Source organism: Lucilia sericata, unplaced genomic scaffold (assembly GCF_015586225.1).
Source record: "Lucilia sericata isolate MDLA Ls3-8-SP2 unplaced genomic scaffold, ASM1558622v1 Contig001175F_arrow, whole genome shotgun sequence".
Classification (NCBI taxonomy): Eukaryota; Metazoa; Arthropoda; class Insecta; order Diptera; family Calliphoridae; genus Lucilia; species Lucilia sericata.
Window position 1 is genome coordinate 67,545 of NW_023995144.1, and position 69,956 is coordinate 137,500.

Sequence of the window (69,956 nt, forward strand, 5' to 3'; positions counted from 1 at the left end):
TGCTGGTTCGCTTTTCTTTAGTATTAGTTTGTTTTTGGGAATTTTGTATTTATTTAATTTTTGTAGCGTGCTATTTTACTTCACCAACACCTAGAGTGCCATCAACAGTACGAACGGTGATTTGCAAGTCTTCATGTTTTTAAATTTCTGACCTTGAAAATATGGCTAAATGTTTTGTTCCTCTTATTGTTTTTTAGCGGATTATAATATTTTCCTCTGTGGTGGGCAATCTTGAGTCCATATCAAAAATAATAAAACGTACTAAATAACTATGGAGAATTTCAATCATGCATTTTATATTTTGGTTGATCAACTTTCCGAGACCCTATGTTTACGATGGATCTTAAAATCATTTTTTTTATCAATAAAAACCTTAAGTAGGTCTTGATTAAAGTCTACTCTACCTACAGCATTGACTTTAGATTATTACTGACTGTAGACTTTTGTCTTGACTATAGACTTTTTTATAGTCTTGACTATCATGTATTCGATAGTCCTGACTATAGTCTTGAATATAGAGAAAATATATTCTTGACAATAGAAAATTCTATAGTTTTGACTATAACGAATTCTATAGTCTTGACTATAGATAATACTATAGTCTTGACTATAGATGACACTATATTATATAGACTATATAATGCTAGACTATAGACTATATAATGCTAGACTAAATATAATGCTCTTATTCTATAGTCTTGATCATAGAATTATCTATAGTCTTGACTATAGAGAATTCTATAGTCTTGAATATAGAGCATTCTATAGTCTTGGCCATAAAGCATTCTGTAGTCTACACTAACGAGCATTCTATGCTCTTGACTAAAATCCATATTCTCTATATATTTTTAGTCTTGACTATAGTCAAGTCTATAGTCTTCACTATAGTCTAGTCTGTAGTCTTCACTAAAGTCTAGTCTATAGTTTTCACTATAGTCTAGTCTATAGTCTAGTCTATAGTCTAGTCTATAGTCTAGTCTATAGTCTAGTCTATAGTCTAGTCTATAGTCTAGTCTATAGTCTAGTCTATAGTCTAGTCTATAGTCTAGTCTATAGTCTAGTCTATAGTCTAGTCTATAGTCTAGTCTATAGTCTAGTCTAGTCTATAGTCTAGTCTATAGTCTAGTCTATAGTCTAGTCTATAGTCTAGTCTATAGTCTAGTCTATAGTCTAGTCTATAGTCTAGTCTATAGTCTAGTCTATAGTCTAGTCTATAGTCTAGTCTATAGTCTAGTCTATAGTCTAGTCTATAGTCTAGTCTATAGTCTAGTCTATAGTCTAGTCTATAGTCTAGTCTATAGTCTAGTCTATAGTCTAGTCTATAGTCTAGTCTATAGTCTAGTCTATAGTCTAGTCTATAGTCTAGTCTATAGTCTAGTCTATAGTCTAGTCTATAGTCTAGTCTATAGTCTAGTCTATAGTCTAGTCTATAGTCTAGTCTATAGTCTAGTCTATAGTCTAGTCTATAGTCTAGTCTATAGTCTAGTCTGTAGTCTAGTCTATAGTCTAGTCTATAGTCTAGTCTATAGTCTAGTCTATAGTCTAGTCTATAGTCTAGTCTATAGTCTAGTCTATATCTAGTCTATAGTCTAGTCTATAGTCTAGTCTATAGTCTAGTCTATAGTCTAGTCTATAGTCTAGTCTATAGTCTAGTCTATAGTCTAGTCTATAGTCTAGTCTATAGTCTAGTCTATAGTCTAGTCTAGTCTATATCTAGTCTATAGTCTAGTCTATAGTCTAGTCTATAGTCTAGTCTATAGTCTAGTCTATAGTCTAGTCTATAGTCTAGTCTATAGTCTAGTCTATAGTCTAGTCTATAGTCTAGTCTATAGTCTAGTCTATAGTCTAGTCTATAGTCTAGTCTATAGTCTAGTCTATAGTCTAGTCTATAGTCTAGTCTATAGTTTCTATAGTCTAGTCTATAGTCTAGTCTATAGTCTAGTCTATAGCCTAGTCCTATAGTCAGTCTATAGTCTAGTCTATAGTCTAGTCTATAGTCTAGTCTATAGTCTATAGTCTAGTCTATAGTCTAGTCTATAGTCTAGTCTATAGTCTAGTCTATAGTCTAGCTATAGTCTAGTCTATAGTCTAGTCTATAGTCTAGTCTATAGTCTAGTCTATAGGTCTAGGTCTATAGTCTAGTCTATAGTCTAGTCGATAGTCTAGTCTATAGTCTAGTCTATAGTCTAGTCTATAGTCTAGTCTATAGTCAGTCTATAGTCTAGTCTATAGTCTAGTCTATAGTCTAGTCTATAGTCTAGTCTATAGTCTAGTCTATAGTCTAGTCTATAGTCTAGTCTATAGTCTAGTCTATAGTCTAGTCTATAGTCTAGTCTATAGTCTAGTCTATAGTCTATTCTATAGTCTAGTCTATAGTCTAGTCTATAGTCTAGTCTATAGTCTAGTCTATAGTCTAGTCTATAGTCTAGTCTATAGTCTAGTCTATAGTCTAGTCTATAGTCTAGTCTATAGTCTAGTCTATAGTCTAGTCTATAGTCTAGTCTATAGTCTAGTCTATAGTCTAGTCTATAGTCTAGTCTATAGTTTAGTCTATAGTCTAGTCTATAGTTTAGTCTGTAATCTTGTAATACACTTCCCACTATAGTAATCCATGTTTCTTTGAACAAATTTCTTCAGGGTTTTGAGTATCAAAAAGTTGGTTGAATTCTCTTTTTGTAAAAGTTCTTAAAAGCGATAAAATTTAAAAAGTCAAACATTTCGTAATTTAAAATTAACAAGAATTATAGAATTATATATAATAGAAAATTGTCATCGTCTGGAGGAGGCTCTCTTCTGAATATTTACATATTTTAAATAAGTTTTCCATAATAAACAATTTATTTCACTTTAAGTTTTAAATTTACAAACAAAATACCCTTTTCAATTTTTTATACAGTTAAACGACTCACATTATTTTATTTAGATCGTTCAAATACGAAACAAATTTGTAAAATCACCACACCAATTTTAATCCTTTTATCTTTATTATTACAACTTAAAATTGTGTTTTTACAACAATTATAACCGTTACAAATATCTAGTGTATGCGAATTAAATACATTAAAATAACCGTTAGTTTATTGTTTATATTTTATTATTATTTGGCGTTTTAAGCGCTAAATGAAGTTTAAACAAACACGATTTGAAAACAACTGAATTTAATAGTTTTTGCTTGAAAATTATAAACCCTCAATAGTAAAAATCTCTGGCTTTTAATAGTTGTGGCAAGTAGGGAAGTTAACAGCAGCTGAAAAAAAAACTGAAATATTTTGTTGTTTAATTGTTGTTGGCTTTTAACTTTATTGGCTAAAACAAAAAACTAACAAGTTTAAGCTTGGAAAAAAATTGTGTTAAAAAAGAAACAAGTTGTTGGAATGAATAGAGAAAGCTTAAAATAATGAAACTAGGCTTAAGTGGGGACAACAACCATTTATTTAAAATAGTTGGCAATGCTGAAAGGTGCGAGAATTGGCAATGATTATGAGAGATCATTAGGTGGTATAAAGAATTACTTTAAGATCGATATGTTTTAAAAAAGTTTTCTTTAAAATAAGTTTTTTTTTTTTAAATTCGATCAATCCATCTGAATGTTTAAACAGTTTTGACATTATTTTTTACTAAATGGTTGAGTTATATAAATGATCATTGATAAAACTATTTCAATGATCATTTATATATTACATTTTTCACTCATAGATATCTCAGTTTATATTTATAAGTTTATCTGAACTTAAAAAAACATTGAAAGCATAAATTTGCTCATAAACTAATGATAATAATGCTGGCAAAGTTAAAACACATGTTTAAGTTTAAAAATAGTCGAAAAAAGAATATTTATGATCAAAAGCGATAAAAACAGAAGCGAAATTATATTTTTATCCAAAACAGAAAAAAAAAAAAAAAAAAAAAAAATTAAAAGCAAACAAATAAATAAGATGTGTGAGAAATCGTAAACTGATGAAATCTGTGACGATCAATGTCTCTTATCTCCAAAATAAATTCTTAAGTTTAAATATTTGCTTAAGTTTATCTTGGCTTTTTGTCAAAATATTGTTTTAAAAATAAGACAAAAAGGAAAACTCCGTGAGCTTAAGAAATTTTGTGAATGGAGGGGTATTTCTTGTGAAAAATTAAGATACTCTTTCATTTAGATGAAAGTGTTAGGAGTGATCATCACTTCTACTATGGCTGACTCTGGGAAAAGAAGCGTCAAAATGCTAATTTAATTATTTTACAATTTAAGATATTAGCGCTGTAAATTAAAAGCAGAAAAAGGCAAATAGAAGGCAACAGATTTAGATTATAGAGCGAGCTGTGTGAAAAAAACAACAACTTTTTAGCGAAAATTTAAAAATAAAGATAAAATGATCTTAGACTATAAAACACATTATGTTTTAGGCAGTTAAACTAAAAAGTCATACCACTTGCGGATAATTAATTAACTCTAAAACAATTATTAAATTAAACTTGCAACAATGGCTACTGTCATAGAATTATCCGCAAATGATGTTCAGGGTTTGTGTCGCCGCTATTTTAAGGATTATGCCGCCAACGATAAGGAACAACCACAAGCGGCAATTGTCAATAACTTTGAGGTGAACTATTATAAACTAAAGCCCATATCGGATGATCCTGCTGGTTTTTTGGGCAATCATCGTTATTTGATAGTGGAAATCTCCAAGAAAAATGTTGACAATCAAGATTCCGTGGAGAAGTTGAGATTCTTTACTAAATCTGCTCCTATGGAAATTGCCTCACGCATGGAGTATATGGAAGAATTTGGTGTCTTCAAAAAGGAAATAGCTGTCTATCGTGATGTCTTGCCCAGACTACAGGAGATTTTTGAGGGCATTGCACCCAAGTGCTATTATGCTGACAACAATTGGTTGGTATTTGAGGATTTGCATCAGCAAGGCTATAAGATGGGTTCTGGCCGGGATGGTCTTTATGACTCCATACATTTAAAATGTGCTGTTAAGAACTTAGCCGCCTTACATGCTGCCTCCTTGGTGTTTGAGGTAAAACACAAGAAAACATTCGATGAACTACATCCTTTGGCTGTTTTCGAAAATGCTTATCCCAAGGATTGTTCTTCAGAGCATGTTCGCTATCAAAATTTCAGTAATGCTGTAGGTGTATTTAAGGAATTGATTAAACTCATGCCTAAATATCAAGATAATCTGGACTATATACTCAACAATATACACGATAAAATGTCGGTTATTTTTAAACTAGTTCAAACTTCCCAAAAATATAAGAATGTCTTTTCCCATGGTGATCTGTGGGCTAATAACATTATGTTCCAGTATAGTAAATATGGCGATATACCCATACACTGCCGTTTTGTGGACTTCCAATTGGCACGTTATGCTCCTCCTATGATCGATTTAATTACCGTTCTAACCATACCCACTACCCGGGAATTCCGCTCGAAATATCTTATGGAACTTGTAGCCGACTATTATCGTTTTATGAGTGAATTCTTAAAACGTGAACAGCTAAACATAAAAGATTTCCTTACCGAAGAAGAACTTTATGCTTCACTGGAGGAGTTTCGTATTTCTGGCATTATTGAATCTTGTCTATTTTCTCATTTAACCATATTGCCTTCGGACCTAACCCAGAGTCTAACCACCTCTACAGATGGTTTTAGTGATTTCTTCGATCGTAAGCGTATTGAGATATGTTTGAAGGCCTTCCATACGGATGAAATCTATAGGACCAGATTAACCGATATGTTGGAAGATTTAGTTGATAATTTTATTTTAGTTAAGTAACTATTTAAGATAATAATAAAAGTATATGTATATATTATAACTAAATATAAATACAATAAATTAACAGTATTTGAATCTTAAATTATTTTATTGATAGATATTAAGAGATTGTTGTGAGTAAATATTTGAAAAGTTTAAGACGCGAGTAGCAGATTGTAAATGTTATGGTGTTAATAATAATAATATTTTACGTTTTTAAAAAAATATACCAAATAAAAACTATAGGGTGTTTGAAAAAGATGTCTTGAATCTTAGTAATATAATAGCATATCTTTCGATTAATGCCAGAGACCGTCAGTTTTACTTTCAGTTTTCAGTTCAGTTCTAGTTCAGTTCTAGTTCAGTTCTAGTTCAGTTCTAGTTCAGTTCTAGTTCAGTTCTAGTTCAGTTCTAGTTCAGTTCTAGTTCGGTTCTAGTTCGGTTCTAGTTCAGTTCTAGTTCAGTTCTAGTTCAGTTCTAGTTCAGTTCTAGTTCAGTTCTAGTTCAGTTCTAGTCAGTTCTAGTTCAGTTCTAGTTCAGTTCTAGTTCAGTTCTAGTTCAGTTCTAGTTCAGTTCTAGTTCAGTTCTAGTTCAGTTCTAGTTCAGTTCTAGTTCAGTTCTAGTTCAGTTCTAGTTCAGTTCTAGTTCAGTTCTAGTTCAGTTCTAGTTCAGTTCTAGTTCAGTTCTAGTTCAGTTCTAGTTCAGTTCTAGTTCAGTTCTAGTTCAGTTCTAGTTCAGTTCTAGTTCAGTTCTAGTTCAGTTCTAGTTCAGTTCTAGTTCAGTTCTAGTTCAGTTCTAGTTCAGTTCTAGTTCAGTTCTAGTTCAGTTCTAGTTCAGTTCTAGTTCAGTTCTAGTTCAGTTCTAGTTCAGTTCTAGTTCAGTTCTAGTTCAGTTCTAGTTCAGTTCTAGTCAGTTCTAGTTCAGTTCTAGTTCAGTTCTAGTTCAGTTCTAGTTCAGTTCTAGTTCAGTTCTAGTTCAGTTCTAGTTCAGTTCTAGTTCAGTTCTAGTTCAGTTCTAGTTCAGTTCTAGTTCAGTTCTAGTTCAGTTCTAGTTCAGTTCTAGTTCAGTTCTAGTTCAGTTCTAGTTCAGTTCTAGTTCAGTTCTAGTTCAGTTCTAGTTCAGTTCTAGTTCAGTTCTAGTTCAGTTCTAGTTCAGTTCTAGTTCAGTTCAGTCAGTTCTAGTTCAGTTCTAGTTCAGTTCTAGTTCAGTTCTAGTTCAGTTCTAGTTCAGTTCTAGTTCAGTTCTAGTTCAGTTCTAGTTCAGTTCTAGTTCAGTTCTAGTTCAGTTCTAGTTCAGTTCTAGTTCAGTTCTAGTTCAGTTCTAGTTCAGTTCTAGTTCAGTTTCTAGTTCAGTTCTAGTTCAGTTCTAGTTTCAGTTCTAGTTCAGCTCTAGTTCTGTACTAGTTCAGTTCTAGTTCAGTTCTAGTTCAGTTCTAGTACAGTTCTAGTTAAGTTCTAGTTAAGTTCTAGTTCAGTTTCTAGTTCAGCTCTAGTTCAGTTCTAGTTCAGTTCTAGTTCAGTTCTAGTTCAGTTCTAGTTCAGTTCTAGTTCAGTTCTAGTTCAGTTCTAGTTCAGCTCTAGTTCTGTACTAGTTCAGTTCTAGTTCAGTTCTAGTTCAGTTCTAGTACAGTTCTAGTTAAGTTCTAGTTAAGTTCTAGTTCAGTTCTAGTTCAGCTCTAGTTCAGTTCTAGTTCAGTTCTAGTTCAGTTCTAGTTCAGTTCTAGTTCAGTTCTAGTTCAGTTCTAGTTCAGTTCTAGTTCAGTTCTAGTTCAGTTCTAGTTCAGTTCTAGTTCAATTCTAGTTCAGTTCTAGTTCAGTTCTAGTTCAGTTCTAGTTCAGTTCTAGGTCAGTTCTAGTTCAGTTCTAGTTCAGTTCTAGTTCAGTTCTAGTTCGGTTCTAGTTCAGTTCTAGTTCAGTTCTAGTTAAGTTCTAGTTCAGTTCTAGTTCAGTTCTAGTTCAGTTCTAGTTCAGTTCTAGTTCAGTTCTAGTTCAGTTCTAGTTCAGTTCTAGTCCAGTTCTAGTTCAGTTCTAGTTCAGTTCTAGTTCAGTTCTAGTTCAGTTCTAGTTCAGTTCTAGTTCAGTTCTAGTTCTAGTTCTAGTTCGGTTCTAGTTCAGTTCTAGTTCAGTTCTAGTTCAGTTCTAGTTCAGTTCTAGTTCAGTTCTAGTTCAGTTCTAGTTCAGTTCTAGTTCAGTTCTAGTTCAGTTCTAGTTCTAGTTCAGTTCTAGTTCAGTTCTAGTTCAGTTCTAGTTCTAGTTCAGCTCTAGTTCTGTACTAGTTCAGTTCTAGTTCAGTTCTAGTTCAGTTCTAGTACAGTTCTAGTTAAGTTCTAGTTAAGTTCTAGTTCAGTTCTAGTTCAGCTCTAGTTCAGTTCTAGTTCAGTTCTAGTTCAGTTCTAGTTCAGTTCTAGTTCAGTTCTAGTTAAGTTCTAGTTCAGTTCTAGTTCAGTTCTATTTCAGTTCTAGTTCAGTTCTAGTTCAGTTCTAGTTCAGTTCTAGTTCAGTTCTAGTTCAGTTCTAGTTCAGTTCTAGTTCAGTTCTAGTTCAGTTCTAGTTCAGTTCTAGTCAGTTCTAGTTCAGTTCTAGTTCAGTTCTAGTTCAGTTCTAGTTCAGTTCTAGTTCAGTTCTAGTTCAGTTCTTGTTCAGTTCTAGTTCAGTTCTAGTTCAGTTCTAGTTCAGTTCTAGTTCAGTTCTAGTTCAGTTCTAGTTCAGTTCTAATTCAGTTCTAATTCATGAAATCTTAAAAGTCCTTTTTCTGATGAAAATAGAGGTGCTGATCACATTTATTTACATCCAAAATTATTAATATATTTCTTCGGGCAAAAGTGTAAATGAAAGTACAAAACTTGTGATTGTAGAGTGTCTTAAAGTAACTGCCAAATATAGTACTTATTTATGCTACCATCCATAAACTTTTATGATTTTAAAATGAAATAACTCAAATAAAAAGAAAATTATCTCTACAAAGTAAATAAGATTTAAAGTGTCAACTAAAAATACATTTCGTTAACTAAATCTAGATAAATTGCAGCAGCTAGAGAACATTAGCTCTAAAGTTAGTTAAGCACAACAAACTGACTGCTTAAGTCGTTAAAAAAGATCTTGAATAAATATCAAAGACCTCAACTTTGAAGGAAACATGACTGCAATATAGCATTAAATCCCAACGATATAGAGAATCTATGTTATCGTTACTTAAAGGATCATGGAGAGGAGGAAGAAGTAAATATTGAAGTTATTGATTATAATTTAAAGCCTGTGTCTGAAGATCTTTCTGGATTTTTTGGTTATCATCGTTTCTTAACAGTTAATATCTCCAAACATAAAGATAAAGACAATGAAAAGGCATTACAAACCATAAGATTTTTTACCAAAACAGCCCCCATAGAAATAGAATCACGTATGGAGTACTTGGAACAATTTGGGGTTTACAAAAAGGAAATGTCAGTTTTTAGTGAAGTTTTGCCTAAATTGGAGGAAATTTTTTCGGGAATTTCACCCAAATGTTATTATGCTGATAATACTTTGTTGGTTTTGGAGGATTTAAATTTGCTGCAGTATAAAATGGCAGCCGGGCGAGATGGTTTGTTAGATTATCCACATTTAAAATGTACCGTTAAAACTTTGGCTGCCATGCATGCGGCCTCGATAGTTTATGAGGTCAAGGAAAAGCAGAAGTTCAATGTATTACATGCAGAAGCTTGTGTGGAGAATGCTTATCCCTTAAATTATCCAAAGGAACACATGCGCTATCAGAACTTCCGTAATGCTTTAAAAGTTTTCAAGGAATTTATTAAACTTATGCCTAAATATAAAAATAATTTAGAGGAAATTTTAAATAACTTGCAAACTAAAATGGCTGTTATATATCCCATGGCTCAGACTTCTACAAAATATCAAAATGTTTTTTCTCATGGTGACATGTGGGCCAATAACGTCATGTTCCAGTATGCTGAAGATGGCAAAACACCCATACAAGCACGTTTTGTGGACTTCCAATTGGCTCGCTATGCTCCTCCTATGTTGGATTTAATTACCATTTTAACTATACCTACTTCTCGAGAATTTCGGTCCAAATATCTAATGGATTTGTTAATGGATTATTACACTTTTATGAAGGAATTTCTACAGCAGCAAAATCTTTCTATAGACGATTTTATACCGCCAGAACAATTTTATGAATCTTTCAAAGAATTTCGCGGTTGTGGTTTAATAGAGTCCTGCTTCTTTTCCCACTTGACTATTTTGCCTCCCGAGTGCACCGAAAATTTGGCAGGTTCTACGGATGGTTTCACCGATTTCTTTGAACGAAAGAGAGTGGAAATTTGTTTGAAAGCTTTTAATACGGATCGAGTATATCGTGAGAGGTTAACGGATATGTTGGAGGATTTAGTGGATAATTATGTCTTAGGAATGTAGATTCTAAAAATTGCGCTTAAAAGAAAATAAATGTGAATTATTTTCCTTATTATTGATATTTTGTTTCTAGTTCAGTTCTAGTTCAGTTCTAGTTCAGTTCTAGTTCAGTTCTAGTTCAGTTCTAGTTCAGTTCTAGTTCAGTTCTAGTTCTAGTTCCGTTCTAGTTCAGTTCTAGTTCAGTTCTAGTTCAGTTCATGTTCTAGTTCAGTTCTAGTTCAGTTCTAGTTCAGTTCTAGTTCAGTTAGTTCATTTATAGTTCAGTTCTAGTTCAGTTCTAGTTCAGTTCTAGTTCAGTTCTAGTTCAGTTCTAGTTCAGTTCTAGTTCAGTTCTAGTTCAGTTCTAGTTCAGTTCTAGTTCAGTTCTAGTTCAGTTCTAGTTCAGTTCTAGTTCAGTTCTAGTTCAGTTCTAGTTCAGTTCTAGTTCAGTTCTAGTTCAGTTCTAGTTCAGTTCTAGTTCAGTTCTAGTTCAGTTCTAGTTCAGTTCTAGTTCAGTTCTAAGTTATCAGTTCTAGTTCAGTTCTAGTTCAGTTCTAGTTCAGTTCTAGTTCAGTTCTAGTTCAGTTCTAGTTCAGTGTCTAGTTCAGTTCTAGTATCAGTTCTAGTTCAGTTCTAGTTCAGTTCTAGTTCAGTTCTAGTTCAGTTCTAGTTCAGTTCTAGTTCAGTTCTAGTTCAGTTCTAGTTCAGTTCTAGTTCAGTTCTAGTTCAGTTCTAGTTCAGTTCTAGTTCAGTTCTAGTTCAGTTCTAGTTCAGTTCTAGTTCAGTTCTAGTTCAGTTCTAGTTCAGTTCTAGTTCAGTTCTAGTTCAGTTCTAGTTCAGTTCTAGTTCAGTTCTAGTTCAGTTCTAGTTCAGTTCTAGTTCAGTTCTAGTTCAGTTCTAGTTCAGTTCTAGTTCAGTTCTAGTTCAGTTCTAGTTCAGTTCTAGTTCAGTTCTAGTTCAGTTCTAGTTCAGTTCTAATTCAGTTCTAGTTCAGTTCTAGTTCAATTCTAGTTCAGTTCTAGTTCTGTTCTAGTTCAGTTCTAGTTCAGTTCTAGTTCAGTTCTAGTTCAGTTCTAGTTCAGTTCTAGTTCAGTTCTAGTTCAGTTCTAGTTCAGTTCTAGTTCAGTTCTAGTTCAGTTCCAGTTCAGTTCTAGTTCAGTTCTAGTTCAGTTCTAGTTCAGTTCTAGTTCAGTTCTAGTTCAGTTCTAGTTCAGTTCTAGTTCAGTTCTAGTTCAGTTCTAGTTCAGTTCTAGTTCAGTTCTAGTTCAGTTCTAGTTCAGTTCTAGTTCAGTTCTAGTTCAGTTCTAGTTCAGTTCTAGTTCAGTTCTAGTTCAGTTCTAGTTCAGTTCTAGTTCAGTTCTAGTTCAGTTCTAGTTCAGTTCTAGTTCAGTTCTAGTTCAGTTCTAGTTCAGTTCTAGTTCAGTTCTAGTTCAGTTCTAGTTCAGTTCTAGTTCAGTTCTAGTTCAGTTCTAGTTCAGTTCTAGTTCAGTTCTAGTTCAGTTCTAGTTCAGTTCTAGTTCAGTTCTAGTTCAGTTCTAGTTCAGTTCTAGTTCAGTTCTAGTTCAGTTTAGTTCAGTTCTAGTTCAGTTCTAGTTCAGTTCTAGTTCAGTTCTAGTTCAGTTCTAGTTCAGTTCTAGTTCAGTTCTAGTTCAGTTCTAGTTCAGTTCTAGTTCAGTTCTAGTTCAGTTCTAGTTCAGTTCTAGTTCAGTTCTAGTTCAGTTCTAGTTCAGTTCTAGTTCAGTTCTAGTTCAATTCTAGTTCAGTTCTAGTTCAGTTCTAGTTCAGTTCTAGTTTAGTTCTAGTTCAGTTCTAGTTCAGTTCTAGTTCTAGTTCAGTTCTAGTTCTAGTTCAGTTCTAGTTCAGTTCTAGTTCTAGTTCAGTTCTAGTTCAGTTCTAGTTCTAGTTCAGTTCTAGTTCAGTTCTAGTTCAGTTCTAGTTCAGTTCTAGTTCAGTTCTAGTTCAGTTCTAGTTCAGTTCTAGTTCAGTTCTAGTTCAGTTCTAGTTCAGTTCTAGTTCAGTTCTAGTTCAGTTCTAGTTCAGTTCTAGTTCAGTTCTAGTTCAGTTCTAGTTCAGTTCTAGTTCTAGTTCAGTTCTAGTTCAGTTCTAGTTCAGTTCTAGTTCAGTTCTAGTTCAGTTCTAGTTCAGTTCTAGTTCAGTTCTAGTTCAGTTCTAGTTCTAGTTCAGTTCTAGTTCAGTTCTTTCAGTTCTAGTTCTAGTTCAGTTCTAGTTCAGTTCTAGTTCAGTTCTAGTTCAGTTCTAGTTCAGTTCTAGTTCTTCTAGTTCAGTTCTAGTTCAGTTCTAGTTCAGTTCTAGTTCAGTTCTAGTTCAGTTCTAGTTCAGTTCTAGTTCAGTTCTAGTTCAGTTCTAGTTCAGTTCTAGTTCAGTTCTAGTTCAGTTCTAGTTCAGTTCTAGTTCAGTTCTAGTTCAGTTCTAGTTCAGTTCTAGTTCAGTTCTAGTTCAGTTCTAGTTCAGTTCTAGTTCATTTCTAGTTCATTTCTAGTTCAGTTCTAGTTCAGTTCTAGTTCAGTTCTAGTTCAGTTCTAGTTCAGTTCTAGTTCAGTTCTAGTTCAGTTCTAGTTCAGTTCTAGTTCAGTTCAGTTCTAGTTCAGTTCTAGTTCAGTTCTAGTTCAGTTCTAGTTCAGTTCTATTTCAGTTCTAGTTCAGTTCTAGTTCAGTTCTTGTTCAGTTCTAGTTCAGTTCTAGTTCAGTTCTAGTTCAGTTCTAGTTCAGTTCTAGTTCAGTTCTAGTTCAGTTCTAGTTCAGTTCTAGTTCAGTTCTAGTTCAGTTCTAGTTCAGTTCTAGTTCAGGTCTAGTTCAGTTCTAGTTCAGTTCTAGTTCAGTTCTAGTTCAGTTCTAGTTCAGTTCTAGTTCAGTTCTAGTTCAGTTCTAGTTCAGTTCTAGTTCAGTTCTAGTTCAGTTCTAGTTCAGTTCTAGTTCAGTTCTAGTTCAGTTCTAGTTCAGTTCTAGTTCAGTTCTAGTTCAGTTCTAGTTCAGTTCTAGTTCAGTTCTAGATCAGTTCTAGTTCAGTTCTAGTTCAGTTCTAGTTCAGTTCTAGTTCAGTTCTAGTTCAGTTCTAGTTCAGTTCTAGTTCAGTTCTAGTTCAGTTCTAGTTCAGTTTTAGTTCTAGTTCTAAATTAATGTGTAGTTTCCAGATAACGTGCGAGTACTTTGAGTAAAATTTTTAAATGTATTTTGTTTTTGTTACAATAACAAAATACAAATGAAATTTTAACTCAAAATGCTCGCATGCTATCTAGAAACAGCACCTAAGACTTTTTCTCTCGGCTATATTCCATATTAATCGAAACTACAAGTGTTTGCCTATTATAGCGATTGCCTTAATTCACTGAAATTAACAAATTGTCTTGAAATACAAATGAAACACCCAAAAGTGTAATAGCTAATAATGGGAATTACAACACTTGTGCACTTTGACAATTAAGATAAACCATCTAAAGAATAATTAAAATACAAAACTATGGTAACAGAAAACATTTATAAACGTTTAGACTAAGCGACATAAACTACAGTCAAAAGAGAACCATTTAGAGGAACTAAACCAGAGCTAAGTACCGGTGAAAGTGTTTTAAAAAAGGAAACGGAAAATGATGCGTGTACGTGATGTGGTTGAGGAATATTTACAAAATTCCACATTACATGGAGCACGCTTTATAGTGGATAAAGAGTTAACCTGGTTGGAAAAGACATTTTGGGGTTTATGTCTGTTGGCTTCCTGGTTTGCATCGTGGAATTTAATTAAAGTGTCATTGGGTAAAGAAATGAGTATTTTTACAATTTAGCAGCCTTTCATAATAATTATTTTTGCCTAGCTGCTTTTGAAAATAATGCAATTAGCTTCGGTGTAGAATCCAGCTATCGCGATTGGGAGACAAATTTCCCGGCCATAGTAGTGTGTGAATCCAAAAATATGGATAGAATACAAGAGGTGGCGGAGCAGTAAGTTTTCGGAATATTACACTCATTATTAAAACTTATCTTCTTTATTACAATATTTAAGACTTTGGGGTGCTGACCACGATTTCACTTTAGAAGAAGTTCTAAGTGAAATTGCTTTCTTTCGTGGCGAATCGTATCACACAGTGCACGAATGTGGTGGTGAGGAACCATCGGAAAATTGTTTCTATTCGAATTTCTCCTACTATGCTCAATTGGTTCGTAGCAGTTGCGAGAATACTATTAAGAATTGTTTGTGGAATAATAAACCTTTTGAGTGCTGTAAATATTTTCAACGTATGGAAACCGAATTGGGTCTCTGTTATGCCATAAATTCTTTGCAGGCAGGGTTAGTTGATGGAACGATTTTATAAAGTGCAACTGTATATATATATCTTATTTATTTTGTAGAAAGAATAATGGTCCCAAGTTGAGTATGTGGTCGAATAGGTATACGGGACCAGGTGCACTGCGAATGGATATTTATACGGAGGCTGTGGTAAGTTAGATACAAATGTACATTTGTATCTAAGTTCAGTTTTAGTTCAGTTCTAGTTCTAGTTCAGTTCTAGTTCAGTTCTAGTTCAGTTCTAGTTCAGTTCTAGTTCAGTTCTAGTTCAGTTCTAGTTCAGTTCTAATTCAGTTCTAGTTCAGTTCTAGTTCAGTTCTAGTTCAGTTCTAGTTCAGTTCTAGTTCAGTTCTAGTTCAGTTCTAGTTCAGTTCTAGTTCAGTTCTTGTTCAGTTCTAGTTTAATTCTAGTTCAGATCATCGCGATATATCATGAATCTTTCTACTCCTCTTTCAAGGTTTTTATTTTGGGCGAAGAGGAAGTACCCACTTTGGTTACACCCAAAACAGATTATTTAGTAGTGGGTCCCTACATCTCTTTTGTGTAAGTAAATCTCACATAAATTTTGGGAACTTATTTCTCCTTCTGAAAAGAACTTTTCTCTGATTTTCCACATCAAGACGTCACATTTCCAAAAGGGACATTCAAAATGATGAACAAATTCGTGAGACCAGTGTAGCACAGCGGAATTGTCGTTTTAACGATGAAAATAATTTAGATGTACATCGCTATTATAGCTATAGTGCCTGTACCGTTCAATGTCGCAAGGATAAACAATTAGAATTGTGTAATTGTTCCAGTCATCTATCACCGAATACACCCAGTTGGCAGAAATGCAATATGGATGGTTTGGAGTGCCTCAATCGTAACTATGAAGATTTATCGGTTATTATAGCGAAATGGTCTAAGGGTCGTAAAGGTTTGGTGTGTGATTGTTTGCCTTCATGTACTGAGGTGGATATTACTACAGTGGTGGATAGTAAAGAGAAGTAAGGATGTGTTGTACAGTCTTAAGGAAGAGTAGTAATATACTAACAATTTCAGCATCTATAATCAAAATCCTGTATCAAAAGTAGAAATTGCTTTGGTGGAATTACCTACCGAACGTTATAAACGTAATGTGGTTAGAGGCAAATTGGATTTAGTGGGTGAGTCTTTTAGTAATTTTGTTCTGAAGCAGCAAAATCTTAATTATATTTCCCTGTTCTAAGTATCCATTGGTGGTACTACGGGTTTATTTGTGGGCGCTAGCCTCTTAAGTTTTGTGGAAATCTTCTACTACATTACCATACGTCCCTATGGTAGCATGTTGTACGAGAAACGTTTAGTGCGTCAACAATTACAACAAACTGCTTCCTAATTGTGTCGGGGAAGGTGTGTATGTGTGTTTGTGTTGTAAACTTATCTCTATGATCTTGACTTTGTTTCTATGTGTCGTTAACTTAGAGTGATCTAGATAAAAAGATGTTTATTTGCTTTATGTGTTGATAAAATTCTGTAATTGCAATTATCGTTGCGCAAAGATAGCGATAATTGCATTTACATTTACTAATTAATCTAATTATCTAATTAATATTTTTATTCTTTTTCTTAAGAATTACTATATTTTTAGATTTTATGTTATCTAAATAATAAATAATTTCTTTTTTGTTGTTGTAAAGTTGTAAATAAATAAAACAAATAAAATACCTACTAATTTTCCTACTTACTGGCAAGAGATAACCTATTAGGTTCAATCAACCTCAATAATAAACCAAGAAAAGTGATAGGAAGTGTCCACTGAAAAAACTAGACTAGACTATAGACTAGACTATAGACTAGACTATAGACTAGACTATAGACTAGACTAGAGACTAACTATAGACTAGACTATAGACTAGACTATAGACTAGACTAGACTAGACTAGACTAGACTAGACTATAGACTAGACTATAGACTAGACTATAGACTAGACTATAGACTAGACTATAGACTAGACTATAGACTAGACTATAGACTAGACTATAGACTAGACTATAGACTAGACTATAGACTAGACTATAGACTAGACTATAGACTAGACTATAGACTAGACTATAGACTAGACTATTGACTAGACTATAGACTAGACTATAGACTAGACTATGACTAGACTATAGACTAGACTATAGACTAGACTATAGACTAGACTATAGACTAGACTATAGACTAGACTATAGACTAGACTATAGACTAGACTATAGACTAGACTATAGACTAGACTATAGACTAGACTATAGACTAGACTATAGACTAGACTATAGACTAGACTATAGACTAGACTATAGACTAGACTATAGACTAGACTATAGACTAAGACTAGACTAGACTAGACTATAGACTAGACTAGACTAGACTAGACTATAGACTAGACTATAGACTAGACTATAGACTAGACTATAGACTAGACTATAGACTAGACTAGACTAGACTAGACTAGACTAGACTATAGACTAGACTATAGACTAGACTATAGACTAGACTATAGACTAGACTATAGACTAGACTATAGACTAGACTATAGACTAGACTATAGACTAGACTATAGACTAGACTATAGACTAGACTATAGACTAGACTATAGACTAGACTATAGACTAGACTATAGACTAGACTATAGACTAAACTAAAGACTAGACTATAGACTAGACTATAGACTAAACTGAAGACTAGACTATAGACTGGTCTATTAACTATTATGTGGTATATTTATCAAAAGTTGGAAGAAGTACCGAAATGACCTAGGGGTACTGCGGTACTTTTCGATATTAAAAAGTACTATATTACTAATTTCATACAATATTTGCTCAATAAACCTTTGATAAATGATTATGAATAAGATTCTAATTATTTGTCAATAAATTATCTTCACTTGTACTTCTATTTGTCATTCCTTATTATAAATAAACAAAATAATCTTGCCTCCCATAATAAATAAATATTATAAATTTATGAGTAATATTTCAAGAAATATGAGATAAAACTTAAGCGATTTGAATTTGTGGCCGTTGATACTTAAACGTCATAAAGAAGTAGATTGTAAGCAAAACAATTATCAAAATTTTATACTCAAAATATGTATGACAAAAAATAAAATATGATATCAGTTCATGTAACTTTTGTAACTTTTGATGTTTAACAATCTACTTATTGTTTACTTGAAAATTGGTGCAAATATTTATAATAAACAAAATTATAAAACAAAAAATTCATAAGCCAACTGTTTGCTTAAGGAATTCTCACACTGTTTTTGAAGATCTTTTCTCACTTGACACTTTACTATTCAAATACGCCCTCCTAATTATTCTCAAACACTAAAATGTATTTTGTTTATCATAATTGATAATGCAATTCGATAAACAAATTCTATACGCTATTGAAATAATAAAATTTGTCTCAATACATAATCGGCTAAATGGTGAAACAAAACGTACAAAAATAAGCAGTTAATTAAATTAGACATTTTGGTAGCTGAAAAAAGTGGCAAGTGGGAACACTTGTACAAATGATTAGATTAAATAGCAAACAAATTTAGAACCATAAAATAGAAAACAAAATGTGTAAGAAATTTCTAAACTAAAACGGGCGATCAGTGAATTCTAAAGTTTCGAAAAGAGTAGAACGCGAACAAAACTACCTTTTGTTAAGAGAATTTGAGAAAAATCGAAAAACAAATATATATAGTGCAATTTTGGATATAAGCCAAAAAAAAAAATAAAAAAAGTTCTAAAATTAAAAAAAAAAAACAAAAAATAAATAAACAAACATGTCTGCAGAAAATCTGGCATCTTTATTAAGCTTAGACGAATGTAAAGTAATTGTCGATAAATTAAATCAAGAAACCGGCCAACAGTTACAAATCAAAACGTTTAACATTATTTCGGCTACAGAAGCTAAAGGATTTTTGGGTGAATATTTTCATTTAACAATTGAGTGTTTTAGGCCAGACAATGATAAAGAGGTGGGTAAGCATTTTAATTATTTCAAGTCAATTAGTTGAAAATTAAAGCATATTTATAGGCTTCAAATTAAAATTATTTACAGTTAATTGATCAAGATGCCGATAATGGTGATGCCATATTATTGAGATTTTTTATTAAAAATCTACCACCTGTCGATGAAGAACATGAAAAAGTTAAGATTTTTCGTAAAGAAAGTGCTTTGTATGGATCGCTATTGCCGAAATTGCAAAAATATTGTAAGTTTTGGATGTCGAATAAAGTTCAATTTCAACACTTTTAAAAACATTCGATCGATAACATAGTTTTTTGTATGAAATGTTATCGATCGATAGCTTTCTATATCTATAGAAATAATTTCGACCGATAGCTTTATATTTCTACTGAAATAGATAGCTTTCTATTCGTATAGATATATCATCGATCGATAGTTTTCTATTTCTATTAACATGTTATCGATCGACAGCTTTCCATTCCTAGTCAAATGTTATCGATCTATAGCATTATATTCCTAAAGATATGTAATCAATCGATAGCATTCAATTCCTCTAGAAAGGTTATTCATCGATGGCTTTTTATTCTTATAGGAAAAGGAATCCTATGTGAATAGCTATCTATTCCTACAGAAAGGTTATCGATCTATAGCTTTCTATTACTATAGAAAAGTTATTGATCGATAGCTTTCTATTACTATAGAAAAGTTATCGATCGATAGCTTTATATTACTATAGAAAAGTTATCGATCGATAGCTTTCTATTATTATAAAAAAGTTATCTATCGATAGCTTTCTATTAGTATAGAAAAGTTATCGATCGATAGCCTTCTATTACTATAGAAAAGTTATCGATCGATAGCTTTCTATTACTACAGAAAAGTTATCGATCGATAGCTTTCTATTACTATAGAAAAGTTATCGATCGATAGCTTTCTATTACTATAGAAAAGTTATCGATCGATAGCTTTCTATTACTATAGAAAAGTTATCGATCGATAGCTTTCTATTACTATAGAAAAGTTATCGATCGATAGCTTTCTATTACTATAGAAAAGTTATCGATCGATAGCTTTCTATTACTATAGAAAAGTTATCGATCGATAGCTTTCTATTACTATAGAAAAGTTATCGATCGATAGCTTTCTATTACTATAGAAGAGTTATCGATCGATAGCTTTCTATTACTATAGAAAAGTTATCGATCGATAGCTTTCTATTACTATAGAAAAGTTATCGATCGATAGCTTTCTATTACTATAGAAAAGTTATCGATCGATAGCATTCTATTACTATAGAAAAGTTATCGATCGATAGCTTTCTATTACTATAGAAAAGTTATCGATCGATAGCTTTCTATTACTATAGAAAAGTTAACGATCGTTAGCCTTCTATTTCTATAGAAAAGTTAACGATCGATAGCCTTCTATTTCTATAGAAAAGTTAACGATCGATAGCTTTCTATTGCTGTAGAAAAGTTAATGATCGATAGCTTTCTATTTCTATAGAAAAGTTAACGATAACATTACATAACAAACTCATCGCCTACATCGCATTCTTTTAAGAACTTTTACTATTTCGTCTTAACACCTCAATATGTTTGCCTTCTTACAGCCACCGAATCCTGGTGTCCCAAGGTATATTTATGCTATCAAAATCTTTTAGTTTTAGAAGATCTTGACAGCTTAGGCTTTCATTCGTTAGCCTCAAAAGAAAATCTAAGTGACAGTGAAATGTTTCCCATCCTAAACGGTCTTGCGGCAATGCATGCTTCCAGTCTGCTCTACGAATTAAATAACGAAGAAAGTATTGAAGAAACCTATTACGAAAGCCTTAAAGAGATTACCGTACACCCCGATATACCCTGGTTTACAACTGGTCTCAAGGCTGTAATCGAGGTAGCCAAACATCATTCAAAATACCAAGCAGAAGTATCACAAAAATTTATTATCAACGAATTGCCCCTTCACTTGAAAAATATTTATTTTATGGTGAATCCTTCACCCAAATATCGTAATGTCTTGAGTCATCGTGACACTTGGGGTGGTAATATTTTTTTGCACCACGATATTCCTGAAAAATCGGCTGTATTTGTGGATTTTCAAACTTGCCGCTATAGTCCGCCAGCCATTGATGTTATCTTTACATTATTTATGAATTTAACGAAACAGGAGAGATTGGAAAAACAAGCGGATTATTTGGAATATTACTACCAACAATTGGTGCAACATGTAACGAATCATTTACCCAGCGATAAATCCCTAAATGAAGTGATTTTCTCAGAAGCTGAATTTTTGGAATCAATTGAAGAGTTCCAGTTGTTTGGTTTAGTCTATAGAGCTTTGGCGGCCTCTATTTTAAAAGTACCCAAAGAAATTGTAACGGATTATTATAAGAATGAGGAACGATCGGAAAAGCTATTGGAATATATGGAAGAAAATGAAGAATTCAGGATGTTAATGGAGGAGTGTATAGAAGACATTATAGAGGCGGTTGTGGATATTTCTATAAAGTCAAATATTTATTAAAAGTAATAAAGATAAAGTTTTGTAATAAAAAAAGTAAGAATTAAAAATGATCGTTTCGATTAAAGAAGTTCGACAATAAAGTAAATTTTATTGGTAAATTTTTCTATTGATAAATTTATACTTTAATTTTATAAATATCAATGAATGTATCTGCACTCTTATTTAAAAATGAACCGTTGTAATAGTCGATCACATTAAAAAGCTTTTGTTAAAGAGCACATATTTTCAAAGAGAAGTTACGCCATAATAAGTGATAAGTTTCTCTTATCTCTTCTCTTAATTTATAGTTCTCGTAAATACTAGCATTTAGTATAGTTCACATTAATTAATTAAAAACGATTAGATCACTTCAATCTAAAATGTTCCCCATATGTCTCTTTGTACAATTATAATCACTCTTACTTATCTTATCACCACCAGAACGAAAAGACTAAAATAAAAAAAATATAATAATATTGTAAATTTTAAAATAACAATTTATTAAATATTTGCAATGAAATGAAACTTTAACAATTAGTTTTATACAAACAGTGAAAGCTAAAAGATCTTTGTTGAACTGAGTAAAATTTTAATCTACACGTGATCATCTCAAGTGCCTTAAGAAGACAGAATAAAAACAATTTAACATAAAATAATAAAACAAAAATAAAAATTTTATTAAAATGAGTGAAACAAACAATAATAAAGAACTTTTAGAAAGACATCATCGTCACGATTTAGTTACTACAGCAGAATGTCAATTGATATTGGAGAAAATCTTAAAAGAAGAAAATCTTAAGGGGTCATTGGTTTCATATGATATCGTACCAGAGCTGGGCACTGTTGGCTATTTGGGTGAATATTTTCATTTGTATATAAAATATCAATTAGAAAATGTGAGTACAAAAGTGTATGTTATACTTATATTGTTTAAATTAATATGATGGTGTTGTCTTCTCAGGAAAATAATGTAACGGAAAGACGTCTATTTGTTAAAACCATGCCCTATCAGAATCCCGATATGACGGATTTTATCGAAAGATCAGGTATTTTGAAAAAAGAGTCAACGCTTTATATGAGACTACTAAACGAATTGAGGAAATTTTGTAAGTTTTGTGAAGAGTTGAGATAAAAATAAAGAAAACTTGATACCGATCGATAACTTTTCTATAGGAATAGTAAGATATCGATACTTGTCTATAGATATAGAAATCGATCGATAATTCTTCTATGGATATAGAAATCGATCGATAACTTTTCTATAGAAATGAAAAGTTATTGATCGATAAGTTTTCTTTAGAAATATATCGATCGATAAGTTTTCTATAGAAATAGAAAGATATCGATCGATAAGTTTTCTATAGAAATAGAAAGATATCGATCGATAAGTTTTCTATAGAAATAGAAAGATATCGATCGATAAGTTTTCTATAGAAATAGAGAGATATCGATGGATAACTTTTCTATAGTAATAGAAAGCTATCAATCGATAACTTTTCTATAGTAATAGAAAGCTATCAATCGATAACTTTTCTATAGTAATAGAATGCTATCGATCGATAACTTTTCTATAGTAATAGAAAGCTATCGATCGATAACTTTTCTATAGTAATAGAAAGCTATCGATCGATAACTTTTCTATAGTAATAGAAAGCTATCGATCGATAACTTTTCTATAGTAATAGAAAGCTATCGATCGATAACTTTTCTATAGTAATAGAAAGCTATCGATCGACAACTTTTCTATAGTAATAGAAAGCTATCGATCGACAACTTTTCTATAGTAATAGAAAGCTATCGATCGACAACTTTTCTATAGTAATAGAAAGCTATCGATCGATAACTTTTCTATAGTAATAGAAAGCTATCGATCGATAACTCTTCTATAGTAATAGAAAGCTATCGATCGATAACTCTTCTATAGTAATAGAAAGCTATCGATCGATAACTCTTCTATAGTAATAGAAAGCTATCGATCGATAACTTTTCTATAGTAATAGAAAGCTATCGATCGATAACTCTTCTATAGTAATAGAAAGCTATCGATCGATAACTCTTCTATAGTAATAGAAAGCTATCGATCGATAACTCTTCTATAGTAATAGAAAGCTATCGATCGATAACTCTTCTATAGTAATAGAAAGCTATCGATCGATAACTTTTCTATAGTAATAGAAAGCTATCGATCGATAACTTTTCTACAGTAATAGAAAGCTATCGATCGATAACTTTTCTGTAGGAATAGAAAGCTATCGATCGATAACTTTTCTGTAGGAATAGAAAGCTATCGATCGATAAAGTTTTTATAGAAATAGAAAGATATCAATCGATAAGTTTTCTATAGAAATAGAAAGATATCTATCTACCAATTATCTCATGAATATACATTGATTGTAATCGAAACGTTTTTGATTTTTTTTCCTTAGCTCCCAACATCTGGTGTGCCGAATGTTATTTGGTGAAACCCGATCTATTTGTTATGCAAAATATTGTGGACTTGGGTTATGAACCCTTAAAGGAAGTGACCAACTTTTTAAATAAACAATCAATAGAAACTATACTAAGAGGCTTAGCCTCCATGCATGCCTGCAGTTTGGGATTTGAAAAACAGAAACAAACTAAAATTGATGAACTACTAAAGGATGTGTTATACGAGGTAACAGTTTCCCCCAGAGTGGTCTGGTATACAGCCGGGCTTAAGGTATATATTTTTTCAATTTAAAAAAGGAATATTTTAAATTATGGGGTATTTTTGAACAGGCTGTTTTGGCGGTAACCCTCAAACACCCCCTATATCAAGCTGAACCTTTACAACTTTTCATCAAAAATGAATTGCCTTCGATACTAAATACTGTATACGATATGGTTAATCCTTCTACGAAATATTGTAATGTCTTCTGTCACCGTGATGTCTGGGGTGGAAATGTTTTCTTTGCCAAAAGCGATCCGTATAAGAAAGGCGCCGTATTTGTGGACTTTCAATTGTGTCGCTACTCACCGGCTGCTATAGATATTCTTATGACTTTATACATAAATATGAAACCTTGCGATAGAAAGCTGATTGAAAAGGATTGTTTTCAATATTATTATAAAGAATTTTCTCAGGAATTATCAAATATGGGTTTAAAGTCTGAAGACTTCATAACGTACGAGGATTTCTTAAAGTCTCTTAAGGAATTGGCTTTATTTGGCGCCCTTTACAATTGTATGTGTGCTACGATTCTAAGAGTTCCCGGAGATTATTTGAAGGATATGAAACTGAATCGACCAGAGGATTTCCATCATTATACAAATGTCGATCGTACACAGGAGGTTTTGGAACTAATGAAAAATGATAAGGAATTTGGTAGTTATATGCTGGAATGTGTGGAGGATATGATGGAATTAATATTGAAAAGTAATTATGTTTAAGGTGAAAATAAAGTAATATTTAATTCCAGAGAAAATAAAAGTCTGTAGTGTGGAGGAAAATATGAGTGATCACAAAATAAGCTTATTTTTCAATTTAAACGTGTTTTAACAAAGTTATAAGCGATTTAAGTTTCTATATGATTTTTGACTAAAAAATCGATTTTTAAGGGATAATAAGAGTGATCACAAAATAAGCTTATTTTCAATTTAAACGTGTTTTAGCGAAGTTACAAGCGATTTAAGTTTCTATATGATTTTTGACTAAAAAATCGATTCTTAAGGGATAATGAGAGTGATCACAAAATAAGCTTATTTTTCAATTTAAACTTGTTTTAACGAAGTTATAAGCGATTTAAGTTTCTATATGATTTCTGACCAAAAAATCGATTTTGAAGGGATAATGAGAGTGATCACAAAATAAGCTTATTTTTCAATTTAAACGTGTTTTAACGAAGTTATAAGCGATTTAAGTTTCTATATGATTTTTGACTAAAAAATCGATTTTTAAGGGATAATAAGAGTGATCACAAAATAAGCTTTTTTTCAATTTAAACGTGTTTTAACGAAGTTATAAGCGATTTAAGTTTCTGTATGATTTTTGACTAAAAAATCGATTTTTAAGGGATAATGAGAGTGATCACAAATAAGCTTATTTTTCAATTTAAACGTGTTTTAACGAAGTTATAAGCGATTTAAGTTTCTGTATGATTTTTGACTAAAAAATCGATTTTTAAGGGATAATGAGAGTGATCACAAAATAAGCTTATTTTTCAATTTAAACGTGTTTTAACGAAGTTATAAGCGATTTAAGTTTCTATATGATTTCTGACCAAAAAATCGACTGTGAAGGGATAATGAGAGTGATCACAAAATAAGCTTATTTTTCAATTTAAACGTGTTTTAACGAAGTTATAAGCGATTTAAGTTTCTATATGATTTTTGACTAAAAAATCGATTTTTAAGGGATAATAAGAGTGATCACAAAATAAGCTTTTTTTTCAATTTAAACGTGTTTTAACGAAGTTATAAGCGATTTAAGTTTCTGTATGATTTTTGACTAAAAAATCGATTTTTAAGGGATAATGAGAGTGATCGCAAAATAAGCTTATTTTTCAATTTAAACGTGTTTTAACGAAGTTATAAGCGATTTAAGTTTCTATATGATTTCTGACCAAAAAATCGACTGTGAAGGGATAATGAGAGTGATCACAAAATAAGCTTATTTTTCAATTTAAACGTGTTTTAACGAAGTTATAAGCGATTTAAGTTTCTATATGATTTTTGACTAAAAAATCGATTTTGAAGGGATAATAAGAGTGATCACAAAATAAGCTTATTTTTCAATTTAAACGTGTTTTAACGAAGTTATAAGCGATTTAAGTTTCTATATGATTTTTGACTAAAAAATCGATTTTTAAGGGATAACAAGAGTGATCACAAAATAATCTTATTTTTCAATTTAAACGTGTTTTAACAAAGTTATAAGCGATTTAAGTTTCTATATGATTTTTGACTAAAAAATCGATTTTTAAGGGATAATGAGAGTGATCACAAAATAAGCTTATTTTTCAATTTAAACGTGTTTTAACGAAGTTATAAGCGATTTAAGTTTCTATATGATTTTTGACTAAAAAATCGATTTTTAAGGGATAATAAGAGTGATCACAAAATAAGCTTATTTTTCAATTTAAACGTGTTTTAACGAAGTTATAAGCGATTTAAGTTTCTATATGATTTTTGACTAAAAAATCGATTTTTAAGGGATAACAAGAGTGATCACAAAATAATCTTATTTTTCAATTTAAACGTGTTTTAACAAAGTTATAAGCGATTTAAGTTTCTATATGATTTTTGACTAAAAAATCGATTTTTAAGGGATAATGAGAGTGATCACAAAATAAGCTTATTTTTCAATTTAAACGTGTTTTAACGAAGTTATAAGCGATTTAAGTTTCTATATGATTTTTGACTAAAAAATCGATTTTTAAGGGATAATAAGAGTGATCACAAAATAAGCTTATTTTTCAATTTAAACTTGTTTTAACGAATTTATAAGCGATTTAAGTTTCTATATGATTTTTGACTAAAAAATCGATTTTTAAGGGATAATAAGAGTGATCACAAAATAAGCTTATTTTTCAATTTAAACGTGTTTTAACGAAGTTATAAGCGATTTAAGTTTCTATATGATTTCTGACCAAAAAATCGATTTTGAAGGGATAATGAGAGTGATCACAAAATAAGCTTATTTTTAAATTTAAACGTGTTTTAACAAAGTTATAAGCGATTTAAGTTTCTATATGATTTTTGACTAAAAAATCGATTTTTAAGGGATAATAAGAGTGATCACAAAATAAGCTTATTTTTCAATTTAAACGTGTTTTAACGAAGTTATAAGCGATTTAAGTTTCTATATGATTTCAGACCAAAAAATCGATTTTGAAGGGATAATGAGAGTGATCACAAAATAAGCTTATTTTTCAATTTAAACGTTTTCTGACTAAAAAATCGATTTTTAAGGGATAACAAGAGTGATCACAAAATAAGCTTATTTTTCAATTTAAATGTGTTTTAACGAAGTTATAAGCGATTTAAGTTTCTATATGATTTTTGACTAAAAAATCGATTTTTAAGGGATAATAAGAGTGATCACAAAATAAGCTTATTTTTCAATTTAAACGTGTTTTAACGAAGTTATAAGCGATTTAAGTTTCTATATGATTTTTGACTAAAAAATCGATTTTGAAGGGATAATAAGAGTGATCACAAAATAAGCTTATTTTTCAATTTAAACCTGTTTTAACGAAGTTATAAGCGATTTAAGTTTCTATATGATTTTTGACTAAAAAATCGATTTTTAAGGGATAATAAGAGTGATCACAAAATAAGCTTTTTTTCAATTTAAACGTGTTTTAACGAAGTTATAAGCGATTTAAGTTTCTATATGATTTCTGACCAAAAAATCGATTTTGAAATGATAATTAGAGTGTTCGCAAAATAAGCTTATTTTTCAATTTAAACGTGTTTTAACGAAGTTATAAGCGATTTAAGTTTCTGTATGATTTTTGACTAAAAAATCGATTTTTAAGGGATAATGAGAGTGATCACAAAATAAGCTTATTTTTCAATTTAAACGTGTTTTAACAAAGTTATAAGCGATTTAAGTTTCTATATGATTTTTGACTAAAAAATCGATTTTTAAGGGATAATGAGAGTGATCGCAAATTAAGCTTATTTTTCAATTTAAACGTGTTTTAACAAAGTTATAAGCGATTTAAGTTTCTATATGATTTCTGACCAAAAAATCGATTTTGAAGGGATAATGAGAGTGATCGCAAAATAAGCTTATTTTTCAATTTAAACGTGTTTTAACGAAGTTATAAGCGATTTAAGTTTCTATATGATTTTTGACTAAAAAATCGATTTTTAAGGGATAATAAGAGTGATCACAAAATAAGCTTATTTTTCAATTTAAACGTGTTTTAACGAAGTTATAAGCGATTTAAGTTTCTATATGATTTTCGACTAAAAAATCGATTTTTAAGGGATAATAAGAGTGATCACAAAATAAGCTTATTTTTCAATTTAAACGTGTTTTAACGAAGTTATAAGCGATTTAAGTTTCTATATGATTTTTGACTAAAAAATCGATTTTTAAGGGATAATAAGAGTGATCACAAAATAAGCTTATTTTTCAATTTAAACGTGTTTTAACGAAGTTATAAGCGATTTAAGTTTCTATATGATTTCTGACCAAAAAATCGATATTGAAGGGATAATGAGAGTGATCACAAAATAGGCTTATTTTTCAATTTAAACGTGTTTTAGCGAAGTTATAAGCGATTTAAGTTTCTATATGATTTTTGACTAAAAAATCGATTCTTAAGGGATAATGAGAGTGATCACAAAATAAGCTTATTTTTCAATTTAAACTTGTTTTAACGAATTTATAAGCGATTTAAGTTTCTATATGATTTTTGACTAAAAAATCGATTTTTAAGGGATAATAAGAGTGATCACAAAATAAGCTTATTTTTCAATTTAAACGTGTTTTAACGAAGTTATAAGCGATTTAAGTTTCTATATGATTTCTGACCAAAAAATCGATTTTGAAGGGATAATGAGAGTGATCACAAAATAAGCTTATTTTTAAATTTAAACGTGTTTTAACAAAGTTATAAGCGATTTAAGTTTCTATATGATTTTTGACTAAAAAATCGATTTTTAAGGGATAATAAGAGTGATCACAAAATAAGCTTATTTTTCAATTTAAACGTGTTTTAACGAAGTTATAAGCGATTTAAGTTTCTATATGATTTCAGACCAAAAAATCGATTTTGAAGGGATAATGAGAGTGATCACAAAATAAGCTTATTTTTCAATTTAAACGTTTTCTGACTAAAAAATCGATTTTGAAGGGATAATAAGAGTGATCACAAAATAAGCTTATTTATCAATTTAAACGTGTTTTAACGAAGTTATAAGCGATTTAAGTTTCTATATGATTTTTGACTAAAAAATCGATTTTTAAGGGATAATAAGAGTGATCACAAAATAAGCTTTTTTTCAATTTAAACGTGTTTTAACGAAGTTATAAGCGATTTAAGTTTCTATATGATTTCTGACCAAAAAATCGATTTTGAAATGATAATTAGAGTGTTCGCAAAATAAGCTTATTTTTCAATTTAAACGTGTTTTAACGAAGTTATAAGCGATTTAAGTTTCTGTATGATTTTTGACTAAAAAATCGATTTTTAAGGGATAATGAGAGTGATCACAAAATAAGCTTATTTTTCAATTTAAACGTGTTTTAACAAAGTTATAAGCGATTTAAGTTTCTATATGATTTTTGACTAAAAAATCGATTTTTAAGGGATAATGAGAGTGATCGCAAATTAAGCTTATTTTTCAATTTAAACGTGTTTTAACAAAGTTATAAGCGATTTAAGTTTCTATATGATTTCTGACCAAAAAATCGATTTTGAAGGGATAATGAGAGTGATCGCAAAATAAGCTTATTTTTCAATTTAAACGTGTTTTAACGAAGTTATAAGCGATTTAAGTTTCTATATGATTTTTGACTAAAAAATCGATTTTTAAGGGATAATAAGAGTGATCACAAAATAAGCTTATTTTTCAATTTAAACGTGTTTTAACGAAGTTATAAGCGATTTAAGTTTCTATATGATTTTCGACTAAAAAATCGATTTTTAAGGGATAATAAGAGTGATCACAAAATAAGCTTATTTTTCAATTTAAACGTGTTTTAACGAAGTTATAAGCGATTTAAGTTTCTATATGATTTTTGACTAAAAAATCGATTTTTAAGGGATAATAAGAGTGATCACAAAATAAGCTTATTTTTCAATTTAAACGTGTTTTAACGAAGTTATAAGCGATTTAAGTTTCTATATGATTTCTGACCAAAAAATCGATATTGAAGGGATAATGAGAGTGATCACAAAATAGGCTTATTTTTCAATTTAAACGTGTTTTAGCGAAGTTATAAGCGATTTAAGTTTCTATATGATTTTTGACTAAAAAATCGATTCTTAAGGGATAATGAGAGTGATCACAAAATAAGCTTATTTTTCAATTTAAACTTGTTTTAACGAATTTATAAGCGATTTAAGTTTCTATATGATTTTTGACTAAAAAATCGATTTTTAAGGGATAATAAGAGTGATCACAAAATAAGCTTATTTTTCAATTTAAACGTGTTTTAACGAAGTTATAAGCGATTTAAGTTTCTATATGATTTTCGACTAAAAAATCGATTTTTAAGGGATAATAAGAGTGATCACAAAATAAGCTTATTTTTCAATTTAAACGTGTTTTAACGAAGTTATAAGCGATTTAAGTTTCTATATGATTTTTGACTAAAAAATCGATTTTTAAGGGATAATAAGAGTGATCACAAAATAAGCTTATTTTTCAATTTAAACGTGTTTTAACGAAGTTATAAGCGATTTAAGTTTCTATATGATTTCTGACCAAAAAATCGATATTGAAGGGATAATGAGAGTGATCACAAAATAGGCTTATTTTTCAATTTAAACGTGTTTTAGCGAAGTTATAAGCGATTTAAGTTTCTATATGATTTTTGACTAAAAAATCGATTCTTAAGGGATAATGAGAGTGATCACAAAATAAGCTTATTTTTCAATTTAAACCTGTTTTAACGAATTTATAAGCGATTTAAGTTTCTATATGATTTTTGACTAAAAAATCAATTTTTAAGGGATAATAAGAGTGATCACAAAATAAGCTTATTTTTAAATTTAAACGTGTTTTAACAAAGTTATAAGCGATTTAAGTTTCTATATGATTTTTGACTAAAAAATCGATTTTTAAGGGATAATAAGAGTGATCACAAAATAAGCTTATTTTTCAATTTAAACGTGTTTTAACGAAGTTATAAGCGATTTAAGTTTCTATATGATTTCAGACCAAAAAATCGATTTTGAAGGGATAATGAGAGTGATCACAAAATAAGCTTATTTTTCAATTTAAACGTTTTCTGACTAAAAAATCGATTTTTAAGGGATAACAAGAGTGATCACAAAATAAGCTTATTTTTCAATTTAAATGTGTTTTAACGAAGTTATAAGCGATTTAAGTTTCTATATGATTTTTGACTAAAAAATCGATTTTTAAGGGATAATAAGAGTGATCACAAAATAAGCTTATTTTTCAATTTAAATGTGTTTTAACGAAGTTATAAGCGATTTAAGTTTCTATATGATTTTTGACTAAAAAATCGATTTTGAAGGGATAATAAGAGTGATCACAAAATAAGCTTATTTTTCAATTTAAACGTGTTTTAACGAAGTTATAAGCGATTTAAGTTTCTATATGATTTTTGACTAAAAAATCGATTTTTAAGGGATAATAAGAGTGATCACAAAATAAGCTTTTTTTCAATTTAAACGTGTTTTAACGAAGTTATAAGCGATTTAAGTTTCTATATGATTTCTGACCAAAAAATCGATTTTGAAATGATAATTAGAGTGTTCGCAAAATAAGCTTATTTTTCAATTTAAACGTGTTTTAACGAAGTTATAAGCGATTTAAGTTTCTGTATGATTTTTGACTAAAAAATCGATTTTTAAGGGATAATGAGAGTGATCACAAAATAAGCTTATTTTTCAATTTAAACGTGTTTTAACAAAGTTATAAGCGATTTAAGTTTCTATATGATTTTTGACTAAAAAATCGATTTTTAAGGGATAATGAGAGTGATCGCAAATTAAGCTTATTTTTCAATTTAAACGTGTTTTAACGAAGTTATAAGCGATTTAAGTTTCTATATGATTTCTGACCAAAAAATCGATTTTGAAGGGATAATGAGAGTGATCGCAAAATAAGCTTATTTTTCAATTTAAACGTGTTTTAACGAAGTTATAAGCGATTTAAGTTTCTATATGATTTTTGACTAAAAAATCGATTTTTAAGGGATAATAAGAGTGATCACAAAATAAGCTTATTTTTCAATTTAAACGTGTTTTAACGAAGTTATAAGCGATTTAAGTTTCTATATGATTTTCGACTAAAAAATCGATTTTTAAGGGATAATAAGAGTGATCACAAAATAAGCTTATTTTTCAATTTAAACGTGTTTTAACGAAGTTATAAGCGATTTAAGTTTCTATATGATTTTTGACTAAAAAATCGATTTTGAAGGGATAATGAGAGTGATCACAAAATAAGCTTATTTTTCAATTTAAACGTGTTTTAACAGAGTTATAAGCGATTTAAGTTTCTATATGATTTTTGACTAAAAAATCGATTTTTAAGGGATAACAAGAATGATCACAAAATAAGCTTATTTTTCAATTTAAACGTGTTTTAACGAAGTTATAAGCGATTTAAGTTTCTATATGATTTTTGACTAAAAAATCGATTTTTAAGGGATAATAAGAGTGATCACAAAATAAGCTTATTTTTCAATTTAAACGTGTTTTAACGAAGTTATAAGCGATTTAAGTTTCTATATGATTTCTGACTAAAAAATCGATTTTGAAGGGATAATGAGAGTGATCACAAAATAAGCTTATTTTTCAATTTAAACGTGTTTTAACGAAGTTATAAGCGATTTAAGTTTCTATATGATTTTTGACTAAAAATCGATTTATTTTTCAATTTAAACGTGTTTTAACGAAGTTATAAGCGATTTAAGTTTCTATATGATTTTTGACTAAAAAATCGATTTTTAAGGGATATAAGAGTGATCACAAAATAAGCTTATTTATAAGAGTGATCACAAAATAAGCTTATTTTTCAATTTAAACGTGTTTTAACGAAGTTATAAGCGATTTAAGTTTCTATATGATTTCTGACCAAAAAATCGATTTTTAAGGGATAATGAGAGTGATCACAAAATAAGCTTATTTTTCAATTTAAACGTGTTTTAACGAAGTTATAAACGATTTAAGTTTCTATATGATTATTGACCAAAAAATCGATTATTGAAGGATATTAAGAGTGATCACAATATAAGCTTATTTTTCAATTTAAACGTGTTTTAACGAAGTTATAAGCGATTTAAGTTTCTATATGATTTTTGACCAAAAAATCGATTTTGAAGGGATAATGAGAGTGATCACAAAATAAGCTTATTTTTCAATTTAAACGTGTTTTAACGAAGTTACAAGCGATTTAAGTTTCTATAAGATTTCTGACCAAAAAATCGATTTTGAAGGGATAATGAGAGTGATCACAAAATAAGCTTATATTTCAATTTAAACGTGTTTTAACGAAGTTATAAGCGATTTAAGTTTCTATATGATTTTTGACTAAAAAATCGATTTTGAAGGGATAATGAGAGTGATCACAAAATAAGCTTATTTTTCAATTTAAACGTGTTTTAACGAAGTTATAAGCGATTTAAGTTTCTATACGATTTCAGACCAAAAAATCGATTTTGAAGGAATGATGAGAGTGATCACAAAATAAGCTTATTTTTCAATTTAAACGTGTTTTAACGAAGTTATAAGCGATTTAAGTTTCTATATGATTTTTGAACAAAAAATCGATTTTTGAAGGATAATATGAGTGATCACAAAATAAGCTTATTTTTCAATTTAAACGTGTTTTAACAGAGTTATAAGCGATTTAAGTTTTTATATGATTTTTGACTAAAAATCGATTTTTAAGGTATAATGAGAGTGATCACAAAATAAGCTTATTTTTCAATTTAAACGTGTTTTAACGAAGTTATAAGCGATTTAAGTTTCTATGATTTCTGACCAAAAAATCGATTTTGAAGGGATAATGAGAGTAATCACAAAATAAGCTTATTTTTCAATTTAAACGTGTTTTAAAGAAGTTATAAGCGATTTAAGTTTCTATATGATTTCTGACCAAAAAATCGATTTTGAAGGGATAATGAGAGTAATCACAAAATAAGCTTATTTTTCAATTTAAACGTGTTTTAACGAAGTTATAAGCGATTTAAGTTTCTATATGATTTCTGACCAAAAAATCGATTTTGAAGGGATAATGAGAGTGATCACAAAATAAGCTTATTTTTCAATTTAAACGTGTTTTAACGAAGTTATAAGCGATTTATGTTTCTATATGATTTTTGAACAAAAAATCTATTTTTGAAGGATAATATGAGTGATCACAAAATAAGCTTATTTTTCAATTTAAACGTGTTTTAACGAAGTTATAAACGATTTAAGTTTCTATATGATTATTGACCCAAAAATCGATTATTGAAGGATATTAAGAGTGATCACAAAATAAGCTTATTATTCAATTTAAACGTGTTTTAACGAAGTTATAAGCGATTTAAGTTTCTATATGATTTTTGACTAAAAAATCGATTTTTAAGGGATAATAAGAGTGATCACAAAATAAGCTTATTTTTCAATTTAAACGTGTTTTAACGAAGTTATAAGCGATTTAAGTTTCTATATGATTTCTGACCAAAAAATCGATATTGAAGGGATAATGAGAGTGATCACAAAATAGGCTTATTTTTCAATTTAAACGTGTTTTAGCGAAGTTATAAGCGATTTAAGTTTCTATATGATTTTTGACTAAAAAATCGATTCTTAAGGGATAATGAGAGTGATCACAAAATAAGCTTATTTTTCAATTTAAACTTGTTTTAACGAATTTATAAGCGATTTAAGTTTCTATATGATTTTTGACTAAAAAATCGATTTTTAAGGGATAATGAGAGTAATCACAAAATAAGCTTATTTTTCAATTTAAACGTGTATTAACAGAGTTATAAGTGATTTGAGTTTCTATATGATTTTTGAACAAAAAATCGATTTTGAAGGGATAATGAGAGTGATCACAAAATAGGCTTATATTTCAATTTAAACGTGTTTTAACGAAGTTATAAGCGATTTAAGTTTCTATATGATTTTTGACTAAAAAATCGATTTTGAAGGGATAATGAGAGTAATCACAAAATAAGCTTATTTTTCAATTTAAACGTGTTTTAACGAAGTTATAAGCGATATAAGTTTCTATATGATTTTTGAACAAAAAATCGATTTTTGAAGGATAATATGAGTGATCACAAAATAAGCTTATTTTTCAATTTAAACGTGTTTTAACGAAGTTATAAACGATTTAAGTTTCTATATGATTATTGACCCAAAAATCGATTATTGAAGGATATTAAGAGTGATCACAAAATAAGCTTATTATTCAATTTAAACGTGTTTTAACGAAGTTATAAGCGATTTAAGTTTCTATGATTTCTGACCAAAAAATCGATTTTGAAGGGATAATGAGAGTGACCACAAAATAAGCTTATTTTTCAATTTAAACGAGTTTTAACGAAGTTATAAGCGATTTAAGTTTCTATATGATTTCTGACCAAAAAATCGATTTTGAAGGGATAATGAGAGTGATCACAAAATAAGCTTATTTTTCAATTTAAACGTGTTTTAACGAAGTTATAAGCGATTTAAGTTTCTATATGATTTTTGACCAAAAAATCGATTTTGAAGGGATAATGAGAGTGATCACAAAATAAGCTTATTTTTCAATTTAAACGTGTATTAACAGAGTTATAAGTGATTTGAGTTTCTATATGATTTTTGAACAAAAAATCGATTTTTAAGGGATAATGAGAGTGATCACAAAATAAGCTTATTTTTCAATTTAAACGTGTTTTAACGAAGTCATAAGCGATTTAAGTTTCTATATGATTTTTGACCAAAAAATCGACTTTGAAGGAATAATGAGTGTGATCACAAAATAAGCTTATTTTTCAATTTAAACGTGTTTTAACGAAGTTATAAGCGATTTAAGTTTCTATATGATTTTTGAACAAAAAATCGATTTTTGAAGGATAATATGAGTGATCACAAAATAAGCTTATTTTTCAATTTAAACGTGTTTTAACGAAGTTATAAGCGATTTAGTTTCTATATGATTTTTGAACAAAAAATCGATTTTTGAAGGATAATATGAGTGATCACAAAATAAGCTTATTTTTCAATTTAAACGTGTTTTAACGAAGTTATATGCGATTTAAGTTTCTATATGATTTTTGAACAAAAAATCGATTTTTGAAGGATAATATGAGTGATCAAAAAATAAGCTTATTTTTCAATTTAAACGTGTTTTAACAGAGTTATAAGCGATTTGAGTTTCTATATGATTTTTGAACAAAAAATCGATTTTTAAGGGATAATGAGAGTGATCACAAAATAAGCTTATTTTTCAATTTAAACGTGTTTTAACGAAGTTATAAGCGATTTAAGTTTCTATATGATTTCTGACCAAAAAATCGATTTTGAAGGGATAATGAGAGTGATCACAAAATAAGCTTATTTTTCAATTTAAACGTGTTTTAACGAAGTTATAAGCGATTTAAGTTTCTATATGATTTTTGAACAAAAAATCGATTTTTGAAGGATAATATGAGTGATCACAAAACAAGCTTATTTTTCAATTTAAACGTGTTTTAACGAAGTTATAAGCGATTTAAGTTTCTATATGATTTTTGACTAAAAAATCGATTTTTAGGGGATTAAGAGTAATCACAAAATAAGCTTATTTTTCAATTTAAACGAGTTTTAACGAAGTTATAAGCGATTTAAGTTTCTATATGATTTCTGACCAAAAAATCGATTTTGAAGGGATAATGAGAGTGATCACAAAACAAGCTTATTTATCAATTTAAACGTGTTTTAACGAAGTTATAAGCGATTTAAGTTTCTATATGATTTTTGACCAAAAAATCGATTATTGAAGGATATTAAGAGTGATCACAAAATAAGCTTATTTTTCAATTTAAACGTGTTTTAACGAAGTTATAAGCGATTTAAGTTTCTATATGATTTTTGACTAAAAAATCGATTTTTAAGGGATATTGAGAGTGATCACAAAATAAGCTTATTTTTCAATTTAAACGTGTTTTAACGAAGTTATAAGCGATTTAAGTTTCTATATGATTCTTGACAAAAAAATCCAATTTAAAGGCATATTAAGAGTGATCACAAAATAAGCTTATTTTTCAATTTAAACGTGTTTTAACGAAGTTGTAAGCGATTTAAGTTTCTATATGATTATTGACCAAAAAATCGATTTTTAAGGGATAATAATAATGATCACAAAATATGCTTATTTTTTAATTTAAACGTGTTTTAACGAAGTTATAAGCGAAAAATCTATTTTTAAGGGATAATGAGAGTGATCACAAAATAAGCTTATTTTTCAATTTAACGAAGTTATAAGCGATTTAAGTTTCTATACGATTTTTCACCAAAAAATCGTTTTTTGAGGGATAATGAGAGTGATCACAAAATAAGCTTATTTTTCAATTTAAACGTGTTTTAACGAAGTTATAAGCGATTTAAGTTTCTATACGATTTTTCACCAAAAAATCGTTTTTTGAGGGATAATGAGAGTGATCACAAAATAAGCTTATTTTTCTATTTAAACGCGTTTTAACGAAGTTAAAAGCGATTTTAATTTTCTCATGATTTTTGACCCATAAAATCGATTTTTGAAGGAAAATATGAGTGATCACAAAATAAGCTTATTTTTCTATTTAAACGCATTATAAGCGATTTATATTCTTGACAAGAACAGCGATTTTTGCTGGAAAATGAGAGTGATCAAAATAAGCTTTTTTTTCAAAAACGTGTTAATGCCGATTTAGTTTTAATGATATCTACATACGATTCTATTTTATAAAAATTCGACACGTTAATAAAAAACTTGTTGGTGAAGGGTATTATGGATACGGCATAGCCGTAATTTATTACTCTTTATTTTGGCAGCAAATCAAAATATTCCAGCAGTTCCTGTACAGGCAATAAAACTTTATCCATATAACTTGAATCTATAGCAGATACCCGACTAAACATTTCCGTACGATCCGAATTCATATAACAATCAAATGTTTCCGGTTCTATATCACGCATCGTTTGTGAGAAACCTTTTGGTAATTTCATTAAAGGTTCACAAATTGCTCGTAAAGTTAAGACCGGTAATAAAGCACGTTGACAATCTTGATTAAATTCTGCTTCAGTTATTAAATCTTCCGGTAAATCCATGCGTTTGGAAGCTTCCCTTAAAGCTTGATAATAGTAACTTAAAAGATCTTTTAATAATTTCGATCGTTGTTGGGGGCTTTCAAAATTGTTATAAAGAAAGTATAATACATCTATAGCGGGTGGACTGTAGCGTGTTAGCTGAAAGTCCACCATACGGCAAGCTATAGGTTGATTGTGCTCATCTAGTTCCCAGAAGATGTTACGATCCCAAGAATCACGATGACACAAAACATTTCGTAGTGTATGAGAGGGTTTAGTAAAATCTTCCATATTAAGGAGAATACTGTAAAGTTTATGATTAATGAATTCTAAAGCTTTTTCATACTGAAATTTGGGATGCTGTTGAGCTAGAAATAAAATGGCCTATAAAGGAAATTTAAGTGGGTTTTCTAGAAATATGTTATTCCAAAAACATACCTTTATGCCGGTTATATACCACTCATTGGTATTGATCAGCTGTAGCTCATATAGGGTTTTTTCAAATTGCTGACCAATATTAATTTTTTCCTTAAATTCCCAAGCCAAACTGGCGCTATGTAGTTCCGCTAAATGTTGTAAATATAATTGATAATGTTTTAAAGTATAAATTTCATGGGGTTGCATTTGTTTGAGACGTTTTTCGCTTCTAGAAAAGTCCTCTAAAACTAATAAATCTCGACGTGTCAAATAGGCCTGTGGATATAAAGGCCTCTGGGTATACTTTTGTATATGGGGTAGAATATTTCGATAAATTTCAGATTCTTTTGTAAAGAAACCTTTACGTTCACATTCATCCCGATAGAGTTCATTGTCCAACGGCAGAGATTTCAGAAAATAACTAAGTTTTATAGTTTCCTGGGCAATCTAAATGGAAAATTTTTAGTTTTTTTTTTTTGTTTAATTAGATTTTTTTTTTCATTTTTTACCTCGTTTTTAGCTTCCACTTCCAATTTATAATACTCCCCCATAAACCCCACCAAATCTGCTGAACACTTTTTAATCGTATATGTTTGTAGTTTTATATTGCTGGTATCTTTGTGCTTTAAATCATTTTTTATAATTTCTAAACACTCTTCCACCGTTAAAAGCTGAGGTCCGCTTTTGGATGTCATGTTGCACTTCAGGTTGAATTTCAAATGTGACTGATTGTCGTTTATAATTTAAATAAACCAGTAAGTAACACTTAATGGTAAAGATATTTCTATTTAAATTTAATCATAATAGATATGAGATTTATTTTGTTATCACTTTTTGTGATTTTGAGAGAACTAATAAACATATAAAGAGTAAGATTAATAATGTCAAAGATATAAATAACAGTAAACGGCAAAATAATAGCAAATCTTATACACACATATTTTTTCTGAACACAAAAATATTTCAGAAGTGGTTATTTTACTTAATTTTCCACACTTTTTACTTACTCATACAGAAAGTATATAGTAGTAGTTCTAGTTCAGTTCTGGTTCAGTTTAAGTTCAGTTCTAGTTCATTAGTTCTAGTTCAGTTCTAGTTCAGTTCTAGTTCAGTTTCTAGTTCAGTTCTAGTTCAGTTCTAGTTCAGTTCTAGTTCAGTTCTAGTTCAGTTCTAGTTCAGTTCTAGTTCAGTTCTAGTTCAGTTCTAGTTCAGTTCTAGTTCAGTTCTAGTTCAGTTCTAGTTCAGTTCTAGTTCAGTTCTAGTTCAGTTCTAGTTCAGTTCTAGTTCAGTTCTAGTTCAGTTCTAGTTCAGTTCTAGTTCAGTTCTAGTTCAGTTCTAGTTCAGTTCTAGTTCAGTTCTAGTTCAGTTCTAGTTCAGTTCTAGTTCAGTTCTAGTTCAGTTCTAGTTCAGTTCTAGTTCAGTTCTAGTTCAGTTCTAGTTCAGTTCTAGTTCAGTTCTAGTTCAGTTCTAGTTCAGTTCTAGTTCAGTTCAGTTCTAGTTCAGTTCTAGTTCAGTTCTAGTTCAGTTCTAGTTCAGTTCTAGTTCAGTTTCTAGTTCAGTTCTAGTTCAGTTCTAGTTCAGTTCTAGTTCAGTTCTAGTTCAGTTCTAGTTCTAGTTTAGTTCAGTTCTAGTTCAGTTCTAGTTCAGTTCTAGTTCAGTTCTAGTTCAGTTCTAGTTCAGTTCTAGTTCAGTTCTAGTTCAGTTCTAGTTCAGTTCTAGTTCAGTTCTAGTTCAGTTCTAGTTCAGTTCTAGTTCAGTTCTAGTTCAGTTCTAGTTCAGTTCTAGTTCAGTTCTAGTTCAGTTCTAGTTCAGTTCTAGTCAGTTCTAGTTCAGTTCTAGTTCAGTTCTAGTTCAGTTCTAGTTCAGTTCTAGTTCAGTTCTAGTTCAGTTCTAGTTCAGTTCTAGTTCAGTTCTAGTTCAGTTCTAGTTCATTTCTAGTTCAAGTTCAGTTCTAGTTCAGTTCAGTTCTAGTTCATTCTAGTTCAGTTATAGTTCAGTTCTAGGTTCAGTTCTAGTTATTCTAGTTCAGTTCTAGGTCAGTTCTAGTATCAGTTCTAGTTCAATTTAGTTCAGTTCTGGTTCAGTTCTAGTTCAGTTCTAGTTCAGTTCTAGTTCAGTTCTCGTTCAGTTTTAGTTCTGTTCTAGTTCAGTTCTGGTCAGTTCTAGTTCAGTTCTAGTTCAGTTCTAGGTTAGTTCTAGTTCAGTTCTAGTTTCAGTATAGTTCGTTAGTTCAGTTCTAGTTCAGTTCTAGTTCAGTTCTAGTCAGTTCTAGTTCAGTTCTAGTTCAGTTCTAGTCAGTTCTAGTTCAGTTCTAGTTCAGTTCTAGTTCAGTTCTAGTCAGTTCAGTTCAGTTCTAGTTCAGTTCTAGTTCAGTTCTAGTTCAGTTCTAGTTCAGTTCTAGTTCAGTTCTAGTTCAGTTCTAGTTCAGTTCTAGTTCAGTTCTAGTTCAGTTCTAGTTCAGTTCTAGTTCAGTTCTAGTTCAGTTCTAGTTCAGTTCTAGTTCAGTTCTAGTTCAGTTCTAGTTCAGTTCTAGTTCAGTTCTAGTTCAGTTCTAGTTCTTCAGTTCTAGTTCAGTTCTAGTTCAGTTCTAGTTCAGTTCTAGTTCAGTTCTAGTTCAGTCTAGTTCAGTTCTAGTTCAGTTCTAGTTCAGTTCTAGTTCAGTTCTAGTTCAGTTCTAGTTCAGTTCTAGTTCAGTTTTAGTTCAGTTCTAGTTCAGTTCTACTTAAATTTTAGTTCATTTCTAGTTGATTTCCTGTTCTATTCTAGTTCTGCCCTAGTTCACTTTTAGTTCTGACTCGCCATATGAAGTCGAACTACTTGATAGTTTTTAAATAATTAAAACTTTTTTATGGTTTTAAATTTTCATATTAAGAATTTTCGTTTATTTTTCATTAACAATACTCCTCTCTCCGTTCCCTTTATATATAAGTATATAACTTTAATAAATGTCTTATTATCTAAAAAATGGTAAAGCCTGTACAAAAACGTTAAATTGTATTTTTGGTTTATTAAATCTTAAATCGAAATAGTTTTATTTTTAACCTTTTGCAATATAATTGAGATAAAATTGTTCATAAAAATTTCGTCTAATTAGTTTTTAAATATAATCAAAAATTTTGGTTGGTTTTTTCTTCAATTCTGGCAATTAATTACTTAGTTTTTTTTTCTAGTACGGTGTTGTATGTTGAGGCAAAACTTTAAAGCATTTTAAAAATCACTTGAATAACACCTTTATGGGTTTAATATTTAATACTTTTCATTCCATTTTTCTGTACTACTCCGTCCAACAGTCATTATTTTAATCATAATCTTCTCAAAGTCTCGTATATTAAAGTCCTCATTGAACAAATCTTCGCCCTCCGAGGACTCGATTGTCATCTGGGTGCATTGACTCGGGTGGGTATGTAACAATACCTTTAGGTGGTCTAGGCATACGTATTGTTGTTGTTGTTGTTGTTGTTGTCGTTGTCTTGGCCGAAACACTGGGTATTAGTTGTTCATTGATGGTGGACGTTTGATTTGAGACATGCACAGCAGAGATTATCACAGCGTATGAGCATGATTAAACCGGCCAGTATCCAAAATACTATAGCGGGCCAAGAGTTTTGAGCACATGAAGCGAATAGAATGCCACCGATAAATATGCTCGAACAGCAAATAACCGGACTGACATTAACCACACTGCCGGTGTATTTGGGTATTAAAGGCATCATTAGACTGATAATGAAGACTCCTAAATAGAAAAAAATATATGAGATCATTTTGTAATAAGAGACGTATAAGGGGTATTAGTAGAAAATAAGATTTATCAAAGATTTTATTCATTTTTGCCTAAACGTTGCAAATTTTTTATTAGTTATGCTCCAGATTGATTCGTTTTTTATATGGATTTCTCTTTTACCTATAGATCCCGTTAAAGCTGCCGGCGGCCATTGCATATAAATTCCTGCTAAGCTTAAAGCAATACCCAAAAATACCACAAACAATGGCAAATATGGTAACTCTCCACGAAGAGACAGTAGGCACACGAGCTGTGCGATCCAAAGGACCAGCAGTGGTTACTTTAACCTTTTGTCTATACTCATCCACAATCGCATCGATATCGGTCGAAGTATCCGAATCGGAATTATCAAATTTATCGGGATACTCAAAATCAGAGGGCTAGTGAAAAAACAGAAACTTTAATAAAATATATAAATGAAAAATGTTTGAAAGTTCTGTACCGGTGGTTCTCCATCTGACAAAATCGTGGACTCTACATCTTTAGGTTCCCTTTGGGGACAAGGCGATGTAGGTTCACCCAAAAGTAACCATTCCTTTTCGACTTCCTGTTTGTTTTTCGGTTTATTCTTGGGCTTTTTACTGGGCACCTGTTTGCCAACACTTAAGTTCCATAGACTGCGCTTTAAGCGAGAAGCTGAGGAACTATGGGTAATGGGTTCGGTTTGAAAGACGGACTATAGGATAAAGTAGAATCGGTGTCTAAAATAAATATGTCAAATTCTTAAGTAATTTTACGTTGTAATTTTTCGTAACAAACAAAACTCACTTGATTGTAATATGAATTTGGGCCTAAAAGGCGAGTACAGCAAATAAAACGCTCGAAAGAAGACCGCACACAAATGACTAGCCGCAAAGGTATGGCTAAGATTTTGCAGAGGACAGGCCAAAGGACAACATGGCGCATAAACTTTCCTGTTGGCGTAGATATACATACATATAACTAAACATTATGAATTGTTATTTCTAAGAACCCACCTGCTATAAACACTGCCAGCACCGGATTACCACTATCCGAACTTTCATAGGCAATTTGTTTGGTTTAAAATTCTCCACTCGGAAGTGGCAAATCTTACAATAATGCGATACAATTCCGGAAATAGTTCCAGAAAACCTCCGGTCACTGTTAGCATTAACATGCAGGCCGCTGCTGGCACCAGTTTGTGAAAATTATTTTCATCTAATATATGAAAAAGAGGTACTGCTACATATTCTTCAACGGTTCTGAAAATCGGGTTAATGGGGTAAGTTTTTATTTTTTTTTAATATTTTGGTTATATGTATTTACTTGTAATGTAAAATTGTGGTTAAACAACCGGAAGCCAATAGTAGTGATATTGTGACCAGGAGTATAAGAAAAAATCCCGTAAATCGCTGCCAACCGGTTCTTTGTGTGGGATAGTCAGCCGGAAAGGAAAACGTTAGTAAAGCAGTGGCGGTTAAAAACTGTAAATGAGAAAAATATACATTGTTTAGACTAGACTATAGACTAGACTGTAGACTAGACTGTAGACTAGACTATAGACTAGACTATAGACTAGACTATAGACTAGACTATAGACTACTATAGACTACTAGACTATAGACTAGACTATAGACTAGACTATAGACTAGACTATAGACTAGACTATAGACTAGACTATAGACTAGACTATAGACTAGACATAGACTAGACTATAGACTAGACTATAGACTAGACTATAGACTAGACTATAGACTAGACTATAGACTAGACTATAGACTAGACTATAGACTAGACTATAGACTAGACTATAGACTAGACTATAGACTAGACTATAGACTAGACTATAGACTATATAGACTAGACTATAGACTAGACTATAGACTAGACTATAGACTAGACTATAGACTAGACTATAGACTAGACTATAGACTAGACTAAACTAGACTATAGACTAGACTATAGACTAGACTATAGACTAGACTATAGACTAGACTATAGACTAGACTATAGACTAGACTATAGACTAGACTATAGACTAGACTATAGACTAGACTATAGACTAGACTATAGACTAGACTATAGACTAGACTATAGACTAGACTATAGACTAGACTATAGACTAGACTATAGACTAGACTATAGACTAGACTATAGACTAGCTATAGACTAGACTATAGACTAGACTATAGACTAGACTATAGACTAGACTATAGACTAGACTATAGACTAGACTATAGACTAGACTATAGACTAGACTATAGACTAGACTATAGACTAGACTATAGACTAGACTATAGACTAGACTATAGACTAGACTATAGACTAGACTATAGACTAGACTATAGACTAGACTATAGACTAGACTATAGACTAGACTATAGACTAGACTATAGACTAGACTATAGACTAGACTATAGACTAGACTATAGACTAGACTATAGACTAGACTATAGACTAGACTATAGACTAGACTATAGACTAGACTATAGACTAGACTATAGACTAGACTATAGACTAGACTATAGACTAGACTATAGACTAGACTATAGACTAGACTATAGACTAGACTATAGACTAGACTATAGACTAGACTATAGACTAGACTATAGACTAGACTATAGACTAGACTATAGACTAGACTATAGACTAGACTATAGACTAGACTATAGACTAGACTATAGACTAGACTATAGACTAGACTATAGACTAGACTATAGACTAGACTATAGACTAGACTATAGACTAGACTATAGACTAGACTAGACTATAGACTAGACTATAGACTAGACTATAGACTAGACTAGACTATAGACTAGACTATAGACTAGACTATAGACTAGACTATAGACTAGACTATAGACTAGACTATAGACTAGACTATAGACTAGACTATAGACTAGACTATAGACTAGACTATAGACTAGACTATAGACTAGACTATAGACTAGACTATAGACTAGACTATAGACTAGACTATAGACTAGACTATAGACTAGACTATAGACTAGACTATAGACTAGACTATAGACTAGACTATAGACTAGACTATAGACTAGACTATAGATTAGACTATAGACTAGACTATAGACTAGACTATAGACTAGACTATAGACTAGACTATAGACTAGACTATAGACTAGACTATAGACTAGACTATAGACTAGACTATAGAACTAGACTATAGACTAGACTATAGACTAGACTAGACTATAACTAGACTATAGACTAGACTATAGACTAGACTATAGACTAGAGACTATAGACTAGACTATAGACTAGACGATAGAAAATAGACTAGGATACTATAGACTAGACTATAGACTAGACTATAGACTAGACTATAGACTAGGACTATAGACTAGACTATAGACTAGACTATAGACTAGACTATAGACTAGACTATAGACTAGACTATAGACTAGACTATAGACTAGACTATAGACTAGACTATAGACTAGACTATAGACTAGGACTATAGACTAGACCTATGACTAGACTATAGACTAGACTATAGACTAGACTATAGACTAGACTATAGACTAGACTATAGACTAGACTATAGACTAGACTATAGACTAGACTATAGACTAGACTATAGACTAGACTATAGACTAGACTATAGACTAGACTATAGACTAGACTATAGACTAGACTATAGACTAGACTATAGACTAGACTATAGACTAGACTATAGACTAGACTATAGACTAGACTATAGACTAGACTATAGACTAGACTATAGACTAGACTATAGACTAGACTATAGACTAGACTATAGACTAGACTATAGACTAGACTAAGACTAGACTATAGACTAGACTATAGACTAGACTATAGACTAGACTATAGACTAGACTATAGACTAGACTATAGACTAGACTATAGACTAGACTATAGACTAGACTATAGACTAGACTATAGACTAGACTATAGACTAGACTATAGACTAGAATAGACTATAGACTAGACTATAGACTATAGACTAGACTATAGACTAGACTATAGACTAGACTATAGACTAGACTATAGACTAGACTATAGACTAGACTATAGACTAGACTATGACTAGACTATAGACTAGACTATAGACTAGACTATAGACTAGACTATAGACTAGACTATAGACTAGACTATAGACTAGACTATTAGACTAGACTATAGACTAGACTATAGGACTAGGACTATAGGACTAGACTATAGATCGGACTATAGACTATGACTTATAGACTATTGGTTAACTATCGACCTAGGACTCTAGACTAGACTATAGCACTAGACTATAGACTAGACTATAGGACTAGACTATAGAGTAGGACTAACACTCTAGGACTTCAAATAATAAATTATTAGGACTAGAATAGGTACTGAAACTGTCCTTGGTGGTACCGCGGTTTATTTTTCAATATTAAAAAGTTTACTAATTGTTACTGCACTTAGAGTGTTCATGGCTATTAGAACCAATTTGATTAATATATTTATAAGTGAGAATCACAAACCAATGAACATATTGTGTAGTAAAAAATTACTTTTCTTTAAATATACATTTCCTTTAGGTTAAGCTTTTCAACAATTAACGTTCAGTTACCTTCTATTATGAACATGTTCATGTGCGTTACAAATTACCACTGAACATGAAAATATTTACACACGAAATCTACAAAAATACATATTTTTAATTAAAACATATGTTCGTAATAGCTAAAGACATGTTCATAATGTTTGTCAATGAAATAAATTATTCAAAAAGTCACTTAGGGAAATGAGAAAAATAAAACACCGCAAAAATAAAATGATGAAAAAATCAATATAAAATTATAAATTATATATAAAATATATTAAAATTAATGAATAATGCTCTAACTCACAATATGTACTACTTCAAAGTTGTTAAAACAACACTTACACTTTTGAAACCATTTGGCTGCAAAATAGTTTCATGCCAGGCAACTGCATCACCATTCCACCAGCCGACTGCACTTAGAATGGCATTTAAACCAAACATGGCCAAAGCCATTATAAAGCTAAAAGCCTTTGAGTGCTTTAAATAGAAAATTACAAAAAAACAAAGGAAATGAGAAACGTTAAAAAAAGTATAAAATTCCAACAAAACTTTTAAAATTTAAATATTTATTCAGCATAATATAACTTGTGAAAAAAGTACCATTCATTTATTATTTGGTTTTGGGTACTTTTTTTCTATGTCAGTTATATTCAAATATTGTTTTTTTTTTATTCTATAAAAAATATTTCCCACATACCTCTAGGCCCAACATAAACATGCCCGTTACTAGAAATACCACACCAACACCCAAAACATCTGGCCATGGTTCGTTGGCTGGTGAATTGCGGCCTAAAAGTAGACATTAAAAATTTAACTTAAAACAACAGAGCACAAGTGTTTTTCTACACTTACCTAAAATCATAATACGAGCCAGACCGCCAGTCATGGCATCCAAACACATGCTTAGTGTACGAGCCAGCGCGCCACAAGCACACAATATAGCCAACATATCCATCCAGGTGGCTAAGAAAAGGCAACCAAAATCAAATTTGTTACTGGCTCGTATATAGGGAATTTGTAGAGTTTTTAAACTTGTTTTACAACGAGCTGGAAAGGAATTTTTTATTAAGATAAAGAAGAAAGTTTGTTGTAGTTGTTGAGAATTCATACCAGCCAAGATACCAAATAATGTAGCCATTATAGTGGCTAAGACCACACAAGGTGCTGTGGTTTCATTGTAGGCGATTAAATAGACCAGGACGGCAGAACCCAAAGTCAAGCGTGCACCACTGCCATTGGAAAGTGTCTCCAAGAGAAAGCTGCAAATAGAGGAGAACTTTTGTAAGAAATTATGCAAAGAATAGATAGATAGATAGATAGATAGATAGATAGATAGATAGATAGATAGATAGATAGATAGATAGATAGATAGATAGATAGATAGATAGATAGATAGATAGATAGATAGATAGATAGATAGATAGATAGATAGATAGATAGATAGATAGATAGATAGATAGATAGATAGATAGATAGATAGATAGATAGCTAGATAGATAGATAGATAGATAGATAGATAGATAGATAGATAGATAGATAGATAGATAGATAGATAGATAGATAGATAGATAGATAGATTAGATAGATAGATAGATAGATAGATAGATAGATAGATAGATAGATAGATAGATAGATAGATAGATAGAATAGATAGATAGATAGATAGATAGATAGATAGATAGATAGATAGATAGATAGATAGATAGATAGATAGATAGATAGATAGATAGATAGATAGATAGATAGATAGCTAGATAGATAGATAGATAGATCGATAGATAGATAGATAGATAGATAGATAGATAGATAGATAGATAGATAGATAGATAGGATAGATGATAGATAGATAGATAGATAGATAGATAGATAGATAGATAGATAGATAGATAGATAGATAGATAGATAGATAGATAGATAGAAGATAGATAGATAGCTAGATAGTAGATAGATAGATAGATAGATAGATAGATAGATAGATAGTTAGATAGTCGATCGATAGATAGATAGATAGAATAGATAGATAGATAGATAGATAGATAGATAGATAGATAGATAGATAGATAGATAGATAGATAGATAGATAGATAGATAGATAGATAGATAGATAGATAGATAGATAGATAGATAGATAGCTAGATAGATAGATAGATAGATAGATAGATAGATAGATAGATAGAAGATAGATAGATAGATAGATAGATAGATAGATAGATAGATAGATAGATAGATAGATAGATAGATAGATAGATAGATAGATAGATAGATAGATAGATAGATAGATAGATAGATAGATAGATAGATAGATAGATAGATAGATAGATAGATAGATAGATAGATAGATAGATAGATAGATAGATAGATAGATAGATAGATAGATAGATAGATAGATAGAAGATAGATAGATAGATAGATAGATAGATAGATAGATAGATAGATAGATAGATAGATAGATAGATAGATAGATAGATAGATAGATAGATAGATAGATAGATAGATAGATAGATAGATAGATAGATAGATAGATAGATAGATAGATAGATAGATAGATAGATAGATAGATAGATAGATAGATAGATAGATAGATAGATAGATAGATAGATAGATAGATAGATAGATAGATAGAAGATAGATAGATAGATAGATAGATAGATAGATAGATAGATAGATAGATAGATAGATAGATAGATAGATAGATAGATAGATAGATAGATAGATAGATAGATAGATAGATAGATAGATAGATAGATAGATAGATAGATAGATAGATAGATAGATAGATAGAGATAGATAGATAGATAGATAGATAGATAGATAGATAGATAGATAGAGATAGATAGATAGATAGATAGATAGATAGATAGATAGATAGATAGATAGATAGATAGATAGATAGATAGATGGATGATAGATAGATAGATAGAGTTTTATGATTTTCCTTTATTTTCTTTCTATTTGTAGTATGAATTTTTGTTCTTAAGTTTGCTTTTTAAATTATATTAAATTGTTTAAAACTATGCCAAAAAAGATATTAACTTATTACATTTGCCCTGTGTGTGCTTAACTGCCAAAACTTAATTTAGATTTAAAATATAAATATTTTTTCCTGAAAACAAAGGAACCACCAAAAATGACTAATAATTTTGTTTATTTTGTAACTTTACCCTTACCAGCAACTTTCATATTACGTTGTTCATAGTTTTGTCGTCAGTAAACTTTTGCCAGGGATACAATTTTCAAAAACCAAGTTCATGGTTTATCCTTGAGCATTGAAATAGCCAAATAATATTACTTACACTTGCCGTATTACACCCACAATCAAATTCTAAGTAAAAGAGATTTTCTATTATAATTTTTTTATGATATGACAGTTCATGCTGAGGCCTGTTTGTCTCAAGATTTATAAAGACGAAAGAAAAGGTTCGTGGTAGTATTGGTTTAAGTATTTATAATAAATTTAAATCTCTTACGTATTATGCAGGATTGTCAATATCAATATTATATTAAATTACCCAAAAGGACAATTTATTTGTGCTTTTTCATTCAGAATGCTAATTTTATGTGGATATATTTAAATGAATGATTTTTTGGGATTATTTTAGGAAGTTAATACTTATATTCCCTCCGAAATTTGTTTAGGTTATAGAGGGTTAGGTTTAACAGTAAGTTAGTAATCTTAAAACATAAAAGCTAAACATTGGGAAAATCTCAATGTTTAGATATTAAGATTTAGAAAGTTGTTTAAATGGTTTTTCTACTTCTAAAGAAATTGTTGATCAGCCCTCGTATATTATATGCTATATAAATCTATGCTACATTATTTAAACAATTCAACATACAAACACAATCAACTATACTTAAACATTACAAAAATCTGTTACTATTTTCGTATTCCTTTAAAGGAAACAAATTACTCATACGTCTGAGGGTAAAACAGCAACAAATAAATGTTGATCATACGCCTACACGTGCATTACATGTATACGTGAGAATTAATAATTTCTCTTCTCAGTTTTGTTTTGTTCCTCTATCATTACCGAATGTTTGCAAACTTTTCTATTACATTTTCCTATTTAATTTTTTTGTGTTTGTCTATGACTTTCTGGTTATTTTCAAAGGAAAGAGAGCAAAAGGAACAACGTGTTTGTGTAATTTCTTTCAGCTTTTGTGCAAAATTTCACTTTTCTTCCTTCCTTTCATACTTGTTAAACAATTATTTTTGTTAAGAAAAATATAAACACTGCTATAGAAGAACCTCTCAATGACAGTGTAATGGTATGTTATATATGTATATGTATGTATGTAAATATGTAGAAGAGGGCGGAAAGATAAAGTTGGTTTTGCTAGTTTTAATGTTTGATTTGGCGCCATTTGTTTTCATTAAGTTTGTAATTTACACTTTGTGTTTGGTTTGTATAGGCTACACTCAAACATACATACGTACATATAAACACATTTACACATAAGTTTGTGAATTTGTATGACTTTGGGTTTGCTTGTTTGCTGTTTGTTGTTATTTTAATAAATGTGTTTTCTCCTTAAATTTTGTCTTTGTTTGTGTGTGTGTTTTTCCGGTGTGTAAGCTACTAATTTTGCTTTATTAGCCTGATTTAAATTACACGTTTATGTGATTAGAAGGAAGTCCTCTGTTTTTATTTACTAACAAATGCCTTGATTATGTTTTGTACTCTTAACGTTTTGTTTGGGAGTGTATTCCTTTTTTATTTTTTGTCTATTTTCAAGGATAATGAATGAATAAATGAATGAGTGAACTTGCCTGTATTATAAGATTTTAATCTTTTAATGAAACAAAGTTTTTCTATTCATAAGAACTGTAGACAAATAGTTTGTTTAATAAGGATTTGACCTTGCAAAGGGTTAGATGGGAGATAAACTTGCTGAATTTGTATATTGTTATACAATAAAATTTTACCACACTATTTTTGTTTCAACAATTTTCAGTATTTTAAATGATCATTCTACGGAACTAATTCCAGTAGAGACTGAATTATCTTAATGTTGCTTGAAAGCTAAAGAATAAAGTAATTTTTGCACTTAATCAGTACTTGCGACGAAAGAGGGATTGGGTACGATAATGTGAGATAGACTAGACTGTAGACTAGACTATAGACTAGACTATAGACTAGACTATAGACTAGACTATAGACTAGACTATAGACTAGACTATAGACTAGACTATAGACTAGACTATACTAGGCTATAGACTATATAGACTAGGCTATAGACTAGGCTATAGACTAGACTATAGACTAGACTATAGACTAGACTATAGACTAGACTATAGACTAGACTATAGACTAGACTATAGACTAGACTAGACTAGACTATAGACTAGACTATAGACTAGACTATAGACTAGACTATAGACTAGACTAAAGACTAGACTATAGACTAGACTATAGACTAGACTAGACTAGACTATAGACTAGACTATAGACTAGACTATAGACTAGACTATAGACTAGACTATAGACTAGACTATAGACTAGACTATAGACTAGACTATAGACTAGACTATAGACTAGACTATAGACTAGACTATAGACTAGACTATAGACTAGACTATAGACTAGACTATAGACTAGACTATAGACTAGACTATAGACTAGACTATAGACTAGACTATAGACTAGACTATAGACTAGACTATAGACTAGACTATAGACTAGACTATAGACTAGACTATAGACTAGACTATAGACTAGACTATAGACTAGACTATAGACTAGACTATAGACTGGACTATAGAATATAGTGGTGTAGGGTATAATTATAATAAGAACTCCATTATTATTATTTAAATAAATTATTCTATAACCTCTACTAATATCTATATTATTTTAGCTTTTAAAAGCAAAACTAATATTTTTAATTACTTTTATATTTAATTTAATATGTCCTAAATTTCCTATACAATCCTTACAGCAACAACAAATATACATATATGTATGTATGTATATAATTCGTGTTAAGTTGCCATTTTAAATCTAAAAATATGTATATAGTAGTTCAACCCTTCGGCTAATACATATACAAACATACATGAACATACCAACAAACATTAATGAAACATTTACACTTCACAAATATTATTAAAATTTTATTACTATTAAAAATTAAATAATATTTCCAAAATTAGCAATAATTTAAAATTATTTCTTCGTAGATTTTAAAATAACCCACAATTTTTAATCCCCGTACTTATACACGCTTTATAAAATTATTGATGGTTTATTGTAGAATTTTTGTATGGAAACTGAGCTTAATAAACTATTAATATTCTTCAGAATATGTGGGATATTATATCATTAGTGATCAAATTTCAAATTATTAACTATTAATCTAAAACCTTGGTGTTTGCTGGGTTGATATGTTTATATATAAACATAATTGTCTCTATACTTCTGGTAACAAGCATTAACAGTCTAATACGAAAATCATATTTTCTAAAAACATAGTATCAAGACTTCGATATATGTATGCAGAAGTAAATGTATTTCTAATAAAATAATTAACGAAAATCTTAATAAAGAAATAGCGTTATAAGCCCCTAAGTTGACTTAGCCATTAACTGTTTGTTATCACAGATATACACAAGTATGAATGCAGGGACTTAAACCACTATAATTTTTTTCTTTTAACAAAAATAATTTAGTGCATTTCTAGCTTTTGTTTTTAAGTATTTTTTTCATTTCATTCATTTCTGTTCTAAATCCATTTTATGTGTGGTAAACCCCAAAGGCACGCGATAGAGAGGTGCTACAAAACTATAGAATTTTATAACATACTTGTGAAACAGAGAAAGAATAAACTTAAAACAAAATAAAAGTGGATTGAAATGCCAAAAAGAGCAAAATATAAAAACCACAAACAAGATAAGAAATTTAGCGGGATTTAGAAACGAACATAAAGTACTCTATTGAATGAAAACTATTACTTAAAAAGTCTTCTGAACGGGTTTTGAAACTTCAATATTAATTAATCAACTTTAAAAAAAGACCATGATCAAATAGAAGTTGATGATAATATTTGTTTTATCAATGAGTCACGTACATTACTTGTCCATTTATGCTCCAGTTATTGCAATCGCCTTTTTATAATTTAAATGTTATAAGAAGGAAATTGCTCAGCAGGACTCTTTTAGTTTGCTATTAGGTGGCAAGTCAATTTCCTGTTGTTGGCAATAATCCTAATTGTTAATGTATACCGTATTTGGTGTATAGAATAACTGTATGTGATTTACAATACAAACCCCCTCTTCCCTCTTTTATTTTAGGTTTATTGCGCACATTTTCTATCCAAAATTCCTTTAATAAATCACCAACAACTTTATGAACATTTATGAATATGAGCGTAAGACTGTAGACTATACTTCAGAATATAGGACATACTATAAAATACAGACTAGAATACACAAGAGATTATAGACTGGAAAAGACCTTGGATTAGACTATGGCCTTGACTATAGTCTAATATAAAAAGACTCATGACTACACTATAGACGACTAGACTATAGACGACTACACTATAGACGACTAGACTATAGACGACTAGACTAGACGACTAGACTATAGACGACTAGACTATAGACGACTAGACTATAGACGACTAGACTATAGACGACTAGACTATAGACGACTAGACTATAGACGACTAGACTATAGACGACTAGACTATAGACGACTAGACTATAGACGACTAGACTATAGACGACTAGACTATAGACGACTAGACTATAGACGACTAGACTATAGACGACTAGACTATAGACGACTAGACTATAGACGACTAGACTATAGACGACTAGACTATAGACGACTAGACTATAGACGACTAGACTATAGACGACTAGACTATAGACGACTAGACTATAGACGAACTAGACTATAGACGACTAGACTATAGACGACTAGACTATAGACGACTAGACTATAGACGACTAGATAGACGACTAGACTATAGACGACTAGACTATAGACGACTAGACTATAGACGACTAGACTATAGACGACTAGACTATAGACGACTAGACTATAGACGACTAGACTATAGACGACACTATAGACGACTAGACTATAGACGACTAGACTATAGACGACTAGACTATAGACGACTAGACTATAGACGACTAGACTATAGACGACTAGACTATAGACGACTAGACTATAGACGACTAGACTATAGACGACTAGACTATAGACGACTAGACTATAGACGACTAGACTATAGACGACTAGACTATAGACGACTAGACTATAGACGACTAGACTATAGACGACTAGACTATAGACGACTAGACTATAGACGACTAGACTATAGACGACTAGACTATAGACGACTAGACTATAGACGACTAGACTATAGACGACTAGACTATAGACGACTAGACTATAGACGACTAGACTATGACGACTAGACTATAGACGACTAGACTATAGACGACTAGCTATAGACGACTAGACTATAGACGACTAGACTATGACGACTAGACTATAGACGACTAGACTATAGACGACTAGACTATAGACGACTAGACTATAGACGACTAGACTATAGACGACTAGACTATGACGACTAGACTATAGACGACTAGACTATAGACGACTAGACTATAGACGACTAGACTATAGACGACTAGACTATAGACGACTAGACTATAGACGACTAGACTATAGACGACTAGACTATAGACGACTAGACTATAGACGACTAGACTATAGACGACTAGACTATAGACGACTAGACTATAGACGACTAGACTATAGACGACTAGACTATAGACGACTAGACTATAGACGACTAGACTATAGACGACTAGACTATAGACGACTAGACTATAGACGACTAGACTATAGACGACTAGACTATAGACGACTAGACTATAGACGACTAGACTATAGACGACTAGACTATAGACGACTAGACTATAGACGACTAGACTATAGACGACTAGACTATAGACGACTAGACTATAGACGACTAGACTATAGACGACTAGACTATAGACGACTAGACTATAGATGACTAGACTATAGACGACTAGACTATAGACAACTAGACTATAGGCGACTAGACTATAGACTAGACTATAGACTAGGCTATAGACTAGGCTATAGACTAGACTATAGACTAGGCTATAGACTAAATTATAGACAACTATAGAACATATTGTAAAGAAGATTATTGAGTATGCCCCCGGACTCTGGTCCAATCCTTAGACTTGACTATATTCTAGTTTATTCTAATCTATGGTCTCTTCTAGGCTATACTCATGCATCAGTTCCTTATGCTTTCAGTAGGGTATAAAAAATTTGCACTAATTTTTGTATATGTATAGAAAACATAAAAACTGCATAAACAAACAAAAAAATTTTGCGATATATTTTTAGATCCCATAAACAGACTATATAAATGAACATAGAGACCCCACAAAACACGCAAGTAATGCCACTCAGAAAATAAGCACACAAAATATATTAACGAAAGGCTAAACAACAGATGAACCTAGAGGCAGGCGAAGGGTATGTTCATTAAAAAAAAGTGATTTGTAATAATAGATTAGACCACAATCTAAGTAAGTATGCATGTTGTAGTAATTGTTAAATAGAAAAAAGTTCTTCATATCAAATATGACATACATACTTACAACAACTCAATTTATTGATTGGAAATAAATAACAACATGGTTATTAAAATTATATTGATAAAAATAAGCAACATTAACAGAAAAATAGAAATTGTCTACCAATTACGTGGAAAACTTAAGGGGTTTCTTATAGGCCCTTTATATATTAGATCCATTGTAAGATATTTATGTGAAAGACATACTAACCTTGTGGTAGCCATCATTCATACAGCACTGTAAAAACGACCAAAGAAATTCCTTCTTATTAGTGGGTTAAAATTTATTGGCTATTATCCAAATATGGATTTTTTTGTGTCGCCACTTGTACTGTTGTGTATGGAACGCATACATGTACTTTGGTTGGACAATCTATAGAATCGCCTATAAAAACTTTTATTATATTTCTATTTTTCTCAAATGATAATTATTTGATTTCAAACATATTTTCTTTTGTTTTTTTTTTTGTTAAAACACTTTTACATTATGGAGGAAGGAAAGAATTTTTTTATTAAAAGAACATTTTATTGGATTTAATACAACAAAAACTTTTGATTTAATGTTGTTTTTCTTTTCGTTTTATTACACGTATCCGTTTATAGTGAATTGCAAATTATTGGTAATTCATGACATTTAACTAAAGGCCATTAAATATATTTATTTTTTTGCTGTTGTTGTTTTCTATTGACCCCTTTCTTGCGAAAGATTTTACGGGCACCAAACACGCTCTATTTGTTGTTGTAAATAATTGCTTTTACACGCGTTCACCTGTCTCAAAGACCAAAATTAATCCTTACGCTTTCAAAATTAACAAAAAACTAATTTTTTCCTTTAGTATTGTAGTTAATCATAGGTATTTTTTCTGGTAAGTAAATAAAGCTTTAAAGCTCTTTTTTAGAATTTAAAAGCTTTATGGTATAACATGTGTTAATTTAGCGCCTGCTTAGTAGCTTTTTGGTGGTCCAATAGGCTCTCTGTTTATTTGTTTTGGTTATATCAAGAGTAAATTTCAAGAAATAGCGCCAAATTTTTCGCAGAACATTTTCCCTCATGGTTACATGTTTATGTCTAAGTAAATAGAAAAGTTAAATAGGTATTAATTTTGTACATAGGGCAAGGTCGAATATTGAATAGGTACTACAGATCGAAATTTAACAAATCCGATTACTGTGTTTAAATTTATTTATACTCAAACTAATCAGACTTATAGGGGTCCAAGGGGACTACATGTGTACCCTCCGGTAGGTTAGTAGATAGTGTTCTAGCAACCTTGGGGGATCACAATTTGCTAGAACAAAATTACTAAAATTTCAATGGCCTTTTAAAGACCTCTGCTAATCATATAGCATGTGTATATCCTAATGATGTCCGAATTCAAAAATGTTACAAACTTTCCAACAAAGTGTCATCATACCCCCATTTCCGTGTTAGTTTCAAAATACAAACATATTTTTATTTATGCCTGCATAATATGGCTAAGAAAGTGCAGAGAATAAAAAAATGGCAAAAACTTTGGTTCAATTTGTATATGAATGTTGTTTTTGTAGATTTGTTTATGTCGTTTATTTACATTGTAAATCTTGACACTTGTTTTGCTTGAATGATACTTAATCCTAATGGCTTTAGCTTTTTCAAAATATATTTACAAAAACAAATTTCTAAACATAAGAACCTTTACAATTGGAAAAGTGTATGATGTTTTTAGTTAAATAAACTTTTTGATTTGAAGTATTTAATGAATCCATTTTTTTTTATAAAAAAAGTAGAAGCTGACTTTTATTGTTTAAGTAATTAAAGAGTTTTTTTTTAGCAAAAAAATATATAATTATTTAAATATACCGTAGGAAGAATCTCGTTTAAACTGGTATCATTTAAATTTCGAATATGAATTCAAGCACCGCAAGATAATTAGTTTAGAAGCATCTTAACAATTTAATTTTGGCAGTAATTACTTACTCTACTTGTGTTTACTGTACTCTATAGGAGGTATTAAGCTTTTTGTAACTATACTTAAACTAGTACTATAGATTCAGTCTATAGTTCAGACTATAGACTGCTCTATAGTCCATACTATAGACTGCTCTATAGTCCATACTATAGACTGCTCCATAGTCCATACTATAGACTGCTCCATAGTCCATACTATAGACTGCTCTATAGTCCATACTATAGACTGTTCTATAGTCCAGACTATAGACTGTTCTATAGTCCAGACTATAGACTGTTCTATAGTCCAGACTATAGACTGTTCTATAGTCCAGACTATAGACTGTTCTATAGTCCAGACTATAGACTGTTCTATAGTCCAGACTATAGACTGTTCTATAGTCCAGACTATAGACTGTTCTATAGTCCAGACTATAGACTGTTCTATAGTCCAGACTATAGACTGTTCTATAGTCCAGACTATAGACTGTTCTATAGTCCAGACTATAGACTGTTCTATAGTCCAGACTATAGACTGTTCTATAGTCCAGACTATAGACTGTTCTATAGTCCAGACTATAGACTGTTCTATAGTCCAGACTTATAGCGACTACTGTTTCTATAGTCCAGACTATAGAACTGTTCTATAGTCCAGACTATAGACTGTTCTATAGTCCAGACTATAGACGGTTCTATAGTCCAGACTATAGACTGTTCTATAGTCCAGACATATACTGTTCTATAGTCCAGACTATAGACTGTTCTATAGTCCAGACTATAGACTGTTCTATAGTCCAGACTATAGACTGTTCTATAGTCCAGACTATAGACTGTTCTATAGTCCAGACTATAAGACTGTTCTATAGTCCAGACTATAGACTGTTCTATAGTCCAGACTATAGACTGTTCTATAGTCCAGACTATAGACTGTTCTATAGTCCAGACTATAGACTGTTCTATAGTCCAGACTATAGACTGTTCTATAGTCCAGACTATAGACTGTTCTATAGTCCAGACTATAGACTGTTCTATAGTCCAGACTATAGACTGTTCTATAGTCCAGACTATAGACTGTTCTATAGTCCAGACTATAGACTGTTCTATAGTCCAGACTATAGACTGTTCTATAGTCCAGACTATAGACTGTTCTATAGTCCCAGACTATAGACTGTTCTATAGTCCAGACTATAGACTGTTCTATAGTCCAGACTATAGACTGTTTCTATAGTCCAGACTATAGACTGTTCTATAGTCCAGACTATAGACTGTTCTATAGTCCAGACTATAGACTGTTTCTATAGTCCAGACTATAGACTGTTCTATAGTCCAGACTATAGACTGTTCTATAGTCCAGACTATAGACTGTTCTATAGTCCAGACTATGACTGTTCTATAGTCCAGACTATAGACTGTTCTATAGTCCAGACTATAGACTGTTCTATAGTCCAGACTATAGACTGTTCTATAGTCCAGACTATAGACTGTTTCTATAGTCCAGACTATAGACTGTTCTATAGTCCAGACTATAGACTGTTCTATAGTCCAGACTATAGACTGTTCTATAGTCCAGACTATAGACTGTTCTATAGTCCAGACTATAGACTGTTCTATAGTCCAGACTATAGACTGTTAGTCCTATAGTTTCCAGACTATAGACTGTTCTATAGTCCAGACTATAGACTGTTCTATAGTCCAGACTATAGACTGTTCTATAGTCCAGACTATAGACTGTTCTATAGTCCAGACTATAGACTGTTCTATAGTCCAGACTATAGACTGTTCTATAGTCCAGACTATAGACTGTTCTATAGTCCAGACTATAGACTGTTCTATAGTCCAGACTATAGACTGTTCTATAGTCCAGACTATAGACTGTTCTATAGTCCAGACTATAGACTGTTCTATAGTCCAGACTATAGACTGTTCTATAGTCCAGACTATAGACTGTTCTATAGTCCAGACTATAGACTGTTCTATAGTCCAGACTATAGACTGTTCTATAGTCCAGACTATAGACTGTTCTATAGTCCAGACTATAGACTGTTCTATAGTCCAGACTATAGACTTTCTATAGTCCAGACTATAGACTTTCTATAGTCCAGACTATAGACTGTTCTATAGTCCAGACTATAGACTGTTCTATAGTCCAGACTATAGACTGTTCTATAGTCCAGACTATAGACTGTTCTATAGTCCAGACTATAGACTGTTCTATAGTCCAGACTATAGACTGTTCTATAGTCCAGACTATAGACTGTTCTATAGTCCAGACTATAGACTGTTCTATAGTCCAGACTATAGACTGTTCTATAGTCCAGACTATAGACTGTTCTATAGTCCAGACTATAGACTGTTCTATAGTCCAGACTATAGACTGTTCTATATCCAGACTATAGACTGTTATAGCCAGACTATAGACTGTTCTATAGCCAGACTATAGACTGTTCTATAGTCCAGACTATAGACTGTTCTATAGCCAGACTATAGACTGTTCTATAGTCCAGACTATAGACTGTTCTATAGTCCAGACTATAGACTGTTCTATAGTCCAGACTATAGACTGTTCTATAGCCAGACTATAGACTGTTCTATAGTCCAGACTATAGACTGTTCTATAGTCCAGACTATAGACTGTTCTATAGTCCAGACTATAGACTGTTCTATAGCCAGACTATAGACTGTTCTATAGCCAGACTATAGACTGTTCTATAGTCCAGACTATAGACTGTTCTATATCCAGACTATAGACTGTTCTAGTAGACTATAGACTGTTCTATAGTCCAGACTATAGATGCTTATAGTGCCAGACTATAGACTGTTCTATAGTCCAGACTATAGATGTTTATAGTCCAGACTATAGACTGTTCTATAGTCCAGACTATAGACTGTTCTATAGTCCAGACTATAGACTGTTCTATAGTCCAGACTATAGACTGTTCTATAGTCCAGACTATAGACTGTTCTATAGTCCAGACTATAGACTGTTCTATAGTCCAGACTATAGACTGTTCTATAGTCCAGACTATAGACTGTTCTATAGTCCAGACTATAGACTGTTCTATAGTCCAGACTATAGACTGTTCTATAGTCCAGACTATAGACTGTTCTATAGTCCAGACTATAGACTGTTCTATAGTCCAGACTATAGACTGTTCTATAGTCCAGACTATAGACTGTTCTATAGTCCAGACTATAGACTGTTCTATAGTCCAGACTATAGAATGTTCTATAGTCCAGACTATAGACTGTTCTATAGTCCAGACTATAGAATGTTCTATAGTCCAGACTATAGATGTTCTATAGTCCAGACTATAGATGTTCTATAGTCCAGACTATAGACTGCTCTATAGTCCAGACTATAGACTGTTCGATAGTCCAGACTATAGACTGTTCTATAGTCCAGACTATAGACTGTTCTAGTCCAGACAATAGACTGTTCGATAGTCCAGACTACAGACTTTATATAGTCCAGACTACAGACTGTTCTATAGTCAGATAGACTGTTCTATAGTCCAGACTATAGACTGTTCTATAGTCCAGACTATAGACTGTTCTATAGTCCAGACTATAGACTGTTCTATAGTCCAGACTATAGACTGTTCTATAGTCCAGACTATAGACTGTTCTATAGTCCAGACTATAGACTGTTCTATAGTCCAGACTATAGACGTTCTATAGTCCAGACTATAGACTGTTCTATAGTCCAGACTATAGACTGTTCTATAGTCCAGACTATAGACTGTTCTATAGTCCAGACTATAGACTGTTCTATAGTCCAGACTATAGACTGTTCTATAGTCCAGACTATAGACTGTTCTATAGTCCAGACTATAGACTGTTCTATAGTCCAGACTATAGACTGTTCTATAGTCCAGACTATAGACTGTTCTATAGTCCAGACTATAGACTGTTCTATAGTCCAGACTATAGACTGTTCGATAGTCCAGACTATAGACTGTTCGATAGTCCAGACTACAGACTTTTATAGTCCAGACTACAGACTGTTCTATAGTCCACACTATAGATTGTTCTATAAGCCACGTTATAGACTGTTCTATAGACCACTATAGACTGTTCGATAGTCAACACTATATACAGTTCTATAGTCCACATTACAGACTGTTCTATAGACTACATAGAGTTACACTGTTCTAATGCAGACTCATCTGCCATTCTCGACTCTTATTTCTAACTTGTTTTTAAATTATTTTTAATTCTCAGGAAATAAAACTCTTAATGATTATAATTATAATGATAACTTACACTTTTACTAAACAGCGAAAAATATACTTAACAATATTTTTTATTATCTATATAATTATTTATTTAAAACACATTTAAATTGTGTTTATTATTATTTTTTGTGGTAATTTGCCAACAGCAAAAACCACAAACAACTGACCTTCGTAATAACTGAAATAAAACAAGTATTATTTATAATTTTATACTTTAATTTAGTTATATTATTAAATCTTTTTAGTTAAATTATATTTAATTTTTAAATAACTGAATATGAATTATGTGGATTATAATTTGAAAAGGGAATTTTGTAATTAAATTTTTTTTCTAGTTTAATACATTTTATTATTTCTTTTTAAATTGTAATATTTTGGCATTTTGCTGCTGTTAAGCTCAGTTTCTTTTTGAAAACTTTTAGTTGGAAATGTTTAGTTTAATGTTTAAATTGTACTTGTACCATTTGTTAAGTGTTTTGACATTTAAAGTATTAAAATATTTTTTTTTTTGCTCACCAATATTTATTTGCCAATTCAGCTTATTTAGGTGGCACAAAAATAAAATATTTTATATTTCAAGTACTTTTCAAGTTATTCTAATTGACATTCTATTTGGAATATGTTCAGACTGTTTACCTAAAATTTAATGCATTTTGAAAAAAAATTTAATTGCTTTTGTATTCATATTTGCATTGATTTATTCATAATTGATGTTATTCAATACAACATTTTAATGTTAGCAAAATTTACATTTCGTACTTGATTTTATTAATATGAATTACTAATTGCTTATGCAATTAATAAATCAATAAATCCTTAAACAAAATTTTTAAAAGAATTTATCGACAATTTAAAGAAATTTTTCCATTAAAACAAAATGTTACGAAAAGTCTGAACTAAGTATCACCAGTTATATGGTAATGAATAGAGTCTATATTCTGAATCACTCTATAGTTCAGTTCTAGTTCAGTACTAGTTCAGTTCTAGTTCAGTTCTAGTTCAGTTCTAGTTCAGTTCTAGTTCAGTTCTAGTTCCGTTCTAGTTCAGTTCTAGTTCAGTTCTAGTTCAGTTCTAGTTCAGTTCTAGTTCAGTTCTAGTTCAGTTCTAGTTCAGTTCTAGTTCAGTTCTAGTTCAGTTCTAGTTCAGTTCTAGTTCAGTTCTAGTTCAGTTCTAGTTCAGTTCTAGTTCAGTTCTAGTTCAGTTCTAGTTCAGTTCTAGTTCAGTTCTAGTTCAGTTCTAGTTCAGTTCTAGTTCAGTTCTAGTTCAGTTTTTGTTCAGTTCTAGTTCAGTTCTAGTTCAGTTCTAGTTCAGTTCTAGTTCAGTTCTAGTTCAGTTCTAGTTCAGTTCTAGTTCAGTTCTAGTTTCAGTTCTAGTTCAGTTCTAGTTCAGTTCTAGTTCAGTTCTAGTTCAGTTCTAGTTCAGTTCTAGTTCAGTTCTAGTTCAGTACTAGTTCAGTTCTAGTTCAGTTCTAGTTCAGTTCTAGTTCAGTTCTAGTTCAGTTCTAGTTCAGTTCTAGTTCAGTTCTAGTTCAGTTCTAGTTCAGTTCTAGTTCAGTTCTAGTTCAGTTCTAGTTCAGTTCTAGTTCAGTTTTAGTTCAGTTCTAGTTCAGTTCTAGTTCAGTTCTAGTTCAGTTCTAGTTCAGTTCTAGTTCAGTTCGTTCAGTTTCTAGTTCAGTTCTAGTTCAGTTCTAGTTCAGTTCTAGTTCAGTTCTAGTTCAGTTCTAGTTCAGTTCTAGTTCAGTTCTAGTTCAGTTCTAGTTCAGTTCTAGTTCAGTTCTAGTTCAGTTCTAGTTCAGTTCTAGTTCAGTTCTAGTTCAGTTCTAGTTCAGTTCTAGTTCAGTTCTAGTTCAGTTCTAGTTCAGTTCTAGTTCAGTTCTAGTTTAGTTCTAGTTCAGTTCTAGTTCAGTTCTAGTTCAGTTCTAGTTCAGTTCTAGTTCAGTTCTAGTTCAGTTCTAGTTCAGTTCTAGTTCAGTACTAGTTCAGTTCTAGTTCAGTTCTAGTTCAGTTCTAGTTCAGTTCTAGTTCAGTTCTAGTTCAGTTCTAGTTCAGTTGTAGTTCAGTTGTAGTTCAGTTCTAGTTCAGTTCTAGTTCAGTTCTAGTTCAGTTCTAGTTCAGTTCTAGTTCAGTTCTAGTTCAGTTCTAGTTCAGTTCTAGTTCAGTTCTAGTTCAGTTCTAGTTCAGTTCTAGTTCAGTTCTAGTTCAGTTCTAGTTCAGTTCTAGTTCAGTTCTAGTTCAGTTCTAGTTCAGTTCTAGTTCAGTTCTAGTTCAGTTCTAGTTCAGTTCTAGTTCAGTTCTAGTTCAGTTCTAGTTCAGTTCTAGTTCAGTTCTAGTTCAGTTCTAGTTCAGTTCTAGTTCAGTTCTAGTTCAGTTCTAGTTCAGTTCTAGTTCAGTTCTAGTTCAGTTCTAGTTCAGTTCTAGTTCAGTTCTAGTTCAGTTCTAGTTCAGTTCTAGTTCAGTTCTAGTTCAGTTCTAGTTCAGTTCTAGTTCAGTTCTAGTTCAGTTCTAGTTCAGTTCTAGTTCAGTTCTAGTTCAGTTCTAGTTCAGTTCTAGTTCAGTTCTAGTTCAGTTCTAGTTCAGTTCTAGTTCAGTTCTAGTTCAGTTCTAGTTCAGTTCTAGTTCAGTTCTAGTTCAGTTCTAGTTCAGTTCTAGTTCAGTTCTAGTTCAGTTCTAGTTCAGTTCTAGTTCAGTTCTAGTTCAGTTCTAGTTCAGTTCTAGTTCAGTTCTAGTTCAGTTCTAGTTCAGTTCTAGTTCAGTTCTAGTTCAGTTCTAGTTCAGTTCTAGTTCAGTTCTAGTTCAGTTCTAGTTCAGTTCTAGTTCAGTTCTAGTTCAGTTCTAGTTCAGTTCTAGTTCAGTTCTAGTTCAGTTCTAGTTCAGTTCTAGTTCAGTTCTAGTTCAGTTCTAGTTCAGTTCTAGTTCAGTTCTAGTTCAGTTCTAGTTCAGTTCTAGTTCAGTTCTAGTTCAGTTCTAGTTTAGTTCCAGTTGAGTTCTAGTTCAGTTGACCTGGGTCTAGTTTTATAGATCTGAGCATATTTCTATAGGATAGAGTACATCATTTTAGACCTGTCTATACTATATATGTGTTACTGATCTGTTGATAGTCCGGAATTTAGACCAGTCGGGAATATATACAAGTATGTATGAAGAAAAATTTAAGGAAATTTTCTATAAAACAATATTTAATGAATTTTTTTTTTTAAATTAATATTTAAATTTTTAAAATTTAATCTAAAATATTCTATAAAAAAACGTATCCGAAATTTTTTCTAGGAAACTTATATAAAATTTTAAGAAAATGTTAAATAAAAAATTATAGTTTCAAAGAGTGCTGAACAATATTATATTAATAGTAAATTTCAATGCCCATATTTAAAACAAACTTAACAAATTTATAGAGTCTCCGTCCATATTTGATCTTCAGGTATGTTTAAAAACTTCCCCAAAATTTTATTCAAACAATAATAAATTAATGTAAATATTGAAAAATGAAATAAAATAAACTATAAAACATATTTACTTATTCAAATTTCTTATAAAACACCTTAAGCATTTTTAGAGGTTAAATAGAATTAATTATGTAAAATAGAATAAAGAAACCAAAGATTTAATATCATAGAAAACAAAAATCTTCCATGGAAATATTTGACAATCTTTAATTCTTTTAAAAGTTTTTAGAAAACGACAGCAACAAGCACCCCACAACTCAATTCAAAACTAAATTTAAAAAAAAAATTAATTTTAATAGAAACAACAACAAAACCTATTTTTTTTACCTATTTTTGATTTTGTTTAATAATTTTTCTCTTTTTTTTTTACCATTTTTTATGTTTTTAATTTATTTATAATAGAGATTTAACATTGACCTTGAATTGGACAACCAGCGCAGCCACCAGCGTTATAAGACAAGTAGAAAGACTAATAAAAATATTTAAACTCTTGAGATGGTGATGAAGAAGACCAACTTCAATGTGTTTGTATTTGGACTATTTCAAAAACATATCTTTTAATATATGTTCGTATTTACGCATGAGTAGTAATCTTCCTAAAAAAGGTTCACATTGAAATCAGAATACATACCTGTTTAATATTTCGTTTTTTATTGAGAATGTTTATTAAAACCAAAACATCATAAAAACCAAACATCATCATCAACTACAAGATTTATAATTTATAATAATTATTTTACATATGATAATTTGAATTTAATTTGCTTTTTTTTTCTTTGCCAAACAATAACGACTAAAAAGACTTCATAAACCATTCTTGAACATATTAAAATAGTCCGGAAGATTTTTAAACCAGTTTTAAGGTTTGTTTGAAAATAACAGTGTTTTTGTTATTTTCAAAGAAGAAAAAACAAAACTTTTGGTTTGTAAAGCCATCGTTTAAACAAAATATGTCGGTTATATTTTTATAATCCATAAGCCTGTAGTATCAGGTAGGGGTATTATGTGTTTGTGCTGAAGTTTGTAACATTAAGTTATCATAACCCCACGGTACTTGTTATAACTTATGAACTTTTAATAAGTGGTCCAGATACTTAGTAGTCAGTATGTAGTCTATGTCCAGTCCATAGTCTAGTCTATAGTCTAGTCTATAGTCTAGTCTATAGTCTAGTCTATAGTCTAGTCTATAGTCTAGTCTATAGTCTAGTCTATAGTCTAGTCTATAGTCTAGTCTATAGTCTAGTCTAGTCTATAGTCTAGTCTAGTCTATAGTCTAGTCTATAGTCTAGTCTATAGTCTAGTCTATAGTCTAGTCTATAGTCTAGTTTATAGTCTATAGTCTAGTCTATAGTCTAGTCTATAGTCTAGTCTATAGTCTAGTCTATAGTCTAGTTTATAGTCTATAGTCTAGTCTATAGTCTAGTCTATAGTCTAGTCTATAGTCTAGTCTATAGTCTAGTCTATAGTCTAGTCTATAGTCTAGTCTATAGTCTAGTCTATAGTCTAGTCTATAGTCTAGTCTATAGTCTAGTCTATAGTCTAGTCTATAGTCTAGTCTATAGTCTAGTCTATAGTCTAGTCTATAGTCTAGTCTATAGTCTAGTCTATAGTCTAGTCTATAGTCTAGTCTATAGTCTAGTCTATAGTCTAGTCTATAGTCTAGTCTATAGTCTAGTCTATAGTCTAGTCTATAGTCTAGTCTATAGTCTAGTCTATAGTCTAGTCTATAGTCTAGTCTATAGTCTAGTCTATAGTCTAGTCATAGTCTAGTCTATAGTCTAGTCTAGTCTAGTCATAGTCCAGTCTATAGTCTAGTCTATAGTCCAGTCTATAGTCCAGTCTATAGTCTAGTCTATAGTCTAGTCTATAGTCCAGTCTATAGTCCAGTCTATAGTCCAGTCTATAGTCCAGTCTATAGTCTAGTCTATAGTCTAGTCTATAGTCCAGTCTATAGTCTAGTCTATAGTCTATAGTCTAGTCTAGTCTAGTCTATAGTCTAGTCTATAGTCTAGTCTATAGTCTAGTCTATAGTCTAGTCTATAGTCTAGTCTATAGTCTAGTCTATAGTCTAGTCTATAGTCTAGTCTATAGTCTAGTCTATAGTCTAGTCTATAGTCTAGTCTATAGTCTAGTCTATAGTCTAGTCTATAGTCTAGTCTATAGTCTAGTCTATAGTCTAGTCTATAGTCTAGTCTATAGTCTAGTCTATAGTAGTCTATAGTCTAGTCTATAGTCTAGTCTATAGTCTAGTATAGTCTAGTCTATAGTCTAGTCTATAGTCTAGTCTATAGTCTAGTCTATAGTCTAGTCTATAGTCTAGTCTATAGTCTAGTCTATAGTCTAGTCTATAGTCTAGTCTATAGTCTAGTCTATAGTCAAGTCTATAGTCTAGTCTATAGTCTAGTCTATAGTCTAGTCTATAGTCTAGTCTATAGTCTAGTCTATAGTCAAGTCTATAGTCTAGTCTATAGTCAAGTCTATAGTCTAGTCTATAGTCTAGTCTATAGTCTAGTCTATAGTCTAGTCTATAGTCAAGTCTATAGTCAAGTCTATAGTCTAGTCTATAGTCTAGTCTATAGTCTAGTCTATAGTCTAGTCTATAGTCTAGTCTAGTCTAGTCTATAGTCTAGTCTATAGTCTAGTCTATAGTCTAGTCTATAGTCTAGTCTATAGTCTAGTCTATAGTCTAGTCTATAGTCTAGTCTATAGTCTAGTCTATAGTCTAGTCTATAGTCTAGTCTATAGTCTAGTCTATAGTCTAGTCTATAGTCTAGTCTATAGTCTAGTCTATAGTCTAGTCTATAGTCTAGTCTATAGTCTAGTCTATAGTCTAGTCTATAGTCTAGTCTATAGTCTAGTCTATAGTCTAGTCTATAGTCTAGTCTATAGTCTAGTCTATAGTCTAGTCTATAGTCTAGTCTATAGTCTAGTCTATAGTCTAGTCTATAGTCTAGTCTATAGTCTAGTCTATAGTCTAGTCTATAGTCTAGTCTATAGTCTAGTCTATAGTCTAGTCTATAGTCTAGTCTATAGTCTAGTCTATAGTCTAGTCTATAGTCTAGTCTATAGTCTAGTCTATAGTCTAGTCTATAGTCTAGTCTATAGTCTAGTCTATAGTCTAGTCTATAGTCTAGTCTATAGTCTAGTCTATAGTCTAGTCTATAGTCTAGTCTATAGTCTAGTCATAGTCTAGTCTATAGTCTAGTCTATAGTCTAGTCTATAGTCTAGTCTATAGTCTAGTCTATAGTCTAGTCTATAGTCTAGTCTATAGTCTAGTCTATAGTCTAGTCTATAGTCTAGTCTATAGTAGTCTATAGTCTAGTCTATAGTCTAGTCTATAGTCTAGTCTATAGTCTAGTCTATAGTCTAGTATAGTCTAGTCTATAGTCTAGTCTATAGTCTAGTCTATAGTCTAGTCTATAGTCTAGTCTATAGTCTAGTCTATAGTCTAGTCTATAGTCTAGTCTATAGTCTAGTCTATAGTCTAGTCTATAGTCTAGTCTATAGTCTAGTCTATAGTCTAGTCTATAGTCTAGTCTATAGTCTAGTCTATAGCTAGTCTATAGTCTAGTCTATAGTCTAGTCTATAGTCTAGTCTATAGTCTAGTCTATAGTCTAGTCTATAGTCTAGTCTATAGTCTAGTCTATAGTCTAGTCTATAGTCTAGTCTATAGTCTAGTCTATAGTCTAGTCTATAGTCTATAGTCTATAGTCTAGCTAGTCTATAGTCTAGTCTAGTCTAGTCTATAGTCTAGTCTATAGTCTAGTATATAGTCTAGTCTATAGTCTAGTATATAGTCTAGTCTATAGTCTAGTCTATAGTTTAGTCTATTGTCTTGTCTATAGTCTAGTCTATAGTGTAGTCCATAATCTAGTATATAGTCTAGTCTAGAGTCTAGTTTATAATCTAGTCCATAGTCTATAGTCTAGTCTATAGCTGATGCGAGAGTCTTAATATCTGTGTTATGATCCTAACCTAATAATTTACTACAGGGTATAACAAATTCGTCACTACCAACTATAATACATACATATAAAACATCTCACACATTCTTTATCATGGCGCCAATACTAATATTTATCTATTTTCGAACTTTGATCATTCTTGGCGATGTGATAGTGTGCAGGTCTCTACT

At 30.9% G+C, this 69,956-nt stretch overlaps 8 protein-coding genes across 9 annotated transcripts in view; 5 read left to right on the forward strand and 3 right to left on the reverse strand.

Annotated features, from left to right (window-relative positions):
- The window catches only part of LOC119610389, an 18,717-nt gene extending 15,547 nt beyond the window's left edge, over positions 1–3,170 (reverse strand). The window contains exon 1 of the mRNA XM_037965564.1: positions 2,910–3,170. Within this exon, the coding sequence (XP_037821492.1) occupies positions 2,910–2,911 (2 nt within the window). The 5' untranslated portion in view covers positions 2,912–3,170. The remainder of the gene's footprint in view (positions 1–2,909) is intronic.
- A 1,206-nt stretch (positions 3,171–4,376) lies between these two features.
- LOC119610392 lies at positions 4,377–5,915 on the forward strand. Its single transcript, XM_037965567.1, has one exon. It carries the CDS (start codon positions 4,476–4,478, stop codon positions 5,775–5,777), a length of 1,302 nt encoding a protein of 433 aa, XP_037821495.1. The 5' UTR covers positions 4,377–4,475; the 3' UTR covers positions 5,778–5,915.
- Positions 5,916–8,583: 2,668 nt separating this feature from the next.
- On the forward strand, positions 8,584–10,220 carry LOC119610399. The gene is made up of 2 exons (XM_037965575.1): positions 8,584–8,600; positions 8,887–10,220. The coding sequence occupies exons 1-2, from the start codon at positions 8,584–8,586 to the stop codon at positions 10,169–10,171; spliced, it is 1,302 nt and encodes a 433-aa protein (XP_037821503.1). The 3' UTR covers positions 10,172–10,220.
- Positions 10,221–13,165: 2,945 nt separating this feature from the next.
- On the forward strand, positions 13,166–15,982 carry LOC119610391 (sodium channel protein Nach). The gene is made up of 8 exons (XM_037965566.1): positions 13,166–13,918; positions 13,978–14,104; positions 14,166–14,450; positions 14,513–14,600; positions 14,908–14,993; positions 15,071–15,439; positions 15,495–15,598; positions 15,662–15,982. Exons 1-8 carry the CDS (start codon positions 13,753–13,755, stop codon positions 15,808–15,810), a joined length of 1,374 nt encoding a protein of 457 aa, XP_037821494.1. The 5' UTR covers positions 13,166–13,752; the 3' UTR covers positions 15,811–15,982.
- A 1,984-nt stretch (positions 15,983–17,966) lies between these two features.
- LOC119610396 lies at positions 17,967–21,063 on the forward strand. Its single transcript, XM_037965571.1, has 3 exons — positions 17,967–18,430; positions 18,514–18,667; positions 20,036–21,063. Exons 1-3 carry the CDS (start codon positions 18,236–18,238, stop codon positions 20,947–20,949), a joined length of 1,263 nt encoding a protein of 420 aa, XP_037821499.1. The 5' UTR covers positions 17,967–18,235; the 3' UTR covers positions 20,950–21,063.
- Positions 21,064–21,376: 313 nt separating this feature from the next.
- Positions 21,377–24,374, forward strand: LOC119610397. Of its 2 annotated transcripts, none has more exons than XM_037965572.1 (4): positions 21,377–21,824; positions 21,890–22,034; positions 23,355–23,629; positions 23,689–24,374. In XM_037965572.1, exons 1-4 carry the CDS (start codon positions 21,612–21,614, stop codon positions 24,337–24,339), a joined length of 1,284 nt encoding a protein of 427 aa, XP_037821500.1. In that variant the 5' UTR covers positions 21,377–21,611; the 3' UTR covers positions 24,340–24,374. The 2 variants fall into 2 exon arrangements, with proteins under 2 accessions (XP_037821500.1, XP_037821501.1); XM_037965573.1 differs by having other exon boundaries at positions 21,890–21,974.
- Positions 24,375–37,543: 13,169 nt separating this feature from the next.
- Positions 37,544–38,999, reverse strand: LOC119610398. Its single transcript, XM_037965574.1, has 3 exons — positions 38,780–38,999; positions 38,292–38,717; positions 37,544–38,237 (listed from the first exon to the last, which is right to left on the reverse strand). Exons 1-3 carry the CDS (start codon positions 38,963–38,965, stop codon positions 37,587–37,589), a joined length of 1,263 nt encoding a protein of 420 aa, XP_037821502.1. The 5' UTR covers positions 38,966–38,999; the 3' UTR covers positions 37,544–37,586.
- A 2,125-nt stretch (positions 39,000–41,124) lies between these two features.
- On the reverse strand, positions 41,125–57,017 carry LOC119610394. The gene is given in 17 exon segments (XM_037965569.1): positions 41,125–41,580; positions 41,583–41,652; positions 41,654–41,787; positions 41,789–42,003; positions 42,172–42,250; positions 42,252–42,431; positions 42,494–42,752; positions 42,816–42,937; positions 42,939–42,960; positions 43,025–43,092; positions 43,094–43,274; positions 43,339–43,496; positions 46,919–47,053; positions 47,274–47,365; positions 47,429–47,623; positions 47,687–47,835; positions 56,427–57,017. Coding segments are annotated over 17 exon segments (2,112 nt in total). The 5' UTR covers positions 56,444–57,017; the 3' UTR covers positions 41,125–41,544.
- Between the last annotated feature and the right edge of the window lie 12,939 nt (positions 57,018–69,956).

Excerpts from the sequence above, each read along its gene's own strand:
- LOC119610392 (XM_037965567.1), top strand. The coding sequence starts at position 4,476 with ATGGCTACTGTCATAGAATTATCCGCAAATGATGTTCAGGGTTTGTGT.
- LOC119610391 (XM_037965566.1), top strand. The coding sequence starts at position 13,753 with ATGATGCGTGTACGTGATGTGGTTGAGGAATATTTACAAAATTCCACA. Across the intron at positions 15,440-15,494 it reads GTGGTGGATAGTAAAGAGAA|CATCTATAATCAAAATCCTG; the intron begins GTAAGGATGTGT and ends TAACAATTTCAG. Across the intron at positions 15,599-15,661 it reads AGGCAAATTGGATTTAGTGG|TATCCATTGGTGGTACTACG; the intron begins GTGAGTCTTTTA and ends CCCTGTTCTAAG.
- LOC119610396 (XM_037965571.1), top strand. The coding sequence starts at position 18,236 with ATGTCTGCAGAAAATCTGGCATCTTTATTAAGCTTAGACGAATGTAAA. Across the intron at positions 18,431-18,513 it reads GGCCAGACAATGATAAAGAG|TTAATTGATCAAGATGCCGA; the intron begins GTGGGTAAGCAT and ends AATTATTTACAG. Across the intron at positions 18,668-20,035 it reads GCCGAAATTGCAAAAATATT|CCACCGAATCCTGGTGTCCC; the intron begins GTAAGTTTTGGA and ends GCCTTCTTACAG.
- LOC119610397 (XM_037965572.1), top strand. The coding sequence starts at position 21,612 with ATGAGTGAAACAAACAATAATAAAGAACTTTTAGAAAGACATCATCGT. Across the intron at positions 21,825-21,889 it reads TAAAATATCAATTAGAAAAT|GAAAATAATGTAACGGAAAG; the intron begins GTGAGTACAAAA and ends TTGTCTTCTCAG. Across the intron at positions 22,035-23,354 it reads AAACGAATTGAGGAAATTTT|CTCCCAACATCTGGTGTGCC; the intron begins GTAAGTTTTGTG and ends TTTTTTCCTTAG.
- LOC119610398 (XM_037965574.1), bottom strand. The coding sequence starts at position 38,965 with ATGACATCCAAAAGCGGACCTCAGCTTTTAACGGTGGAAGAGTGTTTA. Across the intron at positions 38,718-38,779 it reads AAGTGGAAGCTAAAAACGAG|ATTGCCCAGGAAACTATAAA; the intron begins GTAAAAAATGAA and ends TTTTCCATTTAG. Across the intron at positions 38,238-38,291 it reads GGTATATAACCGGCATAAAG|GCCATTTTATTTCTAGCTCA; the intron begins GTATGTTTTTGG and ends TTTCCTTTATAG.